General features: G+C 51.9%; 1 protein-coding gene across 2 annotated transcripts; it reads right to left on the bottom strand.

The window, feature by feature from the left end:
• Positions 1 to 13,465: 13,465 nt before the first annotated feature.
• Positions 13,466 to 58,302, bottom strand: NEURL1B (neuralized E3 ubiquitin protein ligase 1B). Of its 2 annotated transcripts, XM_069556165.1 has the most exons (5): positions 58,043 to 58,302; positions 35,882 to 36,427; positions 20,933 to 21,652; positions 18,508 to 18,633; positions 13,466 to 18,191 (listed from the first exon to the last, which is right to left on the bottom strand). In XM_069556165.1, the coding sequence occupies exons 1-5, from the start codon at positions 58,071 to 58,073 to the stop codon at positions 17,947 to 17,949; spliced, it is 1,668 nt and encodes a 555-aa protein (XP_069412266.1). In that variant the 5' UTR covers positions 58,074 to 58,302; the 3' UTR covers positions 13,466 to 17,946. The 2 variants fall into 2 exon arrangements, with proteins under 2 accessions (XP_069412266.1, XP_069412267.1); XM_069556166.1 differs by lacking the exon at positions 20,933 to 21,652.
• Positions 58,303 to 70,541: the final 12,239 nt, after the last annotated feature.

Raw genomic sequence — 70,541 nt, 5'->3', positions numbered from 1 at the left:
CACACTGCTGTGAGATCAAGACCAGAGTCCAACAAACAGAAAAGGCAGTGCCAACGCAGTGCGATTCCTCCCCTCGTATCTCCCAGTCACCACCGAAAGGACTAACTTCCTGCCTTCCTCTCCCACCCATAGTGCTCCTGCCCTGTCTCCCGAATTCCACCGTCCTCCCTGCAGGCCTCTGGTGCTTCCCTGACTCTGCCTTTCTGCTGAGAATCTTCCCAGAAAGGAGACAGGGGAAAAGTGGGATGCACTGGGCAGGTGGGAGGCAAGAGAGTTTCAGAAAACATTCCTGGAGGAGTCACAGTGCCCTGGGCCTGGCCTGGCCTCCCCCGGGCCAGTCTGCCTCACCCACCATGCGGTCGTTTGTTAAAGTGAAGAAGCGTCTGTGGGGTGCCCACCAGGAGCTGGGCACTGTTCTGAGCATCTTGGGGAAAAGATGAACTGGAGGGGCTTCCCTGGTGGTCCAGTGGTTAAAAATATGCCTGCTGACGCAGGGGACACAGGTTCTGTCCCTGGTCTGGGAGGATCCCATGTACCAAGGAGCAACTGACCCCGTGAGCCACAGCTACTGAGCCTGCGCACCTGGAGCCCGTGCTCTGCAGCAAGAGAAGCCGCGGCAGTGAGAAGCCTGCTCGCCACAAGTGGGAAAAGAGTTACCCCTGCTCACACAGCTAGAGAGGGCCCACCCGCAGCCACGGAGAGTCAGCGCAGTCAAAAATACACAAACTAAATGCTTGAAGAAATGAACCAGGTATTTCCCCTGCCCTTGAGAAGCTAAGGGTTTACTGAAGGTGATGGAGAAGTAAGCAAATTACCGCAGGTCCACCCAGCCTGGTGGTGTGGGAGTAAGGGGTGGGATCTGCCAGGAAAGGGTTTCTGAAGGAGGTCATACGGAAACTGTGAGGTTTGAATGGAGAGCAGGTGAGTAGGCGTGATCCAGGCAAACTGTGTGTGTGTGTGTGTGTATGTGTGTGTGTATGAGAGAGAGTGTGTGTGTGCATGTCTCTGTGTGTGTGTGTGAGAGAGTGTGTGTGTTTGTGCGTGTGTGAGAGACACAGTGTGTGTGTGTGTTTGTGTGAGTATATGCACTTGGTATGTGGGTGGGGGAACATTCCGGAGAAGCATGCGGACAATGGGAATGACTTTCGCTCCATTAACCCAGGCATGCATGAACTTCATTTTTATTTCGAGACCCCATTCCGCTGGGGTTCTCTCTCTTCCCGCAGGGTCACGGCCAGGCTCCGGGGGTTTGTGCCATGCCAAGATGCTGCTGGGGAGCAGGCGTGGGACACAGAGCCAGTTCTCAGTCCCAGCTGCCCACATGGCAGCGGAAGTGCTAGGCCATCTGCGAGCACTGCGTCCTTGCACCCTGGCTGCTCCCTGCCCGGTGAGGGAGGGAAGTGCCGGGCTCGGGGAGACTCAGGCAGTATTAACAAGTGGGAGCCTGCTGCATTCGTAAGGCAGTGTGCTCTGCATAGCAGAGTGCATAGTGAAGTGGAGGCTGGTGGGGGTGCAGGAGCACGGGGAGGGTGGGCCCCACACATCCTCTGTCCTTCATCCATGAAGAAGGGGGTGGCCAGGACTTGACAGGCGTCCCTGCTCTCTCCGGAGGACGTGGGTGGGCTTTTTAAGGCCACCTGGGGTCTCACAACTTCACTGTAACCAAATCACGCAATAAGAGGTTGTCTAGGTTGTTTGGGGCTCTCATATATCTATCCTGTCATCGGAGAAACTGAGGGGAACAGGTGCCGAGGACTAGTCCACCTCTTACCCCCAACCCAGGGCACCACGTCTTCCCTGGCAGACAAGTAGGGAATGATACACAGCCCTGGAGAAGGAGACTCCCACGTCTGATTTAATTGAACTTACCCTCTGAGCATTAGCTGGGCAATTTGCAATTTAACGAGAAACCGCAGCTCTGGGGAGAGGTTTAACAAGTGAATTAGAGCTTAAGTGTTTACTGTTCTATGTGAAGTAGAAAACAAAAGTGAAGGGAAAATAAAAGGGACTATTTAAAAACATATTCAAAAGCCATCCTCAAAGTGGAGTATATCACCCTCTCCAAACTGGCTCCTGTTTTATCTTTGCTGGTTTTGTTTGTTTCTTGGCCATACCACAGGGCCTGCGGGAGTCTCTGCCTGCGGCAGAACCTGGGGCACAGCAGCGAAAGCACCAAGCTCTAACCAGTAGGCCCCCGGGGGCCCCGGTTTTTTTCGTTTGTTATTGGCCCCATGAGCCACCAAGGCTGGAAGGAAGCTGCCTCGGGGCCTCCGCACTGACGTTTCTTCTGCCTGGAAACCACCTGTCCCCCTTCAAGATGCTCCTCAAGAGTTCCCTCCTCCTGGAAGCCTCTCTCACCGTCTCAGCATTGATGAGCGCGCCCACATTGTCCTGGGCTTACCCCAGCCGTGGCGCGGGCCGCTCTGGCACCGTCTGCTTCCGCGTCTGTCCCTGCCCTCTGACGGTGAGGCTGGTGCGGACAGAGTCTGTGTGTATTAGACGAGTGAGCCTGCTCACAGGGCCGCACTCTGCCCACTGTCTCATCCTGCCAGTTCTCTTTGTATAACTTCGTTCTCTTGCCTTAAATAACTGTAATAGTAGTTTTATTTTTCTAATGGTGATATATATTCCTGATAGAACTTTATTTTTTACGTGCAGAGAAGCAAAAGAAAATCAAACCATTCAGGGCACCACCATCATCTCTATCAAGGTAATCACTGTTCACATTTTGGCGTATTTCTTCCAGCTTTTTTTCCGTGTCAATCATTCGTGTTTATTTTAATGTTACCGATTTGTTTAGAGGGTCTGTATTTTCTGCTTTTAATAGCTCATCAATATTCCTCTCCTGTTAAGTGTGCTGTGATGAGGTGGACTCGCAGAAATTGAGCTGAGATGCCTGGAAGAGGAGCTCAGAGCGGAGGCTGGGAGGGTGTGGCTCTGGAGAGTCAGGACTCCCGTGTGCAGAGGCGGTCACGGACGCACCCGGCCAGCCTCACCTGTGGGTTTTCCACTCCACACCTGGCCATCAGTACCATCCATTGCTTCCACCCCGCAGGCTACTCGTGCTGGGATTTCCCCACTTCCACCCAAAAACGGTTGCGTTTACTGGCTCATAGCTTGTCACAAACCTACATCAGACTTCCTGACTGGCTTATCTCACTTAGCATAAGGACTCGAGGGTTTTTCTTTGTTGTCTTCCTTGCCTTCCTTTATTGTGCCTGACACAGGGTTGCGTGTGGGTTAAGCGGAGCCAATCAGACCAGTGGCCCGAGGTGGGGACCAGAGGTGGGATCTGGGAAGGATCCCGTCCTGGCCCCAGCCTGAGTCCACTGCCACTGTGTCTGCCACCTCAGTTCTAGCCCGACCCCAGACTCAAATGGAACCTCAGTCACCCTAACATGCCTCCTCAAGCTTACGCAGATCCGCCATGCCATTTGCAGAAGCCTGGATTCCCGGGTCACCTGGGGACATCCGAACACTGCTGGGGATGGGGTCGGGGGCAGTAGAGCCCACCCAGCACGTGGACCTTGACTTTGATTTTTGCCACCTTGTGCCAAAGCCACTAGAGGGCAACAGTACTCCATCTTCTAGAAAGAAACCTCTGCTCCTTCTCAAGGAGGAGCCAAGAAAACCCCCTTCTCTGGAGCGTGGGACTTCCAGGGTCACTGCCTAACGATGGGAATGGGGAAAGGTGATCCCAGGAGAGGGCGCCCCCACCCAGCATCACAAGGCCACCCTCCAAGGGCTACTCTCTTGCCCTCGGCCCACCCTTCTGTCTGTCCCTCCTGGAGCCCTGTCTTCAGTCTGTCCAGGAGCCTCCGGGTAGGGGAGTCGTGGGAACCTCTTGGAGAAAGAGAGGCTGGTTGGAGCAGAAGGAAAATGTCTCTGGGGACCTCTGCCCCGCCGTGGACAGCTCCTTAAACAGCTGCCCGCAGCCTCTGTGCTCACACCACTCTGTTGCTGACCCCACTTGCTCAGCCCGATCCTCTCTGCTTGCCAACAGCTGTCCATCCTCCAGGGCCCAGCTCTTGGGTGACCTCCCCAGGGAAGCCTCCCCCAGCACTGGCGCCTCTGAGAACAACCCTGGGGGTAGGGAGTAGGGCTGACAGCAAGGCTGGGCTGGAAGAGATGGCTCTGCAGTTGGCTCCAGACAGCCTTGGGACCACCTGTTGGGGGACAGAGGCTCGAGGGAGACCTGGATTGTTCACAGTTGTAGAGAAGATTCCTTTTCTTCTGGAGGTGGGGATGACCGTAGCAAAGGGGGTGGCGAATCAGCTATCGCCAGGAGCTGAGGGTAGATGGGGACCGCTAGAGCATCTCCCCGGCACCTCCCTGCATTCCTGCCCTGTGGTGGCACTGGGCATCCCCTCTCGGAACCCCGTCTCCATGGCTCCACGGTGGGGCAGGTCCCCCTTAGGAGATGCCAGAGGGGATGCAGGCCAGTGCCGATTTGAGGATGGCCTGGGGGCGGGCAGCTCCCCACTCAGCTCAGTCAGTGGGGGAGGCCTGGCCCTTCCCACGCCCTTCCTGGAATGCAGGGTTGCTCCCGGGAATTGAACGAAAGTGTGACTTTCCCTCTGGAGTCTGAGGTCAGTCAGCCTCCCAGGCCTGGGCCAGCATTCTTGACAGGGAGCCAAAACAAGCCCGGGGTGAGGGGCTGGGGCCAGCTCAGAGGCCTGGGGGCCCCCGCCACCTGATGGCCCCTCACTTTCATTCCTTGTGGGTGGGAGGTGGGCTACTGCCAGAAATCGCATGCTGCGGGAGGGAGACGTTGAAATCAACTTTCTGCTGTTTGGGAGCCCTGGGCTGGCCACCAGCAGGGGCTGCCAGCAGTGTCCTGAGCGCACTCCTTGAGGGAGGGCAGGCCCAGAGGGAGGTCCAAGGGGCTGCAGCGGCCCCTGGCTAGGGTGGGACAGGGAGAGGGGAGTGGCGTGGTGGGCCTACAGTCCCGGTAGGGACAGTGGCCGCCACACTGGGTGCCGCCGACGTGCCAGCCACTTCCTGACACAGAGCGTCCTGATCATCCACGGGGGCTGACACCCTTCCCTCAAGGATGTGGAGGCTCAGAGAGGGCCCGTAACTCGCTCCACCGCAGAGGCGGGGCAGGACCTTCAGGCCTGTCTGTCTCCCAAGCCCGCGTTCTCATCCCCTGACCCCCACCTCGTGCTAGACTTCATCACAGTGGATCCACCTGCTGGGAACCGAGAAGCCAGGGTGTAGCCCCCTCAAAGGGCTTCCCTGGTGGCTCAGATGGTAAAGAATCTGCCTGCATCGCAGGAGACCCGGGTTTGATCCCTGGGTCGGGAAGATCCCCTGGAGAAGGGAATGGCTACCCACTCCAGTATTCTTGCCCGGGAAATCCCATGGACAGAGGAGCCTAGCGGGCTACAGTCCATGGGGTCACAAAGAGTCGGACACAGCAGAGCCACTAACGCTTTCACACCAGCTCGGTCAGGACCTGGGGAGTGAGTGCTCTACAGCCCCACCTAGAGGCCGTGAAGTGAGGCGCAGAGAAGGCGCCTCCTAATCTCATCCACACAGACTTCCAGATGAACGGCATTCCCTAGAGGCATCTTGGGGAGACCGAAGTGCCCCAGCTTGTTGTTCTGAGTGTGGCCATGACCTCCGGCCTGTCTGGCTGACTCCTGAGTAGTTCCCCCAGACTCCTCAAAGGATGGCTGAAGTCTTTCCCTAGCATGGGAGAGAGGCGAGAGGGGAGTCTGAGGCTCTGAATTCAGAGAGAAAGGTTTAGACCTGGGCAAGTCATAGCCAGGAGGGGCAGGGGCTGAGGAATTGGGACCAGCCTGCTCAGAGCACTCTTTTGCAGCTGCCCCAGGGGCTTCTGGAAGCTTCTCCTGGGTGCATTTAACAGCCAAGATTGGGGCTTGGTTCCCATAGCTGGATGCCTGGAAAGTTGATGTTTTCCACATCTCTGTGTGGGAGCCAAGATCAGCTTCCAAGAGCCAGGAGACTTGAGCCTGAAGGGAGAGGCAAAGATTTCCTGTCCCCGGAGTTGGACTAGTGGGCATTATGTAAGCTGAGGACCCAGCCTGACACAGCTTTTCTCGCTCCTTCCCCTTCTAGGTGCTGAGTCTGGTTCCCTCCCCTCTGCTTCTCTTCCGCCCCCTCCTCTCTCACTTTTCCTGCTCTCTCTTCTCTTTCCCCTTCTTCTCTTCCTCTGCACCCCCCTCCCCACCCCACACATAATTTACTCACAGACAAGCTGTGATGCCATGGAAGGAACCAGACTTGATTCATATCCTGGGCTCCACAGCTCACAAGTTGTGTGATTCAGGCAGGGCATTGTACTCTCTGAGCCTCTCTTTCCTTGTCTGTAAAATGGGACCATAATACTTCCCTGAATGGCTGTCTGTAGGTCAATGAAAACACAGGTGCATATGTTTCAGGCCCACTTGCCCTTGAAAAATCACTAAATTCAGATTCTGGGAAATCATTACTAAAAGAAAGAGAAGAAATTATTTTGTTTTTGAGAGGCCATAGACCGTGGGAAAAAGTTCCTTAAGCTGTCTGAATCCTGGTTTTTTCTCCATTTGTTTTAGTCGCTAAGTTGTATCCGACTCTTTGACGACCCCATGGGCTGTAGCCCACCAGGCTCCTCTGTCCATGGGTTTTCCCAGGAATACCGGAGTGGGTTGCCATTTCCTTCTCCAGAGTATCTTCCCAATGCAGGGATTGAACCGCTGTCTCCTGCATTGGGAGGCAGGTTCTTTTACCACTAACACCACCTGGGAAGCCCTACCACATAGTAAGTGGTCATTAAATGATTTGCTATTATCATTGATTGTTGTCATGCAGGAACCCAGGGAACGAGGGAAAGAGAAATCTCCATGTATACACTGTGGCAAAACTCCTCTGAGGCCAGCTGCATCAGGGATGCTCAGGGTCAGGGCGTGGGCTTTGCCTGCTGAAGCATTAGACAAGAATATGATGTGACTGGGTGCATGGTTCAGCTTGAACTTCCAGGAAAAAGAGGGATGCTTAATGTAATTATCACCAAATGGTCCAGAGCCTTTGTTATTGGATTTGATCCAGGAGCCTCAGAACTCCACTGCTCTGAACATGTCTGGTTTGGGGGCTTCCTTCCCTTTCCAGGTTGGTTGATTCTTGAGGGAAAAGGCCATGTCATACCTAGTTTTGTATCAGGTGTGGGTATGTGACAGAGATTGGTTCAGGGGATTAAGCTTTTCACTGAAGTGGTCAATGGAAATACAGACAGCCCTGAAATTTTCCTGAAACTTTTCGAAAGAGTTACTAAGCTGGCATGGTATGAGCTAGGAGCTCCTGGAGGATTTCTTTGCTACCACAAAGGGAGAGCCTGCCTGAGCATGATGTCAACCGAGAGGACAGCAGAAGAGAGAGACAGGGGTAGATATCCAATAGCATCATGTGAACACCTGGATCCAGCCATTCCTGAAGCTGGAAGACTTGTTTAGTTGTGTGAGTTGTTTCCTAGGTTAGGTTTTTTCTGCAGCTGGGTTTCAGGCTCTTATAACCGAAAGGACCAAGATAAATAGAGTCTTCCCCCCGCCCCCAGTTTCCTTAAAAAAGTCTTATTAGATGGCATCCATGAAAATATCTCCTGGCCCAGTACAAGTGGCTGATATCATGAAAAGGATACATAGGAGGCGAGAAAGATGCCTATGTTCTGGGCAGACTCTGCCGTCGAGACCCAAGGGATAGGTGCAGATTGTACCTCTGAAGGATTCTGCCTTTCCTCTGGAGCAGGCATTTGTCATTGTCACTAAGCCACGTCCAACTCTTTGTGACCTCAGGGACTGCAGCCTGCCCGTCTCCTCTACCCTCTGTGGGAGCAGGCACACCTGGGGCCTAACACTTCTTATACCTTGGAGGGGGTCCGGTTCCCTCCCTGTCAATTAGGGAGACAAATATGTTTGTGAAGATTCATTGAGAGACTGTGTGCAAATCATGATTTCTTCTGTTTAATAAATCCTGGTTCATTTCTCTTTTGCCCCTAAAATTCAGTCACCAAGCTGGGCTGTTCTAACAAGTCAGGAGGAACATGCCTGGGCAGTAATTTCACTTTCCCCTTTGCCCCACGCCTGATACTACTGCAAAGTTCCACCCCGGAACTTTGGGCCCTAAAGCCTGTCCTGGTGGAAGCCCAACCAAACTGGTTAGCCTGGCCTGGCCTCACCTAGAAACTTACAGGTCCTTATCTCTACCATGACTAAATTTGGATCTCAAATGCAGACAATCAGCCTGGGAATTTCTGATGAACTGTAGCAAGGGCCAGTTGTTCCTGTTGGTTTTTGCAGAGTAGAGAGATGATTTTTCCTAAGAAGTTTAAAAGTAATAATTGGTTATTAAATAAAAGTTGGAAAACATAATGGGAAAAAAGTTACCAATAATGCCAGCAACCGGATACATCCCCATGGGCATTTTGCTTCCTTTCTTTTGATCATTCCAATGCTTGGTCAGATTTTGAGGCTATTGGTCATTAATTTTTTAAAACATCCATGAGATCAGAGTGTATGTGCAACATTGGTTTTTGTTTGTTTGTTTTCGTTTTGTCTTTTGAATTTTTATTGAGGTGCAGTTGACTTACGATGTTGTGTTAGTTTCAGGTATAAAGCAAAGTGAGTCAGTTATACATACACATAGATCCAGTCTTTTTTAAAAAATTCTTTTCCCATGTAGGCCATGAGAGTACTGAGTAGAGTTCGTTGTGCTCCACATCAGGTTATTATTTGTTACCTATTTTGCACAAAGTAGTGTCTATATGGGCTTTCCAGGTAGCAGGTAAAGAACTGCCTGCAATGCAGGAGACCCCAGTTCGATTCCTGGGTTAGGAAGATCCGCTGGAGAAAGGTATGGCAACCCATTCCAGTATTCTTGCCTGGAGAATTCCCATGAACAGAGGCGCCTGGCAGGCTACAGTCCATGGGGTTGCAAAGTCAGACACGACTGAGTGACCAAGCACAGCACATCACGGTGTGTATATGTCCGCCCCAATCTCCCCATTTATCCCACCCTCCTCTCCTTATCCCCTGGGAATCATAAGCTTGCTTTCTACATCCATGGCTCTGCTTCTGTTTTGTGAATAAGTGCATTTGTTACCCCCCCCCTCCTTTTTTAGATTCCACATATAAGCAATATCACGTTTGTCTTTCTGTGTCTGACTTACTATCACTCAATATGTTAATCTCTAGGTCTATCCATGTTGTTGCAAATGGCTAATTTCACTTTTTCTAATGGCTGAGTAATATCCCATTGTGTGTCTGTACCACATCGTTATCCATTCCTCTGCTGATGGACATTCAGGTCGCTTCCATGTCCTGGCGCTTGCAGACAGCGCTGCAACTGGGATGCATGCATGCTTTTGAATTACGGCTTTCTCTGGGTATATGCCCAGGATTGGGATTGCGGGGTCATATGGTAGTTCTATCTTCAGTTTTTTAAAGAACTTTCGTACTTTTCTCCATAGTGGCTGTACCAATTTACATTTCTACTAACAGTGTAGGAGGATTCCCTTTTCTCTACACCATCTCCAGCATTTATTGTTTGTAGATCTTTTGATGATGGCCATTTTGACCAGTGTGAGGTGATATCTCACTGTAGTTTTAATTAGCATTTCTCTAATGATTAGTGATGCTGAGCATCTTTTCATGTGCTTTTGGGCCACCTGTATGTCTTCTTTGGAGAAATGTCAATTTAGATATTCCCCCATTTTTTGTTGAGTTGTTTTTGTATGTGCAGTTTTATATCTTGATTTCCCCAGTATATTTTAATATAAACATGTTCCAGTGTTATAAACTGTTTGCTGAGTTCCAGATGCTGTGCCTAGCACATCACTTGAATGAGCTCAGTAATACGTTCATCCTGAAACCAGGAGCTCTTAATATTCTTGCTTTGCAGGTGAGGAAACTGAGACACAAAAACGTTAAGTGGCCCAGTGTCGCGGTGAGGACCTGGCTGTCTGGCTCCACAGTCCATATTATTACCTGGGGATGTATCTGTATCATGTTTTATTCAACATTTTTTAGACATCTGTTGTTCCCCCCTGTGCAGCTTTCCTTCTTCATTGCTCCAATTTTCCCCTCCAGTCGGTGAGTCCCACCCCCAACTCTTAATTGAACAGGTGTGGCTATGGGGCGCAGGCGAGTGCATGTCCTGCGTCTGACCAGTCAGCGCCCTGGATCTCCCTGGCTTCCATGACTGGCTAAGGAAGGGGCACGTGATGCAGTCTGGTCCACTCGGGGACTTCCTCAAAGGCAGGATGTAGCCTGGACCTGCTGTCGGCTGTCTCGTGGAGCTTCCTGGGAACGGGGGACAGAAGAGAGCAGAGGTAAAAGGGGACAGGCCACATCCTGCCGCAGCTTTTCAGATTCCAGGTCAATGGCACCCAAAGTGAGTTCTTGGGTTTCGATATGGAATGCCTCAGTTACCTGAGCCTTTTAATCTCCCCAAAGCCAGTTCCAGCTGGGTTTCTTTTTTTCTCTTTTTTTTTGAAGAATAGTAAAATATGTTTATCAGTTTTCACAGTCAGACAAAAAGTAAAAGATAATTACAATTGCAAGCCATAATGGAAACATGATTAACCTAACAATATAAAGTAATTACAATCTGGGGGGTTAAGGAGAGTGATGTGGTAAGCGGAAGTGCATACATGAACAAGTTCTCATCCACCCAGCCCGTCCAGGCTCTGTCTTTCGGTTGGTGCACTTAATCCATTTACATTTAAGGTAGTTATTGATATGTATGATCCTATTACCATTTTCTTAATTGTTTTGGGTTTATTTTTTGTAGGTTTTTTCCTTCTCTTGCATTTCCTGCCTAGAGGGGTTCCTTTAGCATTGGTTGTGAAACTAGTTTGGTGGTGCTGAATTCTCTTAACTCTTTCTTATCTGTAAAGATTTTGATTTCTCTGTCAAATCTGAACAAGAGTTTTGCTGGGTAGAGTACTCTTGGTTGTAGGTTCTTCACTTTTATCACTTTAAATATATCACGCCATTCCTTTCTGGCTTTTAGAGTTTCTGTTGAGAAATCAGCTGATAATCTTATGGGAGTTCCCTTGTATGTTATCTTTGTTTTTCCCTTGTTGCTTTTGATACTTTATTTTTGTGAGTTTGACTAGTATGTGTCTCAGTGTATTCTTCCTTAGGTTTGACCCTGCCTGGGACTCTGCACGTCCTGGACTTGGTTGACTATTTCCTTTCCCATGTTAGGGAAGTTTTCAGCTACTATCTCTTCAGATATTTTCTCAGGTCCTTTCTCTCTCTCTTCTTCTGAGACCTCTATAATGCAAACGTTTGTGTTTAATGTTGTCTCGGAGGTCTCTTAGGCTGTCTTCATTTCTTCTCATTCTTTTCTCCCTATTCTGTTCTGCTGCAGCAGTTTCCACCATTCTGTCCTCCACGTCATTTATCCGTGCTTCTGCCTCAGTTTTTCTGCTAGGGATTCCTTCCAGTGTATTATCCATCTCCGGCTGTTCTTCAGTTCTTCTGGGTCTTTGGTAAACATCTCTTGCGTCTTCTCCTTTCTTTTTCCGAGATCCTGGACCATCTTCGCTATCATTATTCTGACTTGTTTTTCTGGGAGGTTGCTTATCTCCACCTCATTCAGTTGTTTTTCTGGGGTTTTATCTTGTTTCTTCCTCTGGGGACATAATCCTCTTCATTTTCATTTTGATTACCTTTCTGTGATATAGTTTTCATTCTGGCAGCTACAGGATTGTGGTTCTTGCTTATTCTGTCTGCCCTCTGGTGGATGAGGCTTGTGTAAGCTTTCTGATGGGAGAGACTACTGCTAAGTCACTTCAGTCGTGTCCGACTCTGTGCGACCCCATAGACGGCAGCCCACCAGGCTCCCCCGTCCCTGGGATTCTCCAGGCAAGAACACTGGAGTGGGTTGCCATTTCCTTCTCCAGTGCATGAAAGTGAAAAGTGAAAGTGAAGTCGCTCAGTCGTGTCCGACCCTCAGCGACCCCATGGACTGCAGCCTTCCAGGCTCCTCCGTCCATGGGATTTTCCAGGCAAGAGTACTGGAGTGGGGTGCCATTGAGAGACCAGCGATGGGAAAAACTGGGTCTTGCTCTGGTGGACAGGGCAGTCCTCAGTTGAACTGTAACACAATTGTCTGTTGATGAGTGGGGCTCTGCTCCCTCCCTGTTAGTTGTTTGGTGTGAGGCAACCCAGCCCTGGAGTCTATGGGCTCTATAGTAGGGTTAATGGTGACCTCCAAGAGGGCTCATGCCAAGGGGCACCTCCCAGGACTGCCGCTGCCAGTGTCCCAGTCCCCACAGCGAGCCACTGCCACTGCCAACCCGTGCCTCCGCAGGAGAGGCTCCGACATTAGCAGGTGGGTCTGGCTCAGTGTCTTATGGGGTCACTGCTTCTTTCCCCTGGGTCCTGGTGTGCATAAGACTTTGTGCCAAGACTGGAGTTTGTGTAAGCCCTGTGGTCAGGTCCCACTGGCCTGCAGTCAGATTCCCTGGGGATTCCTATTACCTTTGCTGGATCCCCAAGCGGGATCCAGCCTGCTGTGGGGCTCAGAACCTCACAACACTGGAAGGACTTCTTCGGTAGAACTGTCCTCCATTCTGTGGTGGCCCACCTAGTGGGCATAGAATTTGATTTTATTGTGATTGTGATTTTATTCTGACTCTGTCCCTCCTGCTGTCTCACTGCGGCTTCTCCTTCGTCTGCGGATGTGGGGGTATGTTTTTTTCGTGGGTCCTAGCATCCTCCTGTCAACTGTCCAACAGCTAGCTGTGACTTGGGTGCTCTCACGGGAGGAGATGAGTGCATGTCCTTCGACTCCCCATCTTGAACCAGTCTTCATGCCAGCTGGGTTTCTGTCACTTGCAACCAAGAACTCTGACAAGTACCATTGGTTCTCCATATTTTCAGGCTCTGCATCTGTGAATTCAACCAGCCTCAGATGGAAAGTATTTGAAACAAAAATTTCAGAAAATTTCCAAAAAGCAGAGCTTGAATTTGTTGCACTGGCAGCATTTAAATAGCAGATGCATTGTGTTAGGTATTATAAGTACTCCGGAGATGATGTAAAGTATATGGAGGGGTGCCCAGGTCAAATGCAAATACTACACTGTTCTAATAAGTGACTTGGGCATCTGTGGGTATCCCAAGGTGGGGTGGTGGTGGTCCTGGAGCCAGTCCTGTGAGCAAAGAATGATGAGGAACAACTATAAACCCTAGTTGTTGGTTATTAGGGTTGTTTCTAGTTTCTCACTACTATAAATAATGCTGTAATGACCATCCTTAAATATGGAGCTTATCCTCAATAAGAATTAGTTCCTGAGGATATTTTCTTAGGAGTTACTAAGCAAAAGGTTTGAATATGCTCAGGGGTCTATAGACATTTTGCAAATTATTTTCTCAAGGCTGGCAATGATTTGTATCCCTCACCTCCACTCCCTGACAATTTAGGTAACTGTGATTTTTTAAAACAGTCCTGAAGAGACTTTCTTTTTTAACAAGCCGAAGTTGTATTTGTTTTTTTTTTTTTAAACAGGAAAATTATGTTAATATAAAACAAATAAAAACAGACAAAAATAGAAACACACAACACGCAAAAGCACAACATACAGGACCAGCGCAAACCCTTCCCAACCCACTGCCCTCAGGTTTTGGAACCTTTGTTACAGATCCCCAAAGATTAGTCTGTATTGGAGAGGTCACAGTATTGAATCAGAAAAATAAGAAAAACACATGTTTTAAAAGGTCTGTACACAGGTAGTGGAGGGGTGGGGTGGGGAACATACACTTCTTCACGCCAACATCAAACACACAAGGCAGAAGCTTCAGTGATTGCCACAGATCTCTAGAACACCACCATGTATGCTAGCTCCTGGCCCACTTTTTAAAGTTGCTCTTAAAAGAGGGTTAAAAGTGCACAGACACTTTCATAAGGCACAGACAGATTGTTGTACAAGTCATCTCGTTAGAAAGACGGTGAGACAATTAGACACGGAGAGAGGCCCCGTGTTCCTGAGCCAGAGCCTCTCTGCCAGAGCCAGGGCAGAGACCAGATTGAGCGGTGGAAGGAGACTGCCTCTCATTTGCCAACTCTGTACACTTCTATTCTGGAAATGACTGCGGATTCCCTGGCCACTTGGGGATTGATCTCCAGCCACCAGTCCCAAGGCCTGAAAGTAGCAGGTAGCTCTCTCCCCACATCTCCCTCCCTGGCAAGGCCTGAGGGCGATCATTAGTTGGTGGGGCCCTGAACGGTTCTTCCAAAGGCCATTTCAGCAGAAGTTTGCTGCCTATAAGGTGCCTGGCATTCCTAATGCAGAGAAGGGTTTTTGAAGTGTGCAGGGGTCTCTGGGTCTGGAAAGCAGTTGTGTACTGACCAAGATAGACCCCCGAGGCAACAGAAGGGCCAAGAGAGCCCTTGAATTCTGCCCCACATGTCTCATGCTGTCCACCCTCTGATGTCAGAGCTGGGCTCCTGTCCCTCGGTCGGCCCTCCTCAGCACATGTTCACTGAATGACTGTGTGCATGTCTACATGCTGTTTTACCAAATCCTTGAACACTCATAACCGGGTCTCTGGACTACTCAGGAAACCTTTAATGAGTACCTACTATGTGCCATCACAGGACCCAGCGCTGGACGGGCCAAATACACGTCTACAAACCTGTCCACCTCCTGCTCTGCGCCACGAGCTGCCCATAGGCTTGTCTTTAGACCCAGTTCCCGTCCCTGTGTCCAGAACACAGGCCACGCTGACCAGGAGTTGTGGATGGCTGAAAAAGTCTTGCTACACTTCAGGGAGCAGTGCCCCAGGTAGCTAAATCCCAGAAGACTCCCAGGCCAAAAATGGGCTAGACAAAGGAGTTTGTCTTGACTCGGAAACAGCCAGATTTCTCTGGTGGCACCAGATCACAACAAAGGGGGCATCTTCCAGTCTCCCCTCCCCACCCCCCAGAGGGCCCTGCTTAACAGGGTGGTGGTCACAGGGCCCAGGAAGGTGAATGGGACAAGGCTCTCCCCCAGGCTGCCCAGACGGGTGCCTGTGTGTAATAGCAAGAGGCCAGGAGAAGGTGGCAGTGGGCAGATGAGCCTGAAAGAAAGGACGTGAGTCTTCCCAGGCTTCGGGTGGCAAAGAGGCGTCAGTCTGGGGCTGGAACCCTCACACAGGGGCATGTGCCCGGCTCTCTCCAGGGGCTGCCCAGGTGAACTTCAAGAAAGAAAACTCAAGCAATTTCTTGAGCTTTCTGGACCTGGGGAGAGGCAGTGGAGAGCGTGGGGTTCAGCACCAGGCACCACCAGGCTTGAAGCCCAGTCCTGCCACCTCCTGCTTCACTTCGTGGACCTCAGTTTTCTCACCTGCCAAATGGGGGCAATAGCAGATTCCACTGATTCTAAAGAACACAGCTTTTCTACATAACGTCTGAATAAAATATATAGCTGTGGCACCTTACAGTTAAAGTTGGCAGTGTTTTTCCCTTAGTGGCACACAGAATGGTGTTTTACAGTTGGTGGTGTTTTCAATATAGTACGAAGACCTGCCTCGCAGGATTGACATAGGGAAGCACCTCTCCAGCGCCGTGCAGGGCACATAGGGCTGCCAATTAAAGGAGCATGGTTCCCGTCCCTTTACTCCTGCCCCTTCTCCAGACAGAATCTAGAGGGCAGTGTGGGCAGCTTCTCTGCAGTGCTGAATAAATCAGTTTAGAGGAAATGTCCAAACTGGAAATGTCTGGTTTTGAAAAGATAAACACCCCTTTAATTCCTCTTGGAAATGGGGATGCTACTAATAGCGGCTGCACAGTGAGTTACACAGGCCACGAGCTCCCTCCTTCCCAGGTGACAAGTCACCAGGCACGTGTCCTGGTCTGCCCTGGGTCCAGGCCCCAGGTCCCTGGATTCCTGGCCGTGGCTGCACTGAGCCTGGCTGGAACCCGAGGTGACAGGAGAGAGGCGTTGGCTGCAGAGACTTCTGGGGCTTGTGACTGTGGTTCAGTCCAGCCAGGGGAGCTGCTGCCTGGAGAACACCAGCCCAGGGGGGTGATTAGCCTTCTCTCCTGGGGCCTGTGCGTGGCTTTGCCCACACCCAACACGAGGGGGAAAAGAATTCTGCTGGCCGCTGAGCACTGCCTAGGTTTGCAAACTCTTAATCTGGCAAATGGTGAGGTGTCAGTTGCTCCCCGAAGGTTCTGCTGTGAAATTAAAATCTGGGTGTAGTTCCCAAGTTCATGAGGGGAAAAAAAAAACCAATCAGGGATTCCTGCAGGGGCAAGAGGAGGATTTCTGAAGCTGAGAGCAGGTCAGAATACCAGGTGAAGAAGCAGATAGTCCAAGACCCGGAGCACCACAAGGGCATGGACCGACTGGCCTTAGGAGACTTGATCTACAGAAGGGGCCTCCAGACACCCAGCAAAATGTGTCATATGAACGCCTAAACTCTGAAAGTCCTCCTTTGCTTGTCTGCCTCAATAGATGAACAGATTAGGAACTGGACTAAAAATACCTGTTCTTCACAAGGAATCTTGGACTTTGTAGAATGTTGTGCTGGTCCTCCCAAAAGCTCCGGAGTGGGCAGGTACTAGGTTTCTTCTTAGACAGATCAGGAAGTGAGAAATACAGAGGCTCAGGGCCCTCTAAAGATACAGCACAAGACAGGGAGAAGGTGGGGCCCAGAACTGGGGCCCAGATGGGAACTGCAGGCCGGCCAACTCGTCAACCCAGGCGTGGTCTGGGAGTCTGCAGAGATGGGCCCGGGCAGGGGTGAGCGGGTAAGGGAGGGGAAGCAGGGCCAGGGGTCTAGAAAATGCCCAACAAATTGCCCTGGGGCGGGGGGAGTCGCAAGGTCAGCATTTTCAGAGAGTGTCTCAGTTCCTAGCTAACATCCGAATGATCAGTTAACATCTCAGTAATCAGCAGGGGAAGATGAACTGAGAATCAGAACAAAGATGGTAGCAAAGCCGCGCTTCCTCCCTCTACTTGGCAGCAGGTCACCTTGGTGATGCTCACAGCTGCTGGCGAATGCCAGGCCTAGCATTTCAGCAGGAAATGTGGAGAGCTGAGGAGTGGCCCTTTCCAACCCCAGGGGGCTCACTGGAGTCTAGGATTCTTTCCCTCCCCCAGGAAAAGGGGACCTGCTGTCTTATTTTCCTGCAGATGGTGAGGGTGGTACAGACTGAAAGCATTTATGGGTGGAGTCAAGGGGTGTAGCACTTATTATTAGGTGGTCTGGGGGTGGAGGGCTGACAAGGCTTCTAGAGGGGACACCACCCAGAGCTCTGGCCCCAGCACCCGTCAAAACTGCTCTCCGAGCCTGAGAGACTGAGTTACATACTAAAAAAGCAAATTGTTCTTTTAGGTTCTCCACCCACCTACCCCCTGCCCCCCTCTAAGGAGCTGCCGCTTTGGAGCTGTAAACAATGAGCTATTTTTCCCTCGCCTTAGAAAATCTGAGTGTCCCTTTGCTATACCATCCGTGGGAGTTCTGTTTAGGTGCAGGTTCCGTATATTCAAAACCAGCTGACGTCATAGCCCCAGAAAGTGAACAGCTTCTTGTCCCGCTGCCGTCTGGGCTCCAGATTGCACGTTCCTTAGTGTTGAATAACCTCCCAGAGCCAGGATCCCTGGATAAATACCAGTGGGTTTCTCTCAGTCATTCTCAGCCCGCCCCCTCTCGCACACACACTCAATCAACCCCAGCAGAAGGCATTGCACACGGGACAGTTTCCCAGCTGAGACCACCGGGGGGCGGCCTTTTGGGGGCACAGCACTTTCAGGCCAGAAGCAACCCTCACTTGAACTCGGGCCCCCGGGGGCCTCATCTCCATGACTGTCACGCCGTGCCCACCACTGCAGGGTGGCGGGCGAGATGGCAGTGCCCTTGGGCTCCCTGGCGGCCATGGTGGTTGCCTGGCCCGGGGGGTGGGCTTCAGAAAGCTGGCCTTGCTCTGGCCACGGCCCGTGGGCGGGCCAGGCTACGGCCTGTAGGTCTTAATGACGTCCTTGATGGGCCGCCGGCAGATGGGGCAGCAGGCCCGGGCCTGCCTCTTGAGCCGCAGGCCACAGCCGTGGCACAGACACATGTGTCCGCACGTGTAGATGACCGTGTCCACCTCGCCGTCGAAGCACACGGTGCACTCGCTGCTCTTGCCGCCCCCCAGCTCCGGCGGGGAGGACATGGGCGACACCGGTGGGCTCAGTGGGGAGCTGGGCGCCGTCACTGCAGGGAGGGAGAACAGGCAGACCTCAACTCGCGGTTCCCAGGTGGGCTCTGCTGGGCCACCCCACGAGGGCAGAGCTTCTGTGCCAGAACCCAAGGGGGATAACTCTGGGAGACACAGAGTTCAGTTTTTCTCCTTCTCCTATGCTCCTACCCCCAAGCAGCAAGCACCGTAATCACCCTTTGGAACGCCACATCCAGATGTTTCTCCTCCCTCCAGGAGAGGATGCGGGGCTGGGGGCAAGGTCCGGAAGGGCTGGCACAGCCACCAGTGCAGCCCATCTCCCTGCACCCCTGAGGGTCCACACGTCCTTACCCAGGGATGACTCAGATGCTGAGGAGGACTGGTTGACACTGAAGGCCATGTCGGAGTCGCTGTCGTCCTGGGAGCCGCTGAGGGACCCTGACGGGGATGTGGTCGCAGGGCTGGACTGCAGGGTTCCTGAGATCAAAGAGAATCCATCAGGGACATGGGAGGTGGGCTCTGCTCTGCTAGTCCCTGGCTCTTTACTGCTTTGCACCTTCACTTCCTCGTGGATCTAATGGAGAACTAGAGCTACCGTGTAGGATTCTGCTAAGAATTGATGGCATCGCACAAGTGGGGTAGACATCTGGTCTGTGTCTGCCTGACCTCCATTCCTGTTTCAGAAACAGCACTGGAATTTTGTTGGAGGTACTACTTCACCCTCATGCACACGATCCAGGCCGAGCCAATAAGAACGAACTTCTACCCTTGGTCTCAGTGGTGGTTCAGGGAAAGTGGAAGTGAAAGTCACTCAGTCGTGTCTGAATCTTTGCAACCCCATGGACTATAGCCTGCCAGGCTTCTCTGTCCATGGCATTCTCCAGGCCAGAATACTGGAGTGAGTTGCCATTCCCTTCTCTAGGGAATCTTCCCAACCCAGGGATTGAACCAGGTCTCCCGCATTACAGGTGGATTCTTTACCATCTGATCTACCAGGGAAGCCCAGGAATACTGGAGTGGGTAGCCTATCCCTTCTCCAGCAGATCTTCCCCACCTGGGAATTGAACCAGGGTCTCCAGCATTGCAGGTGGATTCTTAACCAGTGAAGGGCACAAAACTCAAGCAAGGCCTGCAAGCCCAAATTCTGTGACTTTTACTAGCACCGCTAGGAAAGAAGGGACCCATTCCATCGAGGGAAAAGCGTGGTGCTATAGGGTGTGTCTGAGAGGGAAGCCAACACAGAGGAAAGTAGAGCTTAGAGATGGAAAGAGAAGTAGAATCCTGATGACATACTTTTAACACCTAGATCCAGCTGTTCCTGAATCCATCCAATACACTCCCAGACTTCTAAGGTATGTGGGTACTCCCCAAATTCCTTTTGCTTATGGCACTGTGAGTGGGGTTTTGTTACTTGCAACTACAAGACTCCTGACTAGTGTTCAACGTGGATGGGTTTTCTTCCCTGAACTGTTGGTTCAGGAAATGATGGTTATTTCTGATGTGAAGAGACACACCCCGCTCTGTGCCCTACTAGAGGACTGATGGGCAGACTACAGCACCAGGGCTGCTGTCAGACAGGGATCAGGAGGGCAAGTCTCTGGCCTCCGAATGCTGCTTTCTCTTCTCCTCCTGACCACTCAAGGCTCATCCTGGTTCTCCTAGGGGTGCTGGGGAGAGGGAGAAGGACTCTAGGCTTAGTTCTTGCAAAGCCCCAGTGGGAACTCAGGCAACTTATTTCAGGATGAAATGATGACTATATCTGATAGTCCCTTAAACAAACCCCAAACCAACCAAATGACAACCACTGCCACCCTGTTCCTCCCCTGTCCTCAGTTAAACAGCACGTCACTGTCGTTGCTAATGCTACTTACTAAACACGCTGCATATGGCAGGCACATGCTAAAAGCGCTGTATACATCATTTCATCCTCACAACCGCACGATGCGGGTCATCGCTCCCTTTCTACACAGAAGACATCTTCATGGATAATGATACTGGTTTTACAGGGGTATCAGGAGGATAAAACTGAATGACGTGACATATGAAGCGTTCATTATTTCTGTCATTGTTTGGACTTTCTAAAACTTGAAAACAGAGTTATGCTCTCTGGAAGCCTTCCCTGATCACCAGCCCGGCTCCACCAAGCTGGAGAAGCCCCTCTGCTGTAGCGAACGTCACACCGTGCAAATCTCCGTTTGGGTGCCAGAGAGGATGTGAGGAGGTCCAAGGTCTGTACCCAGCCTTCTGCCCTGCCCATCTTGGGCGCTCACGGACTGGCCCATAGCTGGAGGCGGGGTGCACTCTGTGTTTATGTGTGGCATGAACGAATGCTAAACTCCATCTCAAAAGGTGGTGGGTCAAGCCTGCACCCCATTTTCTGTAGATGATGTTATTCTCATTTTCCTCTTTTAAATGTAGCTGTATTTTCTTTATCTCTGGCACGTAACATACTCTATATAATGTGAAAATATGCATATAATAAAGCATAATAATGAGGGAAAAAAATGCCAGGTCCTAACACCAGCGGGTTCCTTGGGTTGGTATGCACAGGGTGTGGTCCAGGGATAGGCATCCCCAGGGCCCTGGTTAAAAATGCATCTTCTGGGGGCCCACCAGTACTGAGTCGGAAACTCTAAGTGGAGGCCAGAAGGTTCTGCTAAGCGCTCAAGTCTGGAGGACTGCTGGCTGGGCTTCAGCGGCCGCAGGAGCGGCTACCTCTCCAGCGGCGCCGGGTTTCCGGGGACGAGCCCCGCGCACGCGCAGTCGGGGCACTCACCGAGGAGGCGCAGCTGGCCGGCGGCGCCGCCGCGCACGGCGAAGAAAGCCCAGAGCGCCTGCGTGGTGTCGACGCACAGCAGGCGGCCGCGCGGGCGCCCGTTGACGCCCAGGAGCACGTCGCCGCCAGGCCGCAGCGTGAAGCTGAGCGCGTCGCCGCCGCTCGGCACCGGCCCGGCGCGCGCCACCACCCAGTACTCCTTGCGGTCGATGAGCGCGTCGGGGTCCGCGGGCAGCTCGGCGGGCCGGAGCCCTCCCGGGTCGCACGACGTGATGCCGAAGGCCAGCGCGCCGGGCGCCGCCAGCCCCGGGCGGCCCACTTCCACGAAGAGGCTCTCGCCGGGCCGCAGTGGGCGCTCGGAGAAGACGAGGGTGCGGCCGCCGTCGGGGCGCGGCGCGCAGGCCACCTTGCGGTCGAGCGACAGGCTCACGTCGGGCCCGCGCGTCGCGTGGAAGCGCAGGTCGGCCTCGAGCAGCGCCGGCGACGACGAGGGCCGCTGGCGCTCGCGCGGCCCGCACGGGATGGCGGCGGCCGCGTGGTCGGCGGGGGCCGGGCCTGGGGCGCGGCCCAGCGCCAGGTGGCCCAGCTTGGCCACCACCTGGTTGTTCTCGAGCTCGTTGTTGTCGAAGTTGGCCGCGTCGTGGCTGCTGGGCGGCAGGCAGGCGCTGAAGCGGGCCTGGCCGAGGCGCGCGGGCGTCAGCGTGTCGGCGAACCCGCTCTCTGCGCAAGGAGGGCAGAAGATGGGCGGTGAGCGCGAGCCCGCAGAGCAGGCCGCGACCTCCCCGCGCCCCACCCCGCCCGGCCCGCCGTTTCCTTCCCTGTTTCCTTCCTTATTTAAGATCTCCCGGAGCGTAGACTTGAATTAAGCATCGCCCCGAGAGCACTAGCATAATCGTATCTTTGGGATGGTGCGACCAGGCCCTTCCTCCCTTTTTCCCCCTCTTACCCGCATCCCTCCATCCTTTCCTCTCCCTCTTTACTCTCTTCTACTTTTCCACCTTTGCAGCTTCTCCTCCTCCCTACCCCCCCCCCCCCCCGAATATTTTGAAGATTTAAAGGGCCTTTAAAAATCACTACTTTCTGCCTCCCCAACGAGTACATAAGCTCCTAGGGAAGGAGCAAACCCTTTGAGTTTGTGGCCTTACTCTGACAGGGTGTCACTTTAAGTAAGCTTCTTTCCACAGATTCTCATTTAGTCTTCATGCTACCTCTGAGGTGTGTACCGTTCCCACCCACCATTCATTCAGCAAAGAAGGGAGCTGAGGCACAGAGGGGCTAGGGAACATGACCAGGGTCGCCCAGCAACCAGGTGACAAAGTCAGGACTGGACCCCGGGGCTGTCAAGTTCATGCTGCCTCTGAAAGAAGGCCTGTCCTCACTGCTGTGTCTGCAGCAGGGAGCACGATACTTGGGTGCTATTCGAACTTTTAATGTGTAAGGTTTCTGCAGGAAAGGGACTCATTTTATGGAACAGGACACCAAAGGGGAGTTTTTTAAAAGTCACAGTCATGAAGATATTTTTTGAGTAACTTAGTAATATGAAAAAATGCTCCTGATCTATATTAAGTAAAAAAGCAAATAAAAATAGTGTTTGTCATTCAGGTAATAGAGGTCTTCATGCTTTGGTAGATTAGGTGTTGATCATCTCCCCACCTACACCGTGAGGCCCTGGAGGGCAGCGTCTGTGACAGTCTGTTTACCACCAAGTCTCAGGGCTTAGCAGAGTGCTTGGCAGATAGCCTTCATGATTATGTAGTATATTAGATGAGGAAGTGAATGAGATCTCTAGGTCTGACTGCCAGTCAATAACAGATATCAGGGAAAGAAAGAATTCGTTTGAAATTGTTTTTGTGATAAAAATAATTCTTGTTAACAAGTAAATGAAGCAAGAAAAAGTGTCTTCTCAAACTTTTAAAATGGGACCACTCCAGCTAAGATTTTCTTAGTGTTCTGTCATTTATATCATGGGAAAAAATATTTGTTTCTCTTTAGTTTTTCAAATATTAAATCATAACATGAACATGATTTTCAAAAAGCACGCCCGAACCGCTGGTGAGAGCCTCATATGTAATTCCCTATCCTGACTCCCTCCATCACCAACTCAGTGGACATGAGTTAGAGCAAACTCTGGGAGATGGTGAAGGACAGGAAAGCCCAGTGTGCTGCAGTCCACGGGGTCGCAAGGAGTCAGATGTGACTGAGGGACTGAACAACTCCCTCCATGTACAGGGCGGAGGTTGCACACTGGCCATCCAAGTTCTGATGCTGGTTCACAGACCTGTCTGGTTGGCCTACTGGTGTTCTTCCTTGGTTTTGTTTTTTAAACTTTTTGAAAAAAATAAATGCATACAATTGATTATAGCAAACATACCTAATCATTGGTTCTTCCCCAGAGTCCACAGTTATCATTCATGACCAATCTTGTTTCATTGATGCCCCCATCATTCTCCCTCCTATTACTATTTTGAAGCAAATCCTAGACATGCCATTTTATCTTAAAAAATTTCAGTATGTCTGTATCAAATTTAAAGACTTCTTGTCATATTGTGTGTGAGAATATGCTTTTTCCCCAGTTTGTTTGAATGAAGATCCAAATAAAATCCACTCATTGTCAGTGGTCTCTTTTAAGCTATGGATGTCTCTTCTTTTTCCCCCTTCTGTTGGTTTGTTAAATCAACACTTGGTCTTTAAAAAAAAATTTTTTTTTTTTTTAAATTCATGGCCAAGACTTGTGAGTCAGGATATTTCACTTTAAACTGGATTTGCAGCCTCTTTTGGAAAATCAGTTCTGGTAAAGCAAGGGTCTGAATTCCAGCATGTCACCAGTGGGTGAAAGCTTGCTCCCTTTCCCCATGGCCCTGAGCTGGCCCCTTCACCCGTCTCGGCTACTTGCTTGGGCTCTGTGGACATTTGAGTTTGTCTTGTGTTACAGGATGTTTCCCTGTAACATGAAGGAAGAAGAACGATTTCAGTTTGGTCCTTAGTTTGGTGCTTGTGTCTCTATGTCTGTCTGCACTACTATATGTGTAGAGGAAATCAAGGTCTAGAAAACATAAAATGCTAATGGTTATTATTTCTCAGGTGGGTAAGGTTATGAGGAATTGTCTTCAGATTTTTCCGTGTTTTCCAACTTTTCTACAGTAAACATGTATACTACAAAGTTTTATCATCAAAACCCCCAATATTTTTAAAAATCAAGTTTTCAATTAATATTTAACAATGTGGGAAAATGCCTGTGATACTGAACAACAAAGAATACTGAACTGTATGATTTGGTTCTAATTACGTGGGAAATGTGTGCATGGGATGCGCAGGAAGGGACGAAATACAGAGAGATTTGAGGGTGATTGTCTCTGGGTAGAAATTTGCTTCTTAAGAGTTTTCAGATGTTTTCATTTTTCTTTAATGAACAGATACTGATTTTCTGGGGCTTCCCTAGGAGCTGGTGGTAAAAAAAAATCCACCTGTTAATGTAGGAGACATGGGTTTGATCCCTGGGTTGGGGAGATCCCCTGGAGAAGAAATTGGCAACCCGCTCCAGTATTCTTGCCTGGAGAGTCCCATGGACAGAGGATTGCACCTGTGGGCTACAGTCGCAAAGAGTTGGACATGACTTAATGCCTCAAACAACAAAGCAACTGATTTTGTAATCAGAAAAAAAAAAAAACCCAAAATGAATAAGAGTAGACTAACACAAGCACTTTTTGCTTTTTTTTGATAAAGCATTCAAGACAAGTGGATGTTTCCGGGAGCCTGTTGGTGTAATGCATTTTCCCAGGGTTCCCTGCCCACCACAGTCATCCTGTGAGGCCATGCCCAAAGCTCTTCTTCCTTGTCCCTAACAGCTCCACAGAAGAACCCTTTCTTCAGTAGAGCACCCTAATTAAGATCATGGCCTGGAGATGGCTACACTTAGGTTCAAGTCTTGGCTTCAGCCCTTCCTGACTATGTGACTTTAGGTTAGTCACTTCACTTCTTGGAATCTCAACTTTCTCAGCTTAAAATGGAATAATGATGATACCTGCCCTCTACACTCCTACCCATGGTGTTACAGAGATTAAATTAGATGCTTTTGTAGAGTCTAGCACAGCATGGCACAAAGTAAGTGCTCAAAAGCTGTTGATTATCATTATTCCTTCAACATTTACTAACAAAATGTATAGAGTGCTTGCCACGTGCCAAGCAGTGTGCTGGACCCTGGGCGAAGAGGACAACAAGCAGGCACGGAGCTCCCATTCCAGTGGGAGGGACAGACGGTAATGAAGCATCTGACAGAAAACTAACTCTTCTTCCCAACTCTGATGAGTGCTGCCATCACAGGTGAGAGCTGCCGTCTCACGATGCTCTGAAAAATGGGAACATGCCAGTAGGGGATTTTGGAGACTCCGAGAGGCAAGGTGAGTTACTCCAAGTCCCGCATCCAGGCAGTGACAGAACTGGTATTCTCTGATTGTATCAAAGGTCAGAAGAGCCTGAGAATGGGTCAGAACAGCTCTCTTGGAGCCAAGACACAAAGGCTGAGGGAATGGTGGCTGGGGGTGGAGCGTGAGCATTCCAGAAGAAAGAACAGCGTGTGCGAAGTCCGAGGCAGTGCACGCTGGTCTGTCTTCCAGGCTAGCATCAGAGTGTGTGACAGCACCTCACCCCGGGCCTGGCACCCAGGAGTCCCTCAGAAAGGCTGGGTCTCCCTGCTTTATTCAGGGCGCTGTGTCCCCATCAGGCACTGTACCTGGGCGAAGCAGGCCCAGGATGGCAGAGTGCTGGCTTACACCTGACACGAGAATCTACCTATCAAAGATTCCCTGTGGAGCATCTGACAGGTGGCTACAGGCAGAAATCCAGCCACATCAAGAGACCACCAAGGAAGCTTATCAAAACTGCCTGGCTCTAACCTGTGACTCGACTCCAAACCCGCTCTCTGGACCTGGTGAAAGTATATACAGCCATTTACTTAAGCATCAGTCAGAAGCAACTCCATGCATTCATTATCCTTAGCAATCCTTAACCACTGTCCCATGCAAGCACATTTCACAGTGGGAGAACACTGAGGCTTTGCAAGGTAGAGTGTTACTCAAGGTCACCTAGCCAGAGTTGATGGAAATGGGATTCCATCTCAGGCTATGTGACTCGTAAGCCAGGCTCCTTTATACTAGTAATACCGCCCCCAAATGTAGCTATCCTTGTTGTTTTTTGAGCTGCCCAGCACGAGGACTCAGTCCCAGGTCAGCTGGAGCTGTTGCCCCCAGGGGGCCTGATTTCCCTGAGGAAGCGTCCAACAGGCACCCCTTCCCTCCATGATCATCCACCAGGCACCGCCAGAGAGCAGCAGTCCCAGGTGCGGCACGTGGAGGCTGGGCTAGCTGGGCTGGCGCCCTGACTTCCCACTCTCTAAACCACCTCCAGGCCTGCTTCTGGTCTGCGATGGAGTTCAGTTCCTCCCCTTCTTCCTGGCTTTCTCAGGTCAACCATGTCTGGGCCTGGCAGTAAAGCAGAATTTATGCCACGAGAGAAACCTAGCTTTGTGTGAAGATGAAAATGAGGACTGAAGAACCGGAGACAAGGGACCCCCCCCCCCCGCCCCCCAGTCACTTCAGTGTGTCAGAAGGACCGCTTTGGGATGTGTCCTGGAGGCAGACGTGCCAGAACAGTCTAACAGAAGGGGTGCTGGATGAGAAATCGAGCATGACTCTTGAAGTCTGGACCGATTCACCAAGTGGGTGGTGCCATCCACGGTGACGGCTGTCTGAATGTGCTCTGTGTGGGAAGCCTCTTCAGACGCCAGGAGGAGATGTGAGTGGGCAGGGCAAGTCTGGAGTTCAAGGGTGGTATTAGGGCTGGGAATATGGATTTGGGAGCCAGCAGCTTAGACATGGGATTCAAGGGCCAATGACAAGCTCAGATCATCTGGAGAAAGGGGAGATAAAAAGAAATACTTTGCCAACAAAGGTCTGTCTAGTCAAAACTATGGTTTTTCCAGTAGCCATGTATGGATGTGAGAGTTGGACTATAAAGAAAGCTGCGCACCAAAGAATTGATGCTTTTGCACTGTGGTGTTGGAGAAGACTCTTGAGAGTCCCTTGGACTGCAAGGAGATCCAACCAGTCCATCCTAAAGGAAATCAGTCCTGAATGTTCATTGGAAGGACTGATGCTAAAGCTGCAACTCCAATACTTTGGCCACTTGATGCAAAGAACTGACTCATTGGAAAAGACTCTGATGCTGGGAAAGACTGAAGGTGGGAGAAGGGACCAACAGAGGATGAGATGGTTGGATGGCATCACCGACTCAATGGACATGAGTTTGAGCAAGCTCCGGCAGTTGGTGATGGACAGGGACGCCTGGCATGCTCAGTCCATGGGGTCGCAAAGAGTCGGACACGACTGAGCAACTGAGCTGAACTGAAATAGAAATGGCCTTGCCTCAGTTGTTAAACTGTACAGTTGTGTATGCACTTTCCTCCATGCATATTTAAGTAAGAGGACACTTTAATAGTGAGAAGGAAAGAGAATGAAGAGGGCCTAGGACAGAATGCTGGGGCTTTCAGCATGTGGAGCCAGGCAGGGAGGAGCCAGCAAGTGGGCCAAGGAGGAGAGGCGCAGGAGGTGGAAGGAGAACCAGGAGCTTTGGAGGCCTGGGGCCAGAAGCAGGGTGGCGAGGCGGGAGAGGTCACCTGGGGCAGGAGTGAGGCCTGGCGAGAGAATGGGGACGACCGCCCTGGGCTTGGCAGCACGAGGCCGAAGCCCGCGGAGCAGCGGGGACGGCTCTACTGCAGCCAGATTTTGGTACATGAGGGAGACATTGCCTAAGATGGAGAAGGGTTTCTGGCAGTCCACGAGCACTGGCTTCCCGTGTGTTACTGTGGCGGCTGGGAACACCTTTCTTCGTAGCACCTGAGGGTGCCGTGGCCAGGAGAAGATGAGGTGCTAACACTGACCCAGCTGGGGCATGGGGTGAGTCAGGCCAGATCGGATCACTGATGACTGTGTGGGTAACTGGTAGAGATCAAGTGTTGAACCTCCTCAGTACCCATCCATTGCTGCACATACGACAAAGCCTGGGGAATATAAGCAGCTGTTTTTGGTTTAACTTCAAGAGAAAGCCTTGTTGGCAGAACCTAAAAATTACCGGCTGGTCCCTGCCCCACTGTTTGAATGGACGATACACCAGGCTACGGACCCACCGTTTCTTGTCTCCCTCGGCTCCTAAGCAGGTTCAGCTTTACCCACGACTGCAGTCCTGTGCCAGCGCAGAAACAGCAGAAACGGTCTGGAAGCACAGCGATACGCAGTGTAGAACACACATGGTCGGAGAGGGTTTGGGGCTTGTCTCTTTCCCTGTTCTTAAATTGCTAGCTATACTTTCTATTGTTTGAATAGTAATTATGAGAAATCAGAGGGGGCTGTAAAGGTGATAATGGTTCATTTCCTTTGGGGTCTACTCATACTGTTTTGTACAATGTTAAAGAAAGTTGCTTTCTATTTGTGTCTTTTTAATTTCACATTCAACATTTTTTTTTTTAATTAAATTTCACTGGGCTGAGCTGAAGCAGGGATTGGGAGGGGGCGGTATAGACAACACCTTTAAGGAAGTTTCGCTCTGAAGGAGAGCAGAGAAATGGTAGCAGCCAGTGGAAGAGATTGTCAAGGGCATTTTCTTTAAAGATGGGAGCTACCAGAACCCTGTGTGTGCTCATGGGGATGGTTCTGTGGAGCGGGAGCAGGGGGCTGGAGAAATGGATAAATGACCAGAGAATGTCCCTACACAGGCAGAGGGGACAGGAACAGAGCTCCTTCCACCACGGGCGCGGGAGGGCAGGCAGCAGGCAGGGTGCTGGGGACGGAGACGGAGTGAGGATGACGGGCACCGAGCCTGCACTTTTCTGCATGCCTCCCAAAGGCGGCTGGACAGGTCGACAGACAGGCCTTGGCTGGTCCCTGGCAGTGCTGGCTGTGGCCTCAGCTTCCCCTTGCAGCGTGGGGAGCCCCACCCCCGCCTCACAGGCCTGTGGGGAGGACGGAGGGCAGAGCTGTGGAAAGAGTAACCGTGTGCCTCGCGCTGCACCCGGCACACAGTGTGCCTTCAGGGCCCCTAGCAGGACATGGCCACAGAGTGGCAATCCCACACCTGACGGGGAAAGAAGCCTTCATGCCAGCCTGCCAGGCAGAGGCCTGACTGTGGGGGCGGGGCTGGGCGCTGGGCTGGGCTGTTTGTAAAGGAAACTATACCGATGCCCATTGCTCTGAGCGGGTCCCCTTCAGGCCAGATGAAGCCAGCAGCAGCCGCTACCGCCAGCCTGATGCGGGTGCTCACAGGTCCCACGCCAAGGCACTTCTCTGCGTCCCGGGCCACACCCTATCACCCCATGGCCACTGGTGAGCTGGCAGGTCCCTGCCCCACTCTGGGCCTCAGTTTCCTCATCTGCAGCATCTGGAGTGATGCACTCAGACCCGCAGGCCATGATTTAGATCGACAAGTTTGTCTTTATCACATAATTTGTTCATAAGCCTAACGAACAGATACTGACTCTGGAACCACCAACCGTTAGGTGACCTTGGCCAAGTTATCCATCCATGCTGGGTGTGTGGATGGGGACAAAACTGTTTCCTGTCTCACGGGGTTCTTGTGAGGACTGGAGGACATTACCAGGTAGAGCCCTCAGCATGGTTGCCCGGGCTGAGTAGGTCCAGTAAGTTAACAGAAGGGCTCACGGCTTTCAAGGTTGGTTAATATATAAAGCCTTTGGAGAGCTGGTGTTACTGACTTCTGGCATCCAGTCCCTGCTGCTTCTGGTCTCAGCACCAGCTTTTCTTTAGAGGGAACTTCTCCCTGCCCCGTTTCCATTCAGTACCTTGAGCAGGGAGCCTTAACTTGGCCAGTTCCTCTAGCTCATCCCTCTGGCCATGGAGATCAGTGAGGCCAGATCTTGAGATCACAGCAGCTTTCCTGCTAGACTTGTTAAGTTCACAAGATATGGAACTGGTGTCCTTGCCCCCACCCCAAAGGGAAGGCCTGCTGGAGGATGACACAAAGACAGGAAAGGGGATAAAGGCAGGCCAATATTCTGGGTGCTATTCCTCGGGCCCCTGCAGTGAGCCAGGCTAACAAGCAGCTGCTTCCTGGAATTTGCAGTCCATGAGACACTAATTCCCTTTATTTTTGCTTCAGTGAGATTGAACCAGTTTCCATCTCTTGAAAGCAAAGGTTTCTGAAGCACAGCCTGCGATGCTATGGCCTTGGGCTGGTGGCCTATGTTCAGTCTGACCAGCATTCTGCCACTGGGCAGCGGCCCTGATGTGGACCACTCCTGAGCTGCCTGGAAGAGGGACAGGGCCACCCCAGGACAGCATGAGGCCTACACTCCAGAGCTCAGGGAAAGGGCTTCTTCAGAGGAAAAGGAGCCAGGAGAGGGGGGACAGGTGTGCATGACTTGGCTGAACCTTCCTCTCCTGGGTCCCAGAACTGCTCGACTCAGCAGAAAGTAATTTGCTCCTTCTCTTTGGTCCAGAGGAGCATCCAGGGAAATCACAAGCTCTCAGGATAGACCACTCTGGGCCCCAGTAAGCCCATCCTGATCAGTGCCCCAGAGAATGTAACCCCAGCAGCCACAGGGCAGCCCTGGGGAAGAATGTTTCCAGTAATGCTGTCTGCACGGGGGCAACCCAGGTATCCATCAGTTAGGAAACACGGAACCAGACAGACACTGATAAATCTTAAAATGGGGCAAGTAAAAAAGGAAAACAGTAAGATCTTTAGCACGATGCCATCCACCTATGCATGCCAATCATACAAAATAGCTCTACGTATTTTTTAAAAATACATGCTCAAGGACTTACGCCAAACATCAAGAGTGGTGCTTATTTGGGCAGGGGAAAGTGTGAGTGGGAGTCGGGATTGGAGATGAAGCAGAAACGTCAAAACAAGAGAAGGAGCTTGTGTGATGCTGCCATGCCCTGAGCTAGAGGTCTGAGGAACTCAACTCGGTACCAGAAAGGGAGGAGGAACAGGCGCTCGTGCAGAGAGGATCACTGTGATCACAGTCCTGGCTGCACCCGGGGATCACCCCAGGAGCCTTAAGAAGTCTGGATGCCCGGAGCCAACCCCCAGGTTCTGATCTAATTGGCCTGGGTGCAGCCTGGAAACTGGAGTTCTGAGAGGCACGACCCCCACGCCCCCCGACAGGTGACCTCAGTATGCAGCCAAGGCTGAGACCACCAAACTAAAGGGAGACGCACCTGGCCTCTAATCCTGGCTCTGTCGCTCTCAAACCAAGATATTCCCTTCTCCAAGCCCTCGACTGCGCATCTAGAAGGGCCTCAGTTATTTCCTCCGCGAGGGGATCTTCCTGACCCAGGGATCAAAGGATCCTTGTCTCCTGCATTGCAGGTGGATTCTTTACCCACAGCGCCATCAAGGAAGTCTTTCTAACAGAAACCCACAGTGATGAGAGAACAGACTCTGATTTCAGTACTTTTAGACCATGAAATTATTGTACTTTATGTCCAGGGTCTCCTAGTTTACAGTCTATGGGAACCTGAATAGAATTTGTATCCTACTGTTGCGTGAAAAATGTATAAATCTTAATTATGTTGACTTGGTTCATGGTGCTTTTCAGGCCTACTATATCCTTCTGCTTTCCTGTATATTCATCCTATTAATTTTTGAGAGCTTGATACTGAAACTCCAACTAAGAATCTTAATTTATCTACTTGAAAAATAATTGTAATATATAGTAGAACTATAACAATAAATAAAAAGGGGCTAAGTCACCCTATCTTGAGGAAAGACTGAACATCACAAGAAGGGGAACCTCAGGGTCCGGCCACAGAGAGGCGGTGCTCTCGGCTGTAGTTGGACCCCCCTTGCAGGATGCTGGGCTGAAAGCACAATTCCAGCATGTGAAAGAAACAGGCAAGGACTACGGATCCCTTTTTATTTCTGAGACTTAATTTTGGCTCAAGATCCAGGGTGAATACAGGGCACCCCCATTCCATCAGATGAGAAGGACACTTCCCAGGTGAGGGCTGCCAGATAAAGTATAGGAAGCAAAGTTACATTTGAATTTCAGATAAACAACACATTCTTCTCTACCGAGTTTTCTGTAATAAACTATATGGGGAAAGAATCTGAAAAAGGATGGATATATGTATAACTGAATCACTTTGCTGTACACGTGTTGTAAATGAACTATATTCCAATACAAAATAAAAATTAAAAAACCAAATTCTAAGTATGCCCCCCAAATTGCATGGGATATACTTAAGGAAATTATTCATCGTTTTTCTGAAATTCAAGGGTGACTGGGCATCCTAAACCTGACAGCCTTACCCAGAGGCTGCTGTAGCTTGCTGGTGTTGAGGCTGTATCCAGTGGGACCCGAGAGAGGTGAGGGAGGGACTGATGGATGTTGCTGCACTTGAGTCATGTCTGACTCTGTGACCCCGCAGACTGTAGCACGCCAGGCTCCCCCATCTATGGGATTGTCCCTGCAAGAGGACTGGAGTGGGCTGCCACTTCCCTCACCAGGGGATCTCTGGACCTGGGGTTTGGACCTGTGTCTCCCGCTCTGCAGGCAGATCCTTCGCTGCGAGCGCCGCCTGAGCCGGGGATGAGGGGGTCCCTATTCTGGAGTCTCACGGCTAAGACTCTAAAGGAACTGTGTTAACCTTCTTGTTCCTCATGAGAAAAAGGAGGCCAGAGCCTCCTCTTATTTATCGAGGCGGTACAGTGGACACCACCTTCAGAAGCCCAGTTCTTCCAGGAATTGGGAGGGAGGGACCCCACTTACGGTGGGATTTCTGTGGTTCTTGCGCTGTGCTGGCAACAGCTGAGTACCTACTGCCCGGACTCAAACCATACAGAATCTTGACTACTTTGCCTCCTTATTTTTATTATAACTTTTTTTTTCTGATTATAAATCATTGTTGATAACTTGGGAGAGGAAAAAAAAGAAAATAAAAACACCCATAACCCCTTCACCCTGATATAACCAATGTCAATTTGCTCTCTCCCTGGGACGGAAACATTTATTGCGCCTCGATCACATGTCAGTAAGTTCTCCATTATCTCATATAACCTTCAGAAAGGAAAATAACTTTATTGCCCTTTCTGCTTGTAAAAGCAATATCAGCCCTTTCCATATATATTAAAAAGATAACTCAGAGAGGTATAAAGAAGGAAGTGAGATTCACCTATGCTCCCTTCCCCCGTGGATGGCATTCTTTCCGATCTCATCTTCCCTCCCGCATGTCATTGTGAACACTGTCCCACAACACCAGTGCTGGGTGCCCCGCGTCAGCCACCCATTGTGGGCACCACTGGCAGATTAGAAAACGGAGGCTCCCGTCTGCCCCCTGACGCTGGTGCTCCACGGGCCCTCTCCTTTCCTCCCAGGGGGGTGGGGTGCTGGAGAGGCTCAGTAAAGGCAGGGAGGAGAGGGTCCGTGACTCCTCACAGGTCTGTTCAGTTCATTAAGTCATCAGGAGAGGCTGCTTCCAATTTTTTTTTTTTTAAATCTAATCCACTTGTGCTGATTATTGTGTGGCTGTGATTTCTCAGCTGGTACCAAGACTTGGGCTGTCTGAAGGAGCAGGTGAATGAGGCCCGATTCTCTCCCCGATCCATAGGAATAAAGAGCTTCAAAAAAGAGTGGTCTAGAGTGGGGTCTAGACAGGGGATCTAGAGGAGGTTTTTAGAAACCTGCATTTCCTGCAGGTAAAATACCAGAACCTTCCATGGAAAAGAGCATGGGGGAACTCGGTTAAAATGCCCGAGTAAGCCCCAGCTTGGACGATGGGTAGCTACTTATACTTTGGTCTGCCTAAGCCTGGATTTCAGACATATGCCTCAGCGCCTGTGCAGACGGGCAGAGATTCTCATTTCTTAGCTATTATTTCTTGAGCACCTTCCATGTGCCCGGCTTCATGCGGCATCCCTTTCATACCCCATCTCATACACCCTGCCAACACTCCCATGAGGTAGGTACTATCATGAACTCATTTTACAGATGAAGAGACTGAGGCACAGAGAGGTTTGGTCACCTAGCCAAGGCCACACAGCTGGCAAGTGGAGAGCCAGGTGTGCAGCAGAGATCCATGTGACTCCCACCCCTCTCCTCCTAGCTGCTCGGTTCTGCTGCCTTTCTTCTTCTGGGAAGTTGGGGGCCCGAATGCATGCATCTCCCCTCCCTGCCCAGTGGTGGTGTGGGCAGTGCCGGGGGCAGCGAGGAGCCCAGGGCCAGGGTTTTCCCTCAGGATGCAGGGCTGAAAGACCAGAAACTGCCCAGATATTCAGATACACAAACTGTACTCCATCCAAATCAAGGCATACTCCTGGGCAACGAAAAAGGAACACATTTCTGATACAGTAACAACATGGATGAGTCTCAAAGACCTTGTGCTGAGATTAAGGGGCCAGACACAAATGCATATACTGCAAGGTTCCATTTATGTGACGCTCAAGTAGCGGTGCAACAGTCTTATGGTGAAACGTCGGAACAGTGGCTGCCCCGGTGGGGAGGGGGCTGCCTTAAAGGGGCAGGCAGCAACTTGGCTTATGGCGTACTGTGCATGCTGCTGCTGCTGCTGCTGTTAAGTCGCTTCAGTCGTGTCCAACTCTGTGCGACCCCACAGACTGGACTATGCAGCCCACCAGGCTCCCCTGTCCCTGGGACTCTCCAGGCAAGAACACTGGAGTGGGTTGCCATTTCCTTCTTCAATGCATGAAAGTGAAAAGTGAAAGTGAAGTTGCTCAGTTGTGTCCGACTCAGCGACCCCATGGACTGCAGCCTACCAGGCTCCTCCGTCCATGAGATTTTCCAGGCAGGAGTACTGGAGTGGTGTGCCATTGTATAACTCCATCAAAATTCAAACTTTAGATCTGTGCTTTCGTTGCAGATAAATACATATAAGGCTGTGTCCCCTGAGAAACCTGCTCTCCTTTTTCTCCCCCAGAAGTGGAGGCTGGGCTGCTCACGTGCAACCTGAGTTCAAGAGCTAATGTCACTAAGAGAAAGCAGGCCAAGAGCTGGGGGGAGGATGGGAGTGGCAGCTTAATGGGTATGGATTTCTCTTTGCAGTGATGAAAATGTTTTGGAACTAAACAGAGGTGATGGTTGCCAAACCTGTATGACGAATGCCACGAAACTGGACACTTTACTTTTGTGATACGGGAATTTTACCTCCATTTTTAAAAAACCTTTAAAAAGAGAGAGACCCCGGACCCCCCCCCAAAATAAAATAAAATAAAAAGAGAGAGAAATAGGGTCTTAAGAGCAACAGACTTGTATCCCGTGAGTTCTCACCACCAGGACTTCAGCATTAGTCACTCCTCCTCTGTTGGAGCCGGGGCCACACTTACCTGCCTGAGCATCCCCAGTGGGCCCTGACCCCCTTAACCACGGACCTTGATATGATACTTACTGTCCACTGCCTGGGCAGCGTAGGGGCTGGAAGATTAGGTCATGGGTTTGACTGCTGAGTGAGGAAGTGGATTGTGAGTGAATGAATGAGCAAATGCATAAACAGGTATGTGAATGAGTGAGCAAAAGAATAAATGCTTGCATGAATGAATGAATGAGCAAGTGACCAAGGGAGTGAAGGGACACACACGGGAACGGACGAAAGAATGAGCGCGAGTGAGCACACCGCCGGGTGAAGGGGCCTGGACCGGGCGTGGACTCTGGGCCACACCCGTGTGGACTCCCACCCAGGTTTTGCAAGGCAAATAGTTTAATCACTCCGGGCCTCAGTCTTCTCATCGGCAAAACGGGGATGGTGGGTTGTTGCCAAAGATAAATGAATGGGAATGTGTAAACTGCTTAGAAGACGCCTGGCAAAGGGAGCCCTGGGTATTCGTGAATGTTAAAGAAACACACCCTCATGCGCACCAGGGCCCACTACCTGGTCCCAGCGGGGCCGCCCCATCTCCCTTCCAGTGGGGACCACCGCCTACCGAGGAGCTGCACCTCGTCCGTGATGCCGTAGACGTCGATGAGCGCCCAGAGCGGGCCGCCCACCGCCACGCCGCAGTGGAAGAGCACGGGCTCGCCGTCGTTGACGCTGTAGAAGACGCGGCCGTGGCGGTCCGCCCAGTAGGCCAGCACCGTGTCGCGCAGCGCCAGGTTCTCTGGCAGCGCCTTGGCCCAGTAGCCGGGCCGCGTGACCAGGTCAGGACAGGCGTACTTGGGGATGTCCTGGGCACTCATGAGCGACGGGTCGTGGGCTGTGAAGCCGAAGCGCAGCGCCCCGCTCCAGCCCGGGCGCACGGCCACCAGGCGCAGCCGCACCTGCTCGTACAGCCGGATGGGCCGCTGCGTGAACGTGACCCCGTTGCAGAAACTGTTGCGCCGCGTGGCTCGGCGCGAGTGGCCGTCTAGCCGCACGTTCTTGCCCTTGGCCTGCGCGTGGAAGCGCGGCGCTTCGCCCAGCACCGGGCGCCGCTCCGGGCCGGGGCCGCAGCAAGGCCGGGTGGCCAGGAGGCGCGCCGGCGGGCTGGACTCTGCGGGAAGAGACAAACAGGAGGGTCAGGCCCCCTGGCGACATTGTGGCCCCAATTTGTCTTTAATCATGTCGTTTTAAAATTCCATCTTAATTTGACCCGTAATCTCAAGTCACTGCAAACTGCCCAGGACCGCTACAGCAAACTCACTCTGCCCCCTTCACAGATGAGTGAAGAGCGAGGGTTGGTGTGTGCCCGTCCAGTGAAGCACCGTTCAGAGTCGTTTCACTCGCAGACGGGCCAAACCAGTGAGCTTGTCACCACTGCCAGCGTGGGGCCAACTGACTTTTCTGTCCCCATCAAAATCCTCCACATCTAGAAAGTGTGTGAAAGTTGCTCAGTCGTGCCCGACTCTTTGGGACCCCATGGACTATACAGTCCGTGGAATTCTCCGGGCCAGAATATGGAGTGGGTAACTGTTCCCTTCTCCAGGGAATTTTCCCAACCCACGGATTGAACCCAGGTCTCCCATATTGCAGGTGGATTCTTTACCAGCTGAGCCACTAGGGAAGCAGCTTCTAGAGGCTTCCTCCAAAAGCCACTTCTGGACTGCAAAGTCCCTCTAAAGGCCACAGCAGCCTTGGATTCTTGAGGAGTAGTGGAAGGTGTCTGGCTGCTTTCCTCTGTGTAATTTTTATTAAAAAGGCAATTTGGGGGCCCTCCTGGGATCCCCAGTACAGCCTGGAATCTCAGTTCTCTGGCACTTCCTGGTTGTGCGACACACAGCAGACCCAATCACTTCTCTAGCCTGTTTCCTTGCCCGTAAAATGGGAACATCAGCGTAACTCACACAGCTGCTAAAAGATCATGTGGGTGAGTTCCTAGAAGACTGCCTGGCACAGAGCATGTGTTTAATAAGCAACCAATAACACGAGTGTAATACTGAGTTCCAAAGGACACCCGAGCCAGAATTCTGACTTCTCCTCCCCTTTACCCACAGAAGACGAAGGCATTCTTTATAAGCAAGGCTGGCTTTTCTAGAACATACATCTTTCATAATTCATTTCTATGGGGATTGTGCCCTGAAGACCCTGGAGAAACTTGGGACAGTCTCCTTACAAAGCATCTGGTTGCTGGCCACAAACCAGGGTGACCTGGCCTGGTCCTTCCCAGCTTTCCTCCTCCATCAAGGGGGCAGCTCCTAGGAGGCTCCAGTAGCCTGGGAGGTAGCCAGGTAGGTGATTACTGCACAAGTCTCTGGTGCTTGCTCACAACAGCAGCTGAGGACAATTTTCAAGGCAAAGGCTCACAACGCACAGGCAGCCCCTGGCACACAACAGTCTGTAGAATGACGACCACGGAGAATGAAAGCCCACTGCAGGGCTTCCCACACCAGCCCTGGGGTTCACTGTGCTCTGGGGGCATCGTGGGGTTCCATTAACACTGAGGTTCTGGGGAGTGAGGACAGGAGGAAACGAAGAGGGACAGGCAATGAGAATGCGGGCTCCCCAGGCCTGAGGGGACGGAGGCCCCGGTCACCGAGGCAGGGGTTCCTGCTGGAGGCCCTGCTCCAGACACAAGCCACTGACCCACGGAAGACAAATAACAAGCAGGAAAGCCAAGAGGAAATAGGAAAAAATAACCCTCGGGACTTCATTCATTCATCCACTCAACAGACGTTTAGCGAGCACCCAGAAAGTGCCAGGTGCCATATTAGGCATATTAGGCACAGCTATCACCAAGACTGATAAGGTTCCCACTTGGATGGCGCTGTCATTCCAGTGGGCAAAGCAAGACAATAAACAAAACATACCCGGTGGGATGCAGTCAGAGGAGGGGGCAGAAAGGAGTGTTATGCCAGACAGGAGTTTCCAGGGAGGGCCTCTCTGACGAGTGACTTTTTTCCTACTCTTTTAGTCATACCTTCAGCATCTGGGATCCTAGTTTCCTGATCTGGGATGGGACTTGCACGCCTGCAATGGAAGTGTGGAGTTTTAACCACTGGATCGCCGCGGAAGTCCTTCTGATGAGTGACTTTGAGCAGACCTGAAGCTAAAGGTATTGGGGGAAGAGCATTCCAGGCAGGAGTAGCACCAAGTGCAAGGGCCTGAGGCGGGAATGTGCCCGTGTGGGTGGAATCGTGTCACTGGGTTCGGTGTGGAAGGGAATGACCAGAGCAGGAAATTCCAGCAGAGCTGGAATGGTGGGGAGTGGGGGGTGGGGTGGGAAAGAGCTCCTCTGGTTGTGGTCTGTTTCTTCTTTCACCATTTCACTGAGTGAGATGGGACAATATTGGAGATTTAGAGCAATGGCAGCCCACTCCAGTGCTCTTGCCTGGAAAATCCCATGGACAGAGGAGCCTGGTGGGCTGCAGTCCATCGGGTTGCTAGGAGTCGGACACGACTGAGCAACTTCACTTTCACTTTTCACTTTCATGCACTGGAGAAGGAAATGGCAACCCACGCCAGTGTTCTTGCCTGGAGAATCCCAGGGACGGGGGAGTCTGGTGGGCTGCCGTCTATGGGGTTGCACAGGGTCGGACACGACTGAAGCGACTTAGCAGCAGCCGCAGAGCAAAGAAATGGTAGGAAAGTTCAGGCCACAGGGTGGAGAGTAGACTGTTGGTGGGGGGGGGGCGGGGGGGGGCGGGAGGGCGGGGGGGGGTCTGGGCAAGGAAGCCAGGGGCTAGGACAAGGCTGTGGGATTCCTCCAGGGTAGAGACGATGGTGCCTCAAATTTGGGGCGGGGAGCTGTGAGTAAATGTGGTGAGAAGCGGTCTGACTCTGGGTATGTTTTGAAGGTAGTAGAGATTTGGAGGTTTAGTTTTTCATGAGAGAAATAAAGAACATTCAACACACAGTAGGCCCTCTGTGTTTTCCGGCTCTGTGTCACTGAATTCAACCAACCACGGACTGAAAATATTCAGGGGAAACAGATTCCAGAAAATTCCAAAAACCAAAACTTGAATTTGCTGTGAATTGGAAACTACTTACATAGTATTTGCATTGTATTTACAACTATTTACATAGCATTTACATTGTATTAGGTATTATAAGTAATCTAGAGATGATTTAAAGTATAAGGAAGGATGCTTGTAGGTTATATGCAAATACTACACCATTTTATATAAGTGACTTGGGCATCAGAGTTGGGGTGTCTGTGGGGGGTCCTGGAATTAATCCTCCTGCCCCCAGGATACTGAGGAATGACCGTATTTGCTTTGGATGTTTAAGCTGTATACAATAAATACAGCTTAAACTATTTTTTAAAAGTATACAAAAATTTTAAAAAGGCGTCTTGGTTCTATGACGGATACTGGAAGTGGCTAGGAAAGGCTGGGCGATACCAGGCGTGGACCCTGGAAAGCAGGGGCTTGTCTATATCATCTGTGATTCCAGTGCCCAGCAAAGGCCTGGCACACATCAGGTACTTGATAAATGCCAGCTGCTGGCTTTATTATAGTTAGAGCAGACTTTGGAGAGCATCTCCTTGAATAAGTCCATTTTGCAGATGAAAAAAATGGGTCCACAGAGGGAGAAGGAACCCGCCCAATCTCAAGGTCACTAAGGGCCTGGGCAGGAACCCCTTCCTTGTGGGTTCTTCTGGCCAACTACCTCTGACACAGGGAGGCAGAATATCAGTGGTCACTCCCACCCAAGGAGGGTAAGGAGAGCCCTGGGCGGGGATGGGGGGGGGGTGCTGGCCACGCACCACCTCCCACAGGCCCTGGGCTATTGTGAAAGAGGTCCAGGTTTCTGCAGCTCCCATGCAGGGCAGCCCTGTGGGCACGTGCTGCCCCTCCCTCCTCCTCCAGAGGGAGGAGAGATCTAGCTTCTCTCCAACTAGTGGGTCGATCTCATCCCAACTCAGAAACTGGGGTGTGCCTCAAGCCTGGCCAATCAGATCACTGCAAACTTTTCAGGTAGGGGAGCCTTCTTTTGCTTATAGGCCAGGTTGAGCTAGGTTTTTGACGCTTGCAAACAGAACTGTTCTGACTGACAGTCACCATGCATCCAATTACCTTGTATGGAATACCAGCTTTGGCCTGGCTACTTACCATGCATTTCCTCATGTAATCTTTATAAGGACCCTTTGAGTTAAGGACGACCATTAACCTCATTATGCAGATGAAGACATGGAGTTTCAGAGAGGTTGAGTTATTTGCCTAAAGTCACACAGGAGGCTTAGCTAAAGGCAGAGCTGCGACTGAAGCCACATTTGTGTGACCTCCATCGGCCTTTTGAGCTATTTTACCATATTCTCTCTGCCCTTTAGGAATTAATACAGGATAGACAGAATGACTGAGCTGTAGATCCCTGATGGAGAGAGGGAAGCAAGAAGCCACCTATTGATTCCTTGTACCCCTAGGTGGGTCTGCTAAGCACTGGACAGGTGTATGAGGGCAGCAGGCAAGATGCTCACTCCATTATTCATGCATCCATCCACCCACCTATCCATCCATCCATCCATCCAATCATTTTCCATCTACATCCATCCTTCCATACATCCATCGTTCATCTTCCTATCCATCTATCCAGCCATCCATCAATGCATTCATCTATCCATCAGTGCATTCATCGATCCACTCATTCATCCATCGGTCCATCATCCTTCCATCATCCACCCATCTGTCCATCTTTTCTGAAGATATATCTGCTGAAGTGAAGCACTGAGGGAGCAGAGGTGAGGATACAATCCTGCCCTTGTGGAGATCTGAGTCTTTCCATGGAAGAGAAGACACACAGGTGGATAGACATGAACATTAGGGACCAATAATAACAATAGAGACCACATTAGGCACTGGGACTCGGGGGTTATGAGGCCCAGAGGAGATCCCAGATTTAGCCAGGGGCTGGGGGGCAGGGGGTGATGCCCACAGAGCCAGGTGTTAAGGGAGGAGATGAAACACTCCAGGCAATAGGGACAGAGGTCGGGCAAGCTGGACCTGGAAGAAAGGTTTAGTCCTATGGAAGGTGTAGCAGAAAGCATCTGAGGTTAGGCAGCCACTGCTTTGCAGGGGTGAGGGCTGAGGGGTGAGGGTGTGGTCAACGTCATGGGGACCCAATAGGAAGGCCCTGAATGCCCGCTGGGGAGGCTCAGAGTACACAGCATGGGCAGAGGGAGCCACAGGCTTCTGGCAGAGCAGGCCAGCACTGTCTGTTAGGGAAGGTCCCTGAGGCGGCAAGGAGGGTGCACACAGGGTCAGGCTGTGGGCCATCTGCAGGACTACAAGGATGAAAGCAAGGGCCCGCTGGACAGCAATACCCGCAGGACAAAAATGAAGCAGCTGGGAGAAATACTGCCCGGTGTGAACTGTCAGGAGAAGCTGCCCAGGACGTTAGAGCCTGCATTCTCCACGCCCGCTGTGGCCTTGTGCCAGCCACCTGACTGTGGATGGCAGCGTCCTCCAGTGTCCAAGAGACCGGACTCCCTCCAAGGTCCCCGCGGCTGGCAGACTCTCCAGGAAACATTAAACAGGACCACAGATCAAAAGCACGAAAGACCACAGGCCGCCCTTATTTGATGATTTTTATCTGTTTTTCTGACCTTATCTCTTCATCAGAGTTGCTTTACGAAACTGGCTTGGGGACCCTGAGTAGATGTCCCTTCAGAGTGGCCTGGCGATTTCAGTGGATGCTGGAGTCAGGAGAAATGCTGCCTTGTTACTATAAGGGGAAGTTTCCTGCTAAACCAGCTATAAGTTAGGATAAAAGGCAGCCAAGAAACCAGGGAAGTTTATGTATTTGTTTAATTTTGATTATAAGATCCAGCTTCCTTCAGGGAATGAGGGATAAACACTATTTTTCCCTCCTCCTCTGAGGCCAGAGTCCTGATGGGAGATAAAGAAAACCAGAGAGAAAAAGTCTGTAAGAGGATGTGTTATTTACACAAACTGACACTGCTTAAAATAAAAGAACAACATGAAGCGATCTTTAGATTGTACACCCGCGTCAGCTTAGGAGAAGCAGCTTCCCCATGAAACAGAAAACTGCGGCGTGGACCCCGGGGGCCTCGGAGAACACCCCAGTCCGGGGATGTCAACAGAAAGCCTGCACTTTATTATTTAAGTCACAGCAGTGCACACGACAGCCTTACTAGAGGAAGTCTGGGGAGGAGAAAATTCCCATCTCCCCACACTCTCACCTGAACTCATGATATATTTTGCGTCGTCCCTGACTGGCCCTTATTCCAGAAGCACCATCGGCTGAGCTCTCACTATGCGCCATGTCTGGAGCCGGCTGTTGCTGCTATCACGGTGGTGGCGGTGGTTTAGTCGCTAAGTCATAGCCTACTCTTTGTGACCCCATGAAAGGTAGCCTGTCAGGCTCCTCTGACCATGGGATTTTCCAGGCAAGAATACTGGAGTGGGTTTCCATTTCTTTCTCCAGGGGATCTTTCAGACCCAGGGACTGGACCCACGTCTCCTACACTGGCTGGTGGATTCTTCACCACTGAGCCACCTGGGAAACCTTTTGATAACATGGCGATGGTTTAGTTGCTAGGTCATGTCCGACTCTTGTGACCCCATGGATTGTAACCTGCCAGGCTCCTCTGTCCATGGGATTCTCCAGGCAAGAACACTGGAATGGGTTGCTCTTTCCTTCTCCAGGGGTTCTTCCTGACCCAGGGATGGAATCTGGGTCTCCTGCATTGCAGAAAAATTCTTTACCAACTGAGCTACAAGGGAAGCCTTTGATAACATGGTTGTAGTTAATTCTCACAACAGATCTTCACCTACAGGATTCTCATCTGCATTTTCCAGGAGAAAACACTTCCTGCAGATCCAAGGAGCAGCACTGAGATGTGAACCCAGCGCGGTCTGACCTCTAACCGAGTGTTCTTTCCTCTTGCCTGACTTTCCTCCATTTGTAGTGTGGAAGTACTAAGCATGAAGTAGTACTGAGTACCCTTTCTAATTTCCTTGCAGCCAGAGAACACAGTTAATTCTGCTTCCTGCCTTTTCTAACTCAACATTACATAAAAAGCATTTTCCCCACATGGCTCCCAAGCATTCACTGTGCTGTTTCATGGCTGCAGAGTATTCCACGGAGAGCCAAGAAGCCCCCCACTGTTCCCCTCCTGGGATCATGTCAGCTGTTCCCCCAAATGGCTGGGTCTGTGAGCAGTTTCCCGGCTGCTGGCACTGGGACCAGATTCAGACGGACCCCCATCTCACTGGTGAGAAAACCTGCCAGGAAGGGGCCCAGCCCACGCCAGGGACCAGACCTTTCCCCCCAAGCAAGGGCGAGTCCCAGCTGGCCCCATGGGGGTGCTGCCTCTGGCCGGTGAGCCCCCTGGCTCTCTGGCCAGGAACTGGGTCCTGGGACTCCGAGAACAAGGTGGGGGTTGGGGGGGAGACTTCTCTGCGGTGGGAACCAAGGGGAGATCTCTGCTCTCAGCCCCTTCCTACAGGTAGGAGGGAGGGCACTGTCCTGGCCCACCCCTCAGAATTAACCAAAGGCTGCTCCAGCCTGCCAAGAACAGAGGGGCAGGGCTTTCCAGCATCTAGTCATAGAAGCAATGCCCCAACTCAAAAATGTATGAGCAGAGGTCTTCCCTGGCGGTCTAGTCATTGAGACTCTGCACTTCACAGCAAGGCTCGCGGCTTCGATGCCCATTTGGGGGAAGTTCTGCACGCCATGGGGTATGGCCAATAAAAAAAAAACAAAGATTTTATGAGCAGAGATGTAGGGGGGTAGGGGATGAGTGGCTGTGGCAGTTAAGGAGAAAGGGGCTCTGTTTGGGAAAAACAAGTGTTGGCACTGCCAACCTTGGGCTAGCTGTTCTGGAAGGCAGGGGGACAGCAGAGCTGTTCCTTGAGCTGGCCCTTCAGGGGTGGCTCTGCGGTTTACTCGCATGTGCTTTAGAACAGCCTTCGTGGGCTCTGGGTTTGAGCCCCTGCTTTGCTGCTCACTGGCCTGAGGGGCCTTTGGGCAAGTCACCACCCGTTGATAGTGTGGGAACACAGACCTGCCCCTCCCCCAGGCCGCAGGGAGGGGCGGTGAAAGCACAGAAGGCACCCGGCGGGAGCCCCAGCACACCGGACGTTCCCTCCCTTACGGGCAACATCGGGGTCCGACACTTGGGCAAGCCCCTCACGCCATCTCTCCCACACTGTTATCTCCTAAATCTCAATTTGAGAGGCAGTTAAAAAGAGCACAGGCCTAGAGTCAGACAGACAAGGGTTCAGATTCTGATTTTCGTCATTTTGCAGCTGTATGATCTTGAGGTACATGCTTAACTTCTCCGGGCCCCCAACCAGACCTAGAAAACTGGTGAGAGTCACCTCCACCCCGCATGACTGCTGTGAGGACAGATGAGGCCAGCTAGTCAGGCGTGGCGTGTGGCACGGAGTAGCTGTTCAGTTAACCGGGCTTCCTCCCTTTAGCGACCTTTTGTCGTTACTTTACGGAGAAAAGGTTTACTCCCGGTCTGAGATGGCTGTCTGTGGGTCTGGAGAATACATCCTACAACGTTTCTCCCTTGGGGGGCTGGAAACCTGGGCCAGGAAAGGCCTCTTGAAAATCCCAGGGTCACTTTCCCTATGTCCAAGGACAGAGGCCTATTTTTAAGCCACCCCAGCAGCATCCCAAACACACGCTGTGCCACCCTCTGAATGATGCCGCTCATCGCCCCAACCCAGCCTTTCCTTTGATCTAAAAAGAGTCCAAGGAGATGGCATTTACCGCCGGGAGGATGGCAGGAAGCACAGCTCTGGCTTCTCTGGATGCCGAGCTGACGGCCTCCAGCGTGCTGGCGTTCAGCAGATGGCATTCTGGCTGAGATTTTCAGCAGATTCCACTCCACCGGGAAACGGAATTGCCAACCCTGAGGACAGTCTATCCTGCCCCCTCCCTCTCACCAGAGGATTTAACTAGCCTTTTACTGAGCCCTGGGTACACACCCGCATGGCTCTTTGTGTGTAGAGCTGACAGTCTTACAACCCTTCAGGGGGAGACTGTACTGCCTTCACTTTCCAGATGAGGAGACCACGGCAGCAGAGCCGGGCAGTGGCAGGAGGGGCCCTTCCCCACCCCTGCCCCTCTCCAAGATGGCCAGGGCCTTGCTAAGGGTGATGAGAGCTGTGCCGGCCTCTCTCCCTTGGAACACAGCCACACTCCACTCACACAATTTGATGGACAATGTCTGGGGCTTCCCGAACCCACACATCTGACCTCAGACTATGGACCTTCAGTAAGAAGTCTCTGGTTCAAGTGACAGTGGGAGGAAACAGCATGGTGCACGTGTGTGTGTGTGTGTGTGCATGCGAGCACACACACGTGCACACACTCTAAAGAGGAAAAGGCTAAGCTGGTATTGGCAGGCTTTCTGTCACCCAAAGCAGGGCAAGGATGTCGGTCTCCTTCGGCAACAGAGCACCTTTTCTATTGGTGGGTTTGAAAGTGGGTTAGAAAGAAAACAACCACGCCTCCCTCACCTCTGCCAAAAAGAGCAGTGACATGCACCCAGGAGACAGACGCCAGCCTAATGGGACTTTGTTCTCTGTGTCCGAGGCCTGGTCGGCAGCACTCAGGGTGGAAAGGGGCCAGCCCACACTGGGAACCACCACCCGGCTCCTCCCCGCTCCTATTCTTTGCAAACAGAGTCAGTCCGTGCAGTGCAGCGGCCTGACACTCCTGTTGACAGCTGCGGGGAGGCCTGGGAGGGGGCTGGAGGTCATGCAGCACTGCCCGTTGGGAGAAACGGCTGCTCCTTCCAGGTCTAAGTGGCAGCCCTCTTGGCTCAAGTGGGCTCTGATGCACTGAGTTCCCAGGGGGTGAGGTCATCCCCACCCCCCTCCCTCAAGTCTGTTCAACAGAGCTGGGATTCCCAGGCTGGCTCTGACCCTCTTCTGGGCCCCTTGGTTGAGGTCTCTTCTTGATAAAGGGGCCCGGGGAACTCCAACTTCAGAAGCGCCGGCACGCAGGGTCAGGGCCCCCTGCTGTGGAGGATGGTCAGGGGATGCACCCTCATTCTTTCTCAGGGACATCACTTCCTCCTGCATCTGACATTTACAAAGCGTCTGCTCCAGGCCGGGGCTGCGCTGGCTGCAGGCGCACACGCGCTGACGACTCACGCAGAGCCGAGGCCAGTGCGGGGTGGACGCAGACACCATGATTTCATGAGGGGGCCAGCACCGAGGGCTGGAGCCAAGCCTCCCACGGGGGCCACTCTGGGGGGTGACAAATGGTGGGGAACTGTGTTTCAGGCTGAGGGAACAGTATAGAAAAAGGCCTGGAGGAGGGAACAAGCTGAGTGCCCTTGGGGAAGGGCAGGGAACAGAGTGTAGAAGGCAGAGGGGTGGGTGGAGAGGGGGTCAAGGGCTCTATCACAAAGGGTCTTAAAGGCTGAGCAGAGGAGGTTAAGGTCCTCAAGAAGACTGGGGGCCTCTGAAGGGTTGGAAGCAAGGAAGGAATCCCTGAGGATCCATCTCTCTGAAGAATGAGATTCAAGTCCTGGGTCTTCCCATAGAAACCATCCTTTCCTCTCTTCCCTGCCTATCAGAAGGACCTGGCAGGGCGGGGATGGGAAAACCAGGCCAGGTTTCAAACACTGCTTCCAACGGCTGGCACGGTCCTGCCCGGGGCACCTGCTTCTCCTCCAGGCAGCTTCTGGCAGCTGCCTGCTGATAAGCCAGCTGATTGGCCAGCAGGCTCCTTCTCTTCGCCCTGAGGGCAGCCACTCCCCCAGCCTGGGTGGGGCCCAGAAGCCTGAGTGTTCACTCCTAGCCTCAGCCCTAGGCGGGAACCTGCAGGGACCTCGTCCCAACTTTGAAACAGCAGATCCACTGGCCCTACTTTTCAGGATCAAATGCAGCTGGAAACTCTCCTAGAACTTCACTGCTGTGGCTCCTGGAGCTGAAGAAATGCTCTTCAGAAGCATCAGGGCTGGGTAGTGTTTGCTGGCCCTGAGGGGTGGGAGCCTACCCCTGCAGCAATCCCAGTGTATACCAAGGGCAAACCATGCTGCCCATTCATTTATGGCCTCACCCTGCCAGGTGGCTTCCTCAAAAGGAAACTGAGGCCCAGAGAGGCAGACATCCCAGCCAGAGGCCACCCAGACTGTGAGGGCAGTGCCTGTCTTTGAGTCTGGTCCTGTCTGACCCTGGAAGTTTCATCCTTCTTGTTGTATGCCTCATTCCTCCCCAGGGTTTCTCACTTATCCCCTGAACTGCAAGAAAAAAAAAATTGGCTATGTATTAGAGACAAAGGTGGAGTGAGGCCTGGCTTGGTCTTGGGGGGTGGCGGTGGGGGCAGGGGTGGTGTTGCTTGTCATCAATCAGCCTGTTTTGAGCAACTCAAAGGTCAGGGGATGGCAGAACTTGGGATGAACAATCAGCAGCATCTAAAAAAAGAAAGCAGATTATAGCAGGGGGTGGAGCCCCAGTGCCTAATGGCCCCAAGGTCAGAAGAGGGGATTGGAGATGGGCATGATCAGAGAGGGAAACTCCCAGGGGCCATGTAGAGCCCGGGACTGGTCCTCTGCCCACCAGATGTCCTGTGATCCTCCTGACAGCGCTGAAGGAGGTGACTGCTACCAGACCCACTGCTGCTGAGGAAGGAAGGCTCAAAGAGGCTGGGAGAGCGGCCCCAGGCCACAGGGCCAGGAAGTGGTGCAGTCAGCGTCAGAACACATGCCAGCTGGGTGCCCACGGCTAGGAAGAAGACGCTCTGGGTGCTTCGGGCAAAGTGCAGACATTATCCCTACCGGGAAGGAACAGCACAAAGCTTGGTCCTCAGCTAAGGTCGAGTCCTTCCCTGCTATGTTTGGCTCTGAGGCCCACAGAGAAGTGCCTCAAGGGCGCCCCTCCCACTCTCCTCCTTTCTCCAAAGATCCAGGTTTCTCTTTCTTCTCCCTCCAGACCTGTCAGGCTGGCCTTTCTTCAAATACCTGAGGGCTCCGGAGAGTCGGTGAGTGTAGGCTGAGGACACCTGCAGGATTCTGCATGGCCTTCTGCCCTCTGACCCAAGGGGTAAAGGGCAAATGTTAGAAGTGCACACTCGTGAGTCCTGATAAGAATCTCCGTTTCATACATCCTCAGCGCTGATGATCCTAGAGTTGCTGGCTCCCTGGGGCCTCTCTACATCCCTATGACTCCGTTTCTCAGATGAGAACATAGGTCCAGATGGGGAGGGGTTGGCCCAGGGTCATGGTGCAGGCAAACAGCTAGGTCAGGATTTGACTCAGATCTGAATCCAAAGCCATGCCCGCTCTTATGTGGAATCGCCTCCCTAGCCAGCCAGGGAGTACTTTTGGACTCGTCACAGGGCCTTGAGAGTGTGACCCCGCACTACTGGGTCCTATTGCTCCTCTCTGCTTCATCAGCTTCAGGAGCACAGATTCCTTGCCTTATGGAGTCCCCATCTTATATCGGCTCAGACTTTTCATGGAGTCTCCTATTTATTCCTCATCAAAATCCCACGAGGGAGGCACCATCATTCTCCCCATCCTAAAGATGGGAAAGCAAGGTTCAGAGACGGGGAGTGGCTTGCCCAGGGTCACACAGCTTAGATATAGAACTGAGACTTGAACACAAGACTGCCTCCAAAACCAGTGCTCTTTCTACCGCCTCTCTTAGGGATTCCAGCCAAAGACCCCATCTGCAATCTCTCTGTGACCCTTTGTAAGGCTCTGGGCCTCAGTGTTCTGATCTGTCAGATGGGAGGTGGGACGTGGTGATTCCGAGCATTCTCTAGTCCTGGGAACAGAGTCCTGCAGGGATGAAGGTCCACACCATCCCCAGAGACAGGGAAATTCCACTGTTCTGTGTTCTGCCCTTGAAATGCCCAGAGTCTTAAGGGGAAGGGAATGTCTTCTGAGGGTAAGGAGCTGCCCCTGTGGGGTGGAAAGTTACCAAGCAAACCCGGCTTGGAGACCCAGTGCACACAGGTGCCCACCCATCTCATAAATCCATCATCCTTGGGGAAAAGGAAAGAAACCGTGTGTCTGCGGGACATAATCATGACATAAACAACGCGTACTGTTGAGGACGTAAACAGAACATACGTGTTCACGGCTGTGGGCGTTCTGCCAGCTGCCAGTGCTGCCCCGACTCTCTCACCCCACCCTGTGCCCGAATGGCTTACTCGTCAAAGAACTTTCTCCCCTCTGTCCAGCATGAGACGAGAGGCTGCCCTGGGTCCCAGAAAAAAGGAGAATGAAAGGCAAGGGATGAGAGTGCGCTGGGACTGACGCCCAAGAATGGCTGCTACTCAGAAGTACCTGCCGCTAAGCGTGTGAAAGTGCTGAGGCTGGGAGGTCATGGGGGAAGGTACAGACCCAGAAGGGGGCAGGTTGCTTCGTCTTTCTGTGCCTCAGCTTCCTGATCTATAAAATGGGCCTAAAACCTCCCAATATGCAGAACTGGCAGGGGGATTAAATAAGCGAGAGATTATGAAGAGCCCTCCATGCGTTCAGCAGATGAGCACTGGGGAGCACGTCCTATAAGACCCCTGGGTCAAAGGCACGTTTGCAGACAATTTATCCCAGACCGGTCTGCTGCTCCAGTTGCGTCTGCCACATCCACATCAAGCCCCAGTCGGGCCTGATGCCAGTGCCGCTCCAGCGAAGGACACTTCTTCCCCTGCCCTACTGCCAGACAGCCTCCACAGTTAGAAAGTGCTTCCTTTGACTGAGCTGAGATCTCACCGATGTCCACACATGTCTGGTCGTGTCTATGCTTGGTCCATAGTGCCCTTCCCTATCAAGTCTGCTCCCCTGCCTCATGGACCTGAGACATGTAGGATGTGAGACAGACAACTACAGAAGTTGATGAGCAACTAAAAAGAAAACTGCCAGACAAATATAAAGGCTCACAGTTTTAACACTACGAAGGCTTCCAGGGCAAATGTGAAATGCCACCCACCTGACCCCCTGTCCCAACCCGGCAGTCATCCATCCAGCTTCAACACCCCTTCCTTCTCGTCGGAATCGCGTTCGACTACTTGCGCTGTGTGCCCTTAGGCAAGTCACTTTCCCTCTCTGTTCTCCCAACAGTTATATGGCACTAAAAGCAGTAAGCGTCTCACAGGGCTTGTCCTGAGGGCTAAATGCAGGCGCCTGCTGAGAACAGTGTCTAGCACAGACTGGTTGAGTGATACGAGCTGGTGGTTATTATTATTCTTTTGTGTCTGTCTCCCTTGGGAGTGTCGGGCTCAGCAGGGAGCAGGGGCTTGCTTGCCTAGTGACTACACAATCATAACAGGTGCCCCCCTGAGCATTCACTATCTGTCAGACACTTTGCAGGCCTGAGACCTAACATCATTATCTCCTTTCTGCAGAAAAGGGAATCGAAGCAAAGAGAGGTCAAGGCGTTTGTCTGGATAATAAGACTCAGACCCAGGGATGGGGGCACCCAGCCCGTGGGGCCACCAGCTCTGCTAATGATGACAGCACAGTGTGGGGACAGGATTCTCCTGGCCTGCAGGAGAGCCTGGGTGCGGGGTGGCGAAGTGCCCTCGCTTGGGCCCCGTGCCCCTGCTGCAAGACTGGCAGGAGCTGCCTGTGGCTCTGAGTGAGAGGGGGCTGCGAGCCCCGTCAGTGGGAAGGATGCGGGTGTCAGTGGGGCTGGAGGTGACCAAGCACAGGCCAGCTTTTATCAGGCAGACGGGGCAGGAGGAAGGGGTGCGGAGCTCCAGCTCACCCCTTCTCCTCCAGAGCAAGATTCCCAGAGGCCACCTCTGCCTTAAGAGTTAGTCTCCAGGCCTGGGGTGAGGCGGGTGGGGCTGGGGGCTGGTCCTTGTCTATAGGCAATTTCACTCTGGCTGCTGAGGACAGAGGTGCTTCACCTCCTCAGGACAGAGAAAGTAAGAAGGTGTACCTGCGGGAAGGACCCCCTGTGGGGAGGGGGGTTCAGGAGCTCAGGATGAGGACAAGAGGCCCTGGGGGCAGTGTCCCACAGTGACGGGGAAGGGGCTTTGGGGTCAGGCAGACTTCGGATCAAATTCTGCTCTGCTACTCCCTTGCCACCTAGGCTGTGCCAGCTCTCAGGATCCTTCTGAGCTCAGTGTCCTCATCTGTGAAGTGGGAGCCAACGTCTGGAAGATGTGTCCTGATGGTTTAAAGGGGATGAAACAGAGAAAGGGCCTGGCACGGGGCAGGCGTGCTGCAGTGCTGACCATTTGGCTACACCCCCCAGGTGGGTGCTCACAACCTACAGCACGTTGGCCCCCTTCCTCTTCCCTCTCTGCTTTAAGCTCCTGCCACACACCTGGCCTCTGGGCTTCTATTTTCAGCCCTCAGAGAGCACCACCAAGTACAGAGAGCCCTTTGGTCCAGAAGAGGAGAGAGCCGACTCTTTTTGTCCACGGAGAAGATTAAACAGCCTGCTCTGAGCAGCCTTTGTGGCCCAGCCCAGCAGACACAGAGCTTCATCCCAGTGGGCAGTGTGGCATCTGAGAAGCTGAGTCTCCTGACTGCAGGCCAGAAACCCCTCCTCCTCTGACCTGATCTTCGCCCACCACTCTGACTTCATATTGCCACCCCCACTTGCACGGGGACCCCCGAACTCTGCATCTCCCCCTCTACACACCCTGCTCTCCCTCCCCTTGGGCCTTTGCACATTGAATCCTCTGCCTTGAGCAGCCTTTCCCATTCCCTTGTGGCTAACTTCTCGGCTTTCTGGTCTCGGCTGGACACACCTCCTCCAGGAAGCCTTCCCTGCTTCTCCTCCCAGCCCCTGCGCTCCCTGCCCCCAACTTATCATAACTGCCCTGTCCTTGCTGGTCTCTCCCAGTAGACCTGGCGGTCTGGGGGGCCAATGGAAACTGCAAAATGCAACCTGCCATGCAGATTCTTCTCATCAGAAATGAGAGGTCTTGGACAGGGCTCAAGGAACCTTGGGGAGCTACTGTTCGTGCTATGAAAGGGAGACCTCCCAATCCAGCCTTTTGACTCAAGCCTTGTGGTCACCTGGGGCAGGGTTTTCAAGGCAGAAAGTGAAGAGCACTTGTCAGTCAACCCCCTCTAGGGACCCCAGGAACAGGCCTCAGGGCTCTCCTTTCCATGGAGGCAACAAGAACCACGACAGTGGCCGCCCTGGGCATTGTGCTAAAGCCTCTGCCTGCTCTATGCCATCTAACGCTCACCCCGCCCACTGTGAGGGAGCTGTGCACCCCCACTTCACCTGAGGAAACTGAGGCTCGGAGGGGAGTCCTTGCCCACCATGCCCGCCCTAGGAAGTGGTCCCGCTGAGGTGGACCCAGGCAGTCTGATGACGAGATGTGTCTAGACCAGGACGCCAGACCTCCCACTGCGGTCGGCCACTGAGCATGCTCATCACAGCCCTTAACTGCTGCCACCCCCAGAGAGAAATGCATTTGACGCTGTAACACGCAACACACACACACACACACACCGGAAGCAAAAACTTCTGAGAAAAGAATACTTCCTGCCTGAACACACCCGATATTTTACTTTTTATCCTAGTCTATGTCATTAAAGGGCTTCCCTGGCGGCTCTGCGGTAATGAGTCTGCCGGCAAATGCAGGAGACCCTGGGTATGATCCCTGGGTTGGGAAGATCCCCTAGAGAAGGGAATGGCAACCCGCTCCAGGATTCTTGCCGGGAGGATCCCATGGACAGAGGAGCCTGGTGGGCTGCAGTCCGTGGGGGTCGCAGAGAGTGGGACACGACTGAGTGACTAACATTGTCACTTTCGTCTCACTAACGGTTCTTTAAAAGCTGGTCTCACACGATCCACAGTAGGTAGACCACTTGACCTGGTGGCCAGGCCTTGTTTAGGGCGCCAGCCCCTCCCTCTCTGAGGCACAGGGTAACAGTACCTCGTGCTCTGCGGTGAGATAACCAACCATGTGACTGTTTTACTAGAGCATTCCATCCTTCTTCCACCAGTGGCCAGTTCCCGGGGAGGCGGGTGCCCGTGGGTGTCCATTCATTCATTCCAGGGCTAGTACACCAGATGTGCCCAACAGATGTCAGATAAATGAACAGAGGTGCACACTCAGGAAAATGCAGAGCAGAGCACACCCCAGGGTCACCCCAGCCTGGGTGCACAGCACTTTAGCAGAGATCAGGGTGGCTTCAGGGCAACTGAGCCACAGAAAACCCTGAAGGCAGACAGAAGCGTGGGGAGAAGCAGATATTCAGTGGGACTTTCCTTCAGATGTCGCCTCCTCCAGGAAGCCTTCCTTACCCCCATCACCCCAGGGCTCCTTCCTTTCCTGCCAGGGGAGACAGAGAGGAAAGGAGAAGAAGTGGGACCAGAAGGAGGGTAAAAACAGAGGGAGGCCTTAGTTCCTTTTGGCTCCAGACTCTCCACAGCAACTTCTCCACGTTCCCTATGCACTGGACAGACCCGTCCCTCTTTCTCACTCCCGCGGATGAGTGAGACTGCTGCTCCACTCTGCCCTGCCCGGCCCCCAGCATCCTCGCGGGCCATCACCAAGGAGCCTTGACTGGCCAGGGTCCCTAACCGCGTGCTGACCGCCTGGCAGGTTTCAGGGCTGTCGGAGGAACCGCTGTCACTTCGAGAGGCTCAGGCTCAGGCCTCAGGTGGAGGGCTACAAAAGTGATTCTTCAAGACCTGTGGGAGGGAGGCAGACGGGGCCAGGCAAGGCAGGCAGGCCCAACCGAACTTAGTACTGTGAGTGGGTAAGGGAGGAGGAGAGGCGCAGAGAGACGGGGACGGCACTGGCTGGGTCATCCGTGCAGCCGCCGGGATGGGAGGCTGCTGTCCTCCTAGGGCTGAGCCAGTCCAGGTCTAGGCAGGAGAGTGGCTGCTGGGTCCTCAGAGCATTGGCCCCCTCTGCCAGAGGGCAGAAGACCCAGGAGGCCTAACACCCACACGGCTCTGGAGCCATGTCAAATAAAGAGAGAGGCTGGGCAGGGAGGGCCCCAGAGTGGCAGATGCCTCCGGTCTGGATGCAGCATCTGCAGACTGACCGTCTGGGTTAGGAAGACTGGATCTCCGCCTTATACTGGTGTGCCTTTATCCTTTATGTCTCCAGTCCCCCATCTGCCTCCCTGTAAGATGGGGATAAATACAGACCCTCTAAACGGTGTTAGGAGGATCTGAAATAGGTGATGTGGGTAAAGCCCCTGACTCAGGGCACAGAGCAGGTTGAGCACGCTTCCCATACTCCAGAGCTTCGGGACACCGCTCACTGACATAACACTAGAGAGGGCTGTTGATTTGGTCAAGCATGGACTGGCTTAATAATTAAACCCAACCAGCAGTTTGAATTCAGCCTCTTCTCCAACCAGAACTACCAGTGAGTCCCAGAGTGAGCCCCAGGGGTGCATGGAGGGAAGGGACTGAAATGGGCTGGTGGAGAAGGGGGAGAGTGCCTCCTTCTCCCTCCCTCCCTGTGGAATTCTGCTCTCCCCTCCCCCGCCCTGTGTACACTTCTCATTTTTTTTCATTTGCAAAACCCAGATTAAGGCTAAAGGAGTGCAGGGGAAAAAAAAAAAAAAGGCCATGTGGTGGTATTAAAAGAGAGGCCTGGGTCTGCTGAGCCCAGCTTCGCCACTGCCTAACTATGTGAGTTGGGGCAGGTGTTGCAACCTCTCTGGGCCTCTGTCTCCTGTTCTGTGAAGTGGAAGAGAATGACAACTTATTTTGCAGGACTGAACTGAAACTAGAAAGGGAAAGGGTAATGACGCAGTAAGAGCATAGCACACATGAGTTTCCACGGCCAACCCTTAATGCTTGTTTATAGGGCATTTCAAGGGACCACCACGGTGCTCCCCCTCAGTCGATCACAAAAGACATTCCTTTTGGGGGGGCATTTCCTTATCATATGCAATAGCACAGCAGGTGTACTCTGGGGCACTCAGTAAATGGTATCTGAACCATCCATTGGGAGGCTACTGCATGTCATGGGAAGACTGCAGGACTTTGGAGCTAAATAAACCTGGATTTCAATCCTGGTTCTGCCAATTGGATAAGCCATGTGAAGGGGGGAATGAGTCATTTTTACCTTTCTGAGCCTTGGTTTCCTTATCTGTAAGACAGAGATGATAATCCCCACTTTATAGGGCTGTTGCGAGAACTCAGTTCATTCATTCATTCAACAAATATTTACTGAACATCTATTATGTGCTACCCACTGCTGCAGATGCTGAATATACGGCAGTGAACAAAATGGGCAAAATCCTCCTGGGGGAGACAGACGATAAACAGCTAACTGCACAGGCCATGTAGCGCATGGTGACCCACGCTAAGGAAAAACCCAAAGCAGGGGGAGGGAGTGGGCAGTGCTGGCGGCAGGGGCGATGACAAGAGCTGCCTGGAGCAGACACCATGTGGGGGTCTGGGGGAAGAATGTTCCAGGCAGAGGGATCGGCAAGTGCAGGAGCTTTAAGGAGAAGTGTGCTTGGCATGTAAATAAAGCCACATATGCAGGAAGCCTGGCGTGGAATCCAGGTGCTCAGCAAATGCCAGCTCTCTATTTCAAGTCCCATAGAAGGAACACCACGCATGTGTCCTTTTCCTGAGAATGAAAGCACAAGGATTTCTACAGGGCGATGCTGAGCCAAGGGCTCTTTCTGCCTAAGATGCAGCTTTGGGGCCTCACCGAGCCCAGCTCTGTGCTGGGCAACCAGGGATATAAGATGGTCAAGATGTGGTCTCTGTCCTCATGTAGCCCCAAGGAGAGTCATGGAGCTGGGTGATGACAAAGCAAAGTGGTCCAATGAACGTGCAGAGACAAGAAGGTATTGCGGTGGCAGAGTAAAGAATGGGATTGGGCATGGGTGGTCAGGGAAGGCTTCCTGGAGGAGGTGACAACTGAGCTGGGTTTTGAAAGATAGACTAGACAGTGAAAGGATATTCTGGGTGTGGAGAGCATCAGGTACTGAGCACAGAGGTGTAAAAAACGGCACAGCGTGTGTGAGAAACTAAGTACAGGCAGGTCAGAAAACAATAAATGGTTCCTCGTGTTCTCGGCGCCTGCAGCCTGATGTGGCGCAGGAATTCCAGTTTTAAACGCAGTGCAGGCTTCAGTCCCAGTGGAGTCTGAATTTTTCACGCTTAGCTGCTGCTGCGAGTAACCAACCTTAACCCCAGGTTCCCAGCCCCGGGGTGACCCAGTCCACAGAGAGAGAGGGCTGAGTGGGATGGAGACTTCATAAATATCCAGCTATATTTAGCCTTCCTGGCAGGCGTCTGTCCCTTCATCTACCCCAAAGCCGACCCACAGGTGGCAGAATGGCTTTTTTTTTTCTTTTTACTAGAACAGCATAAACATTTCTTAATTAAGAAATCCCACAAAGGGGGCTTGTATCTTTGTGGCTAGGAGGACATCTGCTGTTCTATTTGCCAACATCCCTGGACACCTCCAAACTGGGTGGGTGGGTTCTCTCCATCTCCATTAGGGCTATAGCCTTGGCCACAGGGGGCGTGGCCACACTCGGGTAAGAAGACCTGGATTCGAATCCCACCTCTGTCACTGACTAGCTGGTGACCCTCTGCTGGCAACTTCACCTCCCATTCTGTGTGCATTGGCCTGAAAGCTACCCAGGGGCTTATAAGTAGAAGGAGAGGCTCCTCTTCTACAATCCAGCTTCGAGAATGCAGGACTCAGCACCATGCATTTCAGTCCCTCCCAGAGGAAGAAACAATTATTTTTTATATAGAATTATTTTTTGATATAGCTCTAGAGCAGAGATGGGATGGTACCTTCCTTTCCTCCTAAAACCTCACATATGTGACCCTCACCTTCTGCCCAGGATGCTACAAATGCCCAGCCCTAAGGCAGAATACAGACTTATTCTAAAGATTTGGGGGAGGGGAGAAAGGTAGGCAGACAGACACAGATCCCAATCTCAACGCGGCCCCCCCAACACCAGCAACATGACCTTGGGTGTGCCATTTCCCTTCCACAGAGCCTCAGTTTCTTCAGTATAATACTGGGATACACATCTTTACCGCGAAGCTTCTCTGCACACTGGGCACTGAGCCTCCAAGCCTCTGAGCAGCGCTGGTCTGTTCCTACAGTTACCTGGCATTTTCTAGCGAAGCCTGCTCTAGCCCACGCCCACCTCTTCCCAGCTCTGAATCCCCCTACTGTGGCCCTGAACATTCTGGGGTTGTGTTAACTAGAGGGCGATGCGCTCAGCGGCGGCGACTGCGAGGGGTCTAGAGAGCCCCCAGCTGAGCGGACACCAGAGGGGGGCGCAGCCGGGGTGCGCGTGGGAACGTGGCCAAACCAAGCAGCATGTGCCGCGGGGGCGCTAAGCGGCTGGTGACTGAGGTACCCCTGCGAGCACCCCCCGCCCTCGACTCTCAGCCGCTGCAGTCTTGGCACAACCGGCGGCTTCTGGCCGTCGGAAGCTCTGAGAAGCCTGGCTGCATTCACGCCCCGGAGCGCCCCGGGCTCCTTCATCAGCGCCCCCGGGCTGGAACAAAGGCAACGCGGGGCGCGCAGCATCGCCCCAACTGCCCCTTGGCGCATCTAGCGGAAGCCGGGAGAAGGATCACGGGGGTCCCCAAGGTAACCAGGACGCGGTACCCGCCCTCCCGGAGCGCAAAGCCCAGCCGCTCCGCGCGTGCTAAGCCGGGAGTCGGAAGGCACTGGAGACTCTAGCCCACTGCGCCCGCCGAGAGCGCTAAGGGGAGTGGGGGTGGGGTGGCTCTCCGGAAGTCACCCAGAGGGTCCCCCGAGGAGAGGAGAACCCCAGCGCCTGCCTCTCGGGCAGGGCTTCCCGGCGTACCTGGAAGGGTCCTGTGCACCGTGTTGCCCATCGCTGCGTCGGGGCGCGGCGTTGGCGGTGGCGCCGGCGCCCTCGGGACGCAGGGAGGCTAGTTTCGTGCTGGACCGGGGACCCGGGCCGGGGTCTGGCTCCGGGGCATCGCGGCTGCACCGGCGAGCCGGCGGGCTGCAGCTGGGGCGGGTGCTGAGAGGGAAGCGGCGGCAGCAGGAGGAGGCGGAGCCACAGGCCGGGGCCCGCCGGCTCCGCCCCCGCCTCCCGCCGCCTCCAACCACGCCGGGAGGGGCGGGGCCGCGGCCGCCGCATCTTTTGAAAGTTTGCTCCGGCAGGCGGGAGGGGAAGCGCCGAGCATCCGGCTCTCGCCGCTCCCGCGCCCGGGTCAGGAAGGCGCGCTGGGCAGTTGGGTGCCCTTGAGGGTGTCAAGGCTCGTCAGCCAGCTGGCCTTTCAGTCATTAATTCCAACATTTTGAGAAGGCTTAATGTATGCCAGGCTCTGGGCCACAGGGGGGCCAAGCCCTCGCACGCAGAGCTTCTGTGTGGGGGTGGGGGCGTGGGAAGGGTCCGGAACGAAAACACGAGCACAAGGTGACCTTGGGCAGTGTAAAAAGCTTAGAAACAGTCCAACCAGGGTGACGGGTGGGGGTGGGACCTTGCACCCACAAGTGGGAGAAACCTAGGCAGTGTCCAAAGATTGGGAGGAGGGAACCTATAAGTCATTAATTAAAATATGTATTGAGCACATCCTAGGTGCCATGCGCTGTGCTGGGCACTGCAGACACAGACAATGCCTGCTAGCAGTGAAGACAGCAATAACAAGCAGTTAGGATCAGATAATACAACGATCAAAGCCAGGACAGAAATAAAACAGGACTGAAGAGGTGACTTGGGGGGGTTTAAGGAGAACCTGGGAGCAAGGCCAGCTCCATCCGAGGGACAGCAAAGAACCAGCACAGGAATAGCTGGGGCGGAGTCCTCAGCAGAGAGAGCGACAGGCATTCCCCAGTTCATTCATTCACCCCACCTCCCCAGGAGGGGAACCCAGATCACCCTCAGCAGGGCATGAAGCCTGCTAGCCCCTGGCCTCACAGGACAGCGCTCCATTTTTCAGATAAAAACACTGAGGCTTGGGAGGTGCAATGACTTGCCCAAGAAAAGCTAATTTCAACCCAGGTTTTTTTTTCCGACTCTATTTTCCATGCTCTTGTTTCCCTTGTGACTTTATGAAATATGTTATGACCCCCACTTCTCTAATAGGCAGATTGAGCCTCAGAGAGTGGAGAACAGGTGCCTCAAATTTCCGAGTAAAGCTGACCGGAGCTGTGTGAATGAAAGGGGGATATCTGGGATAGACACCTCCCTTGCACCAAGTTCAATCTCTCTGGTGCCTTCTGCCTGGAGTGCCTGGTCCACCCCAAAGGGTTTTGTTCTTCAAGGTCAGGTGAAAGCCTCCACCTCTGGGAAGACGTCTCTATTCCCCACCACCCCTGATTTATCACACATGCTTGAACATGAGGTTGCCTTGTGTCTGAGCTACTGATTTCTCATATTATGGGTGTTCTGTCAGTCTTTTTTTTTTTTAAACAGGGTGTCCTGTTTGGGAAGGGTACATTAGTTTCATATACCCTCAGTCCATGTGAGTTTAGGATGCATATAGAGGTCAGTATTATTATAAAAGAAGTCTAGAAAAGTTTACTCATATAAAACAGTGCAATGCAAACAGTATTTTGTGACTACAAGTGTCCCAAAGGGAAGGTCACAAAGGGAGGGTGTTGTCAACAGGCCTTGTAAAGGTCACTTTCAGCGTGCTCAAATAAGTGGCAGTGTTGTGCAAATAAAAAATGCATGCCTGGAAATAAAGCCCCAACTGTCCAAATGCTCTGCAGATGGTACCTGCAGAGGGAGCAGTGTCCCGTGGTCACCTGACATGTGGATCCAAAAGAGCCGTGTTTAATATCTTGGTCCCTGTGGTGAAGGTGTGCTCTGGAAAACCAAGAAGTCTTCTTCCTGCCTTCCCACCAGATGATGGTGACACTGCTGTCAAAGCCATGTGCAAAGAATTTGAACCCAAGTAGTTTCTTGAAATTTAGACTAGACAAAAGCATTCTTTCCAAATTAATATTTTATATAAAAATGATTTAAAATAGTTATCTCTCAATAAGGTCTTCCCTGGTGGTTCAGTGGCAAAGAATTTGCCTGCCAGACAGGAGACAGGTTTGCTCCCTGGGTCAGGAAGATCCCCTGGAAGAGGAAATGGCAACCCATTCCAATATTCTTGCCTGGAGAATTCCATGGACAGAGGAGCCCGGTGAGCTACAGTCCATAGGGTCGCAAAAGAGTCAGACATGACTGAACGACTAAACAACAACAATCTCTCAGTAAAGAAATAAATATTACAAATAGACTTCTGACTATCTCACCTCCCCGCCTCAAAGTTTATACCGTTCACCTTTACTGTGCATCTTTTATTGGGAGAATAGAGATTGCCCTTAACCGTTACTTGGGTTACCAAATAGTCGCGCATATATGGCAGTTGCTCACCTCCTCTGAGGTCCCTCCGTGCTTTGTCTTTTCTGTTAATTCCATCTTCAGGGCACGTGGTTGTACCTGATACACCTCCATCCTCTCTAGTGGCAGATGAGAAGCGTCCTGTGGGCAGGACCTGGGACATATTCCCTTACGAATCCCCAGTGCCCACACATTTGAACAACCTGATTGCAGAGAGGCATTGCTGTGAAGTGGGAGAGGAAAGGAAAGGAAGATGGAAGAAGGGAGGGAGGAAGGGATGGGAGAAGGAAGGGTGGAAAAGAGTTGTGAAGGAATGAGTTTTGGTTGATATTAGCCCTGGACTGGTGGGCTGCAGTCCGTGGGGCCACTAGAGTCGGGCACGACTGAGCGACTTCACTTTCCCTTTTCACTTTCATGCATTGGAGAAGGAAGTGGCAACCCACTCCAGTGTTCTTGCCTGTAGAATCCCAGGGATGGGGGAGCCTGGTGGGCTGCCGTCTCTGGGGTCGCACAGAGTCAGACACGACTGAAGCGACTTAGCAGCAGCAGCAGCAGCAGCCCTGGACTGGGATGTGATCAACAGTGACATGTGCGGGGAGAAACCAAATAGGGATGCATCAACAGAGGTATAGTCTGTAGAACGGAGGAGGAGCTTGCTGTTCCAGCGCATGATTAGACCTTTCTGGGAGAAGTCGCTTTGGTTACAGGCACCACACTTGAGAAGAAAGACAAAGCTGCTCCACAAAGGTGGGTCAGGTGGCTTTGGGGGAGAGGGAGATCCCAGTCACCCAGGAGGTGTGTAAACAGAAGCAGGGGATGCAGAGCATCCTTGGGCTAGGACAGCAGCCTCTGGTCATAACCTCTCCTTGCATTGACTTTCACAGAGCCTCCTCCCCCTTAGCCACACCCAGAATCGAAGAGACAATGCTAGCCTCCCTCGGCACCAGGACCCAGGCTTGGGTTGCAGGGGCCCCTGGGTGAGGCTGCTTCTCCTGATGGTGCAGTGCTGGCACAACCTCCCACGGCAGCGGGTAGAGGGAGGGCCTTGGCTGTGCTCCCTGGCATTGCTTCTTCTGGGCATGCCCTCGCAGATCCTGCCCCAGGCATATTAGGCAGTCAGGTGCACCGAGCTGGTGGGAGTTTTGTCCACTGTAGACTCCTGGATAAAAGACCCCTTCTTTCAGGGAACCGAAGGGCCTTTGCACAGGCTCCTCCTTGCAGCTCAAGAACACTCAAACCACAAAGCTTGGTTTTCAAGTTGTTGCAGGAAACCTCTACTTTTCAGCAAACCCTGATCATCAAACCCTTGGTTTCCAAACCCAGTGGTCTTCACCCACAAAAGCAATGTTTTTTTCAGCTCCTGGTTACTAAGTGCCAGCCACTCAGTGGGTATCAGGCTGGACCCTGTGAGTGCTGTCACAGCCTAGCATTAATGTAATTCCTGTCTGACAGGAGAGGAAACTGAAGCGCAGTGTGAGGAAGGAACTGCCAAGTTCACCCTGCCAGGAGGAGCAGAACTCAGAGGCTTCTAGCTCCCTGCTTATGCAGAGGAGGAAACTGGCCTCAGAACAACAAAGCCACTCATCCGGTGTGGCACAGCGCTGAGCAGAGGTGCCATGTGTCTTGAGTTCTAGCTCCCATGCCTTCATTCACACCTTGCTGCCCTCAAAGAGCGAATCATGTTTGTGAGCCACTGAGTCTGGCCACAGTTTATGCAGCAGCCAAGACCAAAAGGGAAAGAAGCCCTGGCATGTGGCTTTTTCTTGTCCTGTTCTCTTGCAGAGAGTACTTGGTGCCCGCATCATTTCCAAAGGGGAGCTCATCACTGATACACAGGAGGGCTGAATGGACAGAACCTTCCTCCAGAGTCTCCCTGAAGACACACAGACAGCATTCAGATGGATGAGTCCCATACTGGCCATCTGAAAAGGCCACACACTGACATTTTCCTGAAATTCAGTGGAGGCAGCTCTGCCACAGACTGGGGCCATACACGTCCTGGACTCAGCTTTCTCATAACATACAGACAGAGCTTAGATGCTCTGAGACACACGCTCATGCTGGGCATGGAATGGAAGCCTGCAGCAGGGGCTGAATTTAAATCAATTTATGATCCCAGTAACTTGCATTCATTGTGTAATTACAATGCTAATCATGACGCTGTAATAGCTAATAACATTTATTGAGTGTGGTATGCTGTGGTAAGTCCTTTAGGTGCTTTAAGCTCACAGTGACTCTAGGAGATAATGTTATTAGTGTGCCCATTTTATGGGTGGAGAAACCAAATCCTAGAGACTGTAGGTAGCTTGGTCTAGCCACACAGACAGAGAACAATCTGACTGAACATGTTAGGTTCTGATTTATTTAATCCTCACAATAACCCTATGAGGGAGAAAAGGAGTTAAAGTTTAAGGGGCTGTTTTGTATTTTTGCCTTTTAAAATCTTCCTCTCCTCCAGCAGGGTTAGGGGCCCTTATCATATCTATTCTATAAGGTATGCTGGGAGGCTCAGAGAGGTGCAGAAAGTTGTCCAAACCACACAGCCAAGATGGGAGGACCTGGACAGGGACCCAGCCTGCTCTGATCTCAGAGTCTGTGTGTTTCTTCTGTTGACCGCTCAGGTGGCTGAGAGCTCGCAGAGAGCCCAGCCTGGAGTAACCCGAGGGCTGGCCTGTGCTGACCCACCCCTGAGCCCAGTGCACAGCTTGTCCTGGCCTGTGAGAGCCCACTCTCTGCTGCTACCCTCCCAGAGCTGAAGAGACCCCACCAGGGGGACCTGGATTTTTAAAGAAAAGTTGGAATAACGAATGTGGAAAGGGCCAAACCCTAGCTACGCTACTTGCTTACTTCCCTTGAGCCTTGTCGGCTGTGTGTCTCTGTGCAGTTACTTGACCTCTCTGAACGTCGGTTGCCACATCTGTAAAACGCGGATGATAATTAATAATGCCTACCTGTTAGCTGCTGTAAACTTCCAGTGAGATTATGATTGCAAAGTGTGTGGCACAGAATACGTGCTCAGTGCTGAATGAATGCATGGGTTCATGAATCAATAGGCAAGCCCCAGGGCTGGGGGTTGGATCTCATCCAGAGAGGTTGAGGTGCTGGCTGCGGGCTCGGGCCCTGGGTTCATAGCCTGACTTCCCTCCTGCCTAGCTGTGTGGCTTTGAGCATGTTACTCAACTTCTCTGCGCCTTACTCCCCTCATGGATAAAACGGGCTAGTAAGAGGACTGGCCTCATGGCATTGTTTTGAGGATTAAATGAGGTAATACCTGTCAAGTGCTCAGAGCAGTGCCTGGCACGTGGCAAATACGCAGTGAAGCTCAGTCACTATAGAGAATTTCGGGGAGAATGGCTGTATGTATATGTACGGCTGAGTCCCTTTGCTCTTCACCTGAAACTATCACACGGGGGACATGACGGGGTCCAGTGGAGGAAACCTTGGATACCGTGGTGTCTCCTGTCTTGCCGGGGCTCCTCAGAGCTGGGTCAGAGCTGCCAGTTTTGTGGCTCCTGAGCAGGAGGTTGGAGGGCTTATGCCAACCTGGGGCCCCGTGGTGCCACTTTAGATCATGTGAGGTGTGGGTTATGCCTGGCAGGCCTAGGACCCATGGCTTCCTGCCACCCTCAGCTGGCCCTGCCCTGGCTAGAGCATCACAGGGATCACAGAGACTCTGGGGCCATGTGGGCTCCATCAGGAAGCTGATGGGGACCCCAGGTTGGCAAGGATCTGGGGCAGACTGGGGTCCAGGGCAGCTGGGGTGTGCGTGCCTCCGTGTGCAAGGTCCTGTTGTCCAGAGGGCCAGGCCAGGCACCATGGATGGGTTCCAGTGCGCTCTGGGCTGCGGGGGCAAGCAAGGTCTTCCTCCGGCTCTGACGGGGCACACTGCAGGGAGAGAAAGTCCAGCTCTGGGTCCCCGGCTGGGTGCACACCAGCCTGCTACTGCCCAGCCGAGGGTCTTGGAGCGTGTCACATGCAGACTCTGAGCCTCAAGTTCCTTATCTATAGAATGGGGACAATAGTTCCTAGCAGAGAATGAAATGAGAAGCAGCCTGGGAAGAAGCTGGCTCAGAGTGGATGCTTAGTTCAGACAAGCTGAGGCTAGAATTACTGCGAGTTTGAAGTAAGATCCAGTGAGGAGCACGCTTTTGCTCCAAACCACAATCTATAGTATCAAGCACAATTGGGCTGCATTTCTTTCCAGGAGCCCAGTGAAGCTTGTAACGGCCAGGGAACAGAAGCGGATCTTGGTGGGGCAAGTTGGGGGGTGGGGGGTGGGAGGATGAGACCAGGAACCACAGCAGCACAGCAGGGACCCCGAGGCCAGGGTGGCTTGTTCAAAACTCCTGCATTGTCCTTGCTTGGCTATGCGATGTCTGGCAAGCGACCTCCTTTACTAAGCCTCAGACTTTTCCTCTGAAAAGGGAGGCAGGCCAGGGTCTGTTGCTGCTGCTGCTGGGTCAGTTGCTAAGTCATGTCCAGCTCTTTGCGACCCCATAGGCTGCAGTACGCCAGACTCCTCTGCCCTTCACTATCTCCCAGAGTTTGCTCAAATTCATGCCCATTGAGTCGATGATGCTATCCAACCATCTCATCCTCTGGCACCCTCTTCTCCTTTTTCCTTCAACCTTTCCAGCATCAGGGTCTTTTCCAGTGAGTCGACTCTTCGCATCAGGTGGCCAAAGTACTGCAGCTTCAGCTTCAGCATCAGTCCTCCTGATTGGGAAGAGCATGTGAGGTCAGCGTTCCTTCTGTGGCTCTAGAACCTGGTGTGGAGACTGGTTCAGGGCAGTCTCCTCATCTCTGGCAGCCATTGTAACCATCTCAGGAGGAGAAAGGCTGGGGCCTCAGCCTGCTCTCTAGGCTGATGGACTAGACTCCTTATTTATTTAGGGATCCAAGAAGCCACCCCAACCCATACTGGAGGCTCGTCCCCACGGTCTGGTTCACACTCTGAGGTTTCTTCCTCATTGTCTGCCCAGTTTGAAAGGAGGTGTCTGGGCTGCTGGTTGGAGAAGCTCAGACACTGATTGGGACTTGGAAAGCCCAAATCAGCTTGGGGCTTAAGCGCTTACCCACCCAAGACCTCAGACGGGCCTCAGCATCCTCATCTGTAAAGGGGCCATGAAAAATCAGTTTCTGGGTTTTGGGGAATCGGATGAGTGGGGCTGTGACCCTCAGGCCATGGGTATTGCAGCTTTGCAGTTGGAGTCTAGGATTTGGTCCCACAGACCTGGGTTCAAACCGCGATTCACTTTCTTACTTGCCCTGGTGTCTCAGAGTGATGGGGACTCAATGACAGGCCAAACTCTTGGGGAACAAGGACACTCTGTAAACAAGGGACATTAATGCTCTCAGAGAAATAGATACAGGAAGGTAAATATAGTCTTCTCTCTCCCACTCTGCCCCCCACCCACAATTTCTGGTTCCTACTTGCTCTGCCCCTACTGGTCCCATAACTGGGGAAATCTCCAGAGGACTCTTTATGTTGGGGCAGTGTCGCCCCCTAGCTGGCTGTGGGGGAGTCAGTTCGTGCAGGCAGGATGGGAGGAGCTGGGACTGAGCAAGCAGGGGTGGGGTGGGCATCGGAAGGAGGCCCCAGAGCTCCTGCGATGAATGGGCTGCAGAAGCCCAGCACTGAGGAGCAGGTTCCAGCCCATTGAGACAGTTCCCTCATGGCCTCTTGGCCCGCTTCCCTGATGAAGAAACTGAAGCCAGGAGAAGGCACGGCTGTCGTGCCTGTCGTGGGGCCCCTACATGGGACCCACCTCTCACCTGCAGAAGGGAGAGGCTCCGCAGGCCTAGAGGAAAGAGACCAGGAGAGGAGGTGTGGGTGTCTCGAAGAGCCCGCTCTATCTCCCATCCTCCCGGAGTGGGAGCCCAGGAGGCAGAGGGCTGGGGTTCGAATCCCAGCTCGGGCACTCCCCGCCTGTGACCTTGGTCTAGCCACGCAACCTCGTTGTGCCTCAGGTTCTGTATCTATGTGTGTGCACTAAGTCGCTTCAGTCAAGTCTGATTCTTTGTGACACAATGGACTGTAGCCCGTCAGGCTCCTCTGTCCATGGGACTCTCCAGGCAAGAATCCTGGAGTGGGTTGCCATGCCCTCCTCCAGGGGATCTTCCAGACCTGGGGATCAAAACTGTGGTTCTTAATCTTGTGCATTGGCAGGTGGGTGGTTTATCACTAGTGTCGCCTGGGAAGCCCTTGTATCTATGAAATGAGACAAATGATAGAAGCTCCTTGAGAGGGTTGTGAGGAGAGGAGCTGACAGACCTGAAGCATTTACATGGGCATCTGGAAATAATTCTTAAGAAACACGTGACCCACAGACAGCCATGGTTACAGGTTCTAACTTCTGCTTTAAGGCCTCATAAGCTTCTTTTTTAAAATTTACTTTATTTACTTATTTTGGTTGTGTGGGTCTTAATTGCAGCCCATGGACTTTTTGGCTGCAGCATGAGAACTCTTAGTTGCAGCATATGGAACCTAGTTCCCCGACCAGGAATCAAACGTGGACCCCCCACATTGGGAACACGGAGTCTTAGCCACTAGACCACCAGGCAAGCCCTGCCTCATAAGCTTCTGTTTGCAATTTTTTGGTGTGAAATCCGCATCTAAGTGTCTTTCTTGAGGATGTAATGCCAAATGGATGGAGACTAAGCTAAGAAATGCCAAGAGATCCTCAGTACACACTGTGCACACCAGCGTGAATTCACTAACACCTCCTGCCACAGGTAATGGTTGGTAAACAGGTGTCACTCACAGAAGCTTACAGAGCTCCTGGCCATGATGTTTCCAAAAAGTTTGGAGTCAAAGGAGAGAAAACTTATGTTTTGATGTCAAATGAGAAAGGCTGAACACAGAGCTATTAACTCAGAATGATGACAAGTTTATAAAAGCAAAATAAGCAAATACACCATGTGTATAAAAAGCCAAGGTGAAAGGAAGTGCATCAAAACATGACAAGTCATTTCCGCTGAGTGATAAGGCATAGGGGCTTTTTTCTCATCCTCTATCTGTTGGCAGTTTAAAAAAATTTTCTATTTATTTATTCATTTTTTGGCTGCGTGGCACATGGGATCTTAAATCCCCAACCAGGGATCAAACCCAGGCCCCCGGTATTTGGAGTATGTAGTCTTAACCACTGGGCCACCAGGGACATCCCTGTTGGTAAGTTTTAAATGTTCTGTAATGAGCACGCATAAAATTTTTCTAATGGGAAAGAACTCAATAGACTACTTTTCAAAGATGGCATTTTATCTGGAAGCTGAACCACTGCCTGACCCATCCTTAGCATGTTGGGATGGGTTGTCAATTTTTTCAAGCAATGGGACAGGAGTGTGGTGGGTAGTGCTTAGTTCACACGTATTTACTATGTCCCAGATCTGGGTCAGCTTCCAGGTGTGCAGGGTGTACACGGGAGGTGGTCTGGGTTGGGGGAGGCTAGGCACAGCTCAAAGACACCTCAATAGCAAGCTGGCAGGGGTACAAAGAACTCATCCTGGGGGCGCTGCTGTCCTCATGATTTTGCCATAGCCAGACGTTGCCTGTGTTAGCACTTGCTTCAGAGTTGTTGTTTTTTTTTTTAATTGGTTCACCTGAAATATATTCAGAAAACTGTAAACATTATTGAGAGGAATCCAAAAACTAAATGGAAGGTATATCATATTCAGGAGTTGAAGGATACAGTATTTTAAAGAAATCAATTCTCTGCAAACTGACTTATACATACATGCACACAACCTAATCAAAATGCTAACAAGGATATGTGTGCATATGTAACTTAAAAAACAGGTTGTAAAAATCCATGTGGAAACACAAAGGGTAAATGATAGCCCTTTTTAAAAACAGAGAACAAAATAAAAGGATTCGCTCTGTGGACCCCAATACTCATCAGAAAGCGGAGTAAGATACGTGGTATTTGTACAAGGAGAGACAAATAGACCAATGGAATCGAGACAGATGCCAGGCATAAATCGACTCATGTTCTGTGACAAGTGTGACATTACTAAGCAGCGGGGGAAAGGGACAGTCTTTTCAATGATTGTGCTAGGCCAATTGGATACCTGTATAAGAAAAAAAACTTCATCCCTACCCTATTCACTATCACACTATTCACAACATCAGTTTCAGAGGGCTTGTAGATCTGAATGTTAAAGGCAAAACAGAAAACTTCTAAAAAGCAACATAAGAAATATCTTCATAACCTCAAAGCGGCTTGAAATACACTTTAATAAGACATAGAAAGTGCTAACCATTACAATGGATTGATACAATTGACTGAATTAAAAGTTAATATTCTTTTTACCGAATGAGAAAAAATACATTGTACCCTACAACCAACAAAGGACTCACTCGTTTCCAGAATAAATACAACTACAAACCGATATGAAAAAGACCAATAACTCCATATAGCCACCTTGTTTCACCGAGCTTTGCTTTTTCATTCTTCATAGATACTAAGTTTTTTACAATTTGAAGGTTTATGGGACCCTTGTGTTGAGAAAATCTATCGACACCATTTTTCCAGCAACACATCTTCACTGATGCCTCTGTGTCACTTTTAGGTAATTCTCACAATATTTCAAACTTTTTCTTTATGGTGACCTGTGATCAGGGGTCTTTCTTGTTACTCTTGGAATTGTCTGGAGTGCCATGAACTGCTAACTACAAGACAGAGAACTGTCTGTCGTGTGTTCTGACGCTCCACTGACCGGCTGGTCCCATCTCTCTTCCTCTCCTCGGGTCTCTCTATTCCCTGAGACCCAATCGTGTTGAAACTTGGCCAGTTTAATGACCCTACAACAACCTCTAAGCATTCAAGTGAAAGGAATAGTCACATGTCTCTCACTTTAAATCAAAAGCTAGAAATGATTACGATTAGTGAGGAAGGCATGCCCAAAGCTAAGACAGACCAAAAGCTAGGCCTCCTGTGCCAGACAGTCAGCCAAGCTGTGAACGCAAAGGAAAAGTTCTTGAAGGAACTTAAAAGTGCTGCTCCAGTGAACACATGAATGATTAGGAAGCTGAATAGCCTTGCTGCCAATAAGGAGAATGTTTTAGAGGTCTAGATAGAAGATGAAACCAGCCACAACCTTCCCTTAAGGCAGAGCATAATCCAGAACAAGACCCTAACTCTCTTCAGTTCTCTGAAAGCTGAGAGAGGGGAGGAAGTTGCCGAAGAAAAGTTTGAGGGTAGCAGAGTTTGGCTCATGAGGTTTAAGGAAAGAAACTGTCTCTAGAACATAAAAGTGCAAGGTGAAGGAGAAAATGCTGATGTAGAAGCTGCAGCAATTATCCAGATCTAGCTAAGAGAATTCATACTGTGTCTACACCAAACAACACATTTTCAGGGTGCACAAAACAGCTTCTGACTGGAAGAACGGGCCATCTAAGACTTTCGTAGCTAGAGAGGAGAAGTCAAGACCTGGCTTCAAAAACTTCAAAGGACAGGCTCTCTTCTTGATGAGCTGATGCAGCTGATGACTTTAAGTTGAAGCCAACGCTAATTTACCATTTAGAAAATCTTGCAGCCCTTAAGAGCTGTGCCAAACCTACCCTGCCTGTGCCCTGTGACTGTCACAATTAAGCTGGGATGGCAGCACGTCTGTTTGCAACATGGTTTGCTGAATATTTTAAGCCCACTGCTGAGATCTACTGCTCAGAAAAAAAGACTTGTTTAAAAATATTACTGCTCATTGACAATGCATGCACCTGGTCACCCAAAATCTCTGACGGAGATGAACAACAAGATTAATGTTTTCCTGCCTGCTAATGTAGCATCCATTCTACAGCGCATGCATCAAGGAAGGCTTTGGATAGTCAGGTCTTCTTATTTAAGGCTATAGCTACCATAGATAGTGATTCTTTTGATGCATCTGGGCAAGGTCAGTTGAAAACATTCTGGGAAGGGTTCTCCATTCTAGATGTCATTAAGAACATTCATGATTCATGGAAAAAGTAAAAATATTGTCATTAATAGGAGTTTTGAAGAAG

The sequence above is a fragment of the Ovis canadensis genome, chromosome 16 (assembly GCF_042477335.2).
Source record: "Ovis canadensis isolate MfBH-ARS-UI-01 breed Bighorn chromosome 16, ARS-UI_OviCan_v2, whole genome shotgun sequence".
NCBI classification, from domain to species: Eukaryota; Metazoa; Chordata; class Mammalia; order Artiodactyla; family Bovidae; genus Ovis; species Ovis canadensis.
This window is presented reverse-complemented; position numbering and strand designations above follow the sequence as displayed.

Excerpts from the sequence above, each read along its gene's own strand:
- NEURL1B (XM_069556165.1), bottom strand. The coding sequence starts at position 58,073 with ATGGGCAACACGGTGCACAGGACCCTTCCAG. Across the intron at positions 36,428-58,042 it reads GGTGCACAGGACCCTTCCAG|AGTCCAGCCCGCCGGCGCGC; the intron begins GTACGCCGGGAA and ends CTCTTCCCGCAG. Across the intron at positions 18,634-20,932 it reads CGGCCAGCTGCGCCTCCTCG|GAACCCTGCAGTCCAGCCCT; the intron begins GTGAGTGCCCCG and ends CTTTGATCTCAG.